The 72,089-nt window shown below is 34.7% G+C and overlaps 2 protein-coding genes across 2 annotated transcripts; one reads left to right on the top strand and one right to left on the bottom strand.

Moving 5' to 3' along the window:
* Positions 1-31,533: 31,533 nt before the first annotated feature.
* Positions 31,534-32,262, top strand: LOC141714037 (secreted RxLR effector protein 161-like). The gene has a single exon (XM_074517585.1). It carries the CDS (start codon positions 31,534-31,536, stop codon positions 32,260-32,262), a length of 729 nt encoding a protein of 242 aa, XP_074373686.1.
* A 13,977-nt stretch (positions 32,263-46,239) lies between these two features.
* Positions 46,240-47,277, bottom strand: LOC141714036 (uncharacterized). Its single transcript, XM_074517583.1, has 2 exons — positions 46,522-47,277; positions 46,240-46,404 (listed from the first exon to the last, which is right to left on the bottom strand). Exons 1-2 carry the CDS (start codon positions 47,275-47,277, stop codon positions 46,240-46,242), a joined length of 921 nt encoding a protein of 306 aa, XP_074373684.1.
* Positions 47,278-72,089: the final 24,812 nt, after the last annotated feature.

Here is a 72,089-nt window from a genome sequence, read left to right as displayed (position 1 = left end):
TACCAACAAGGAGTTACTCGTCTTTGTTTCATTAGAAAAAGGAAAGACCCAAGATCTAAGACCTAAGATCCAAGTCCAACGAAGAAGTAGAAGCATTGAGGTAACAAAAGGGAATTGCAAGTGTTTGAGGAGGTGACTATGTTGTTTCGTTCTCAGATAATTTTGTGATAAAGTTTAACTATTTTATTTCGAACAGGCTATTGAGCTACAGAAGCAACATGAGCATATGGATGCTCACACTATCCTTATGCATCTACAAGAGTTGTATGATGTGGCAGGGAGGACAGCTCGATATGAGATATTGAAGGAACTGTTCGGTTGTAGGATGTCTGAGGGATCATCTGTGAATGACCATGTACTTAAGATGATCAATTTGATTGAACGTCCTGGATAACTTGGTTTTGCCATGGATGGGGAGCTGAGCCAAGACTTGGCCTTGCAATCACTTCTGAGTTCGTTCTCGCAGTTTGTTGTGAACTTTCAAATGAATAAGCTGGATGTCAGCCTGACTGAACTCCACAATATGTTGAAGACTGCGGAATCGAATTTTCCCCTAAGAAGAGTTCTGTTCTTCTAATTGGTGAAGGTTCCAATCCTAAGAAAAGGAAGAAGAACCCTTCCAAGAAGAAGAAAGAAGGTGAGAAAAAGCCGGTTCCATCAAAAGCTGAAGACCCCATGAGCAAAGCTGTTTGCTTTCACTGTAACAAGGTGGGGCACTGGAAGAGGAACTGCAAGGTTTACCTTGCAGAATTGAAGAAGAAGAAGGGTAGTGAGACCACCGATTCTGATTGAGGTATGTTCATGATCGAAGTTAATATATCACTAAGTCAAATTTCTACTTGAGTATTAGATACCGCCTGTGGTTCTCATATTTGCAATTCGTTGCAGGAACTAATAAGAAGTAGGACTCTTGAAGAAGAGGAGGTGATTCTACGGATGGGAAATGGAGCAAGAGTTGTTGCTGAAGATGTAGAGGATCATTTCATTTACATATGCCTATGGGCAAGACTATTGTTCTAACTAATTGTTATTTTGTTCGCTCGATTGTGAGGAATATTATTTCTATTCCATGTTAGACTTGGCTGGACTTTTGTTTGTTATTCAGAATAATAAATGTTCAATTCTTAGAGATAACATTCTTTATGGAAGTGGTATTTTAAACAATGGTCTGTATGTATGTGACGTAGAGCATAATTTACTAAAAATTGAACATACTAATAAAAGAAAAAGGGATGATGAAAATCTCACTTTCTTGTGGCACTACGGACTTGGTCATATTAGTGAAAATAGACCGTGGACATTGCATAAGGAAGGGTTACTTGACCCCTTTGATTTTGAATCATATTCTACATGTGAGTCTTGTCTATTGGGTAAAATGATCAAATCTCCATTTAGTGGACATGGAGAGAGGGCTGCAGATATACTAGGATTGGTACACACAGATATATGTGGACAAATGTCTACGCAAGCCATAGGTGGATTTTCATACTTCATTGCTTTCATAGATGATCAATCTAGATTCGGATATGTGTATTTGATGAAACACAAGTCTGAAGCCTTTGAAAAGTTCAAAGAATATAAGTATGAAGTGGAGAAACAAACCAAACATAGTATTATAACTCTTCGATCAGATCGAGGTGGTGAATACTTGAATGGAGATTTTCTAGCTTATCTCAAAGAAAATGGTATAGTCTCCTAGTGGACTCCTCCATATACTTCACAGTTGAATGGGGTATCTGAAAGGAGAAATCAAACTTTGTTAGACATGGTTCGGTCCATGATAAGCTATGTGAATCTTCCAATATTCCAACGAGGTTATGCATTGGAAACCTCATCATATTTACTGAATAAGGTGCCTTCCAAATCTGTTCCTCAAACTCCATAGGAGATATTGAAAGAAAGGAAACCGAGTCTTAAACATGTTAAGATTTGGAGATGTCCAGCTTATGTCAAGAAAGTTGATCCAGATAAGCTGGAATCTCGATCTGTAAAATACAATTTTGTGGGATATCCTAAAGAGACTTTAGGGTATTACTTTTACACCGATCATCGGGTGTTTGTCTCCAGACATGCTACCTTCTTGGAAAAGCAGTTTATCCTTGAAGGAAATAGTGGGAGCAAAATTCAACTTGAAAAAGTTCAAGAAGCACAAACTACAACGGATCAAGTGGAAACACCTGTTCAGACTGAACAACCTTCTGTGGAATAACCCATTCGTAGGTCAGGGAGAGTGTCTCGCCAACCTGAGAGGTATTATGGCCTTGTCATTGAGAATGACAATGAGTTGTCAATCATTGATGATGACGACCGTCTGACCTATAATGAGGCTATGAGTAGTGTTGACTCAGAGAAATGGCATAGTGCCATGAAATCCGAAATGGAATCTATGTATACCAACCATGTATGGACTCTGGTTGAGGCTCCTGAAGGTGTTAAGCCTATTGGGTGCAAGTGGCTATACAAAAGAAAGATTGGAGCAGATGGGCAGGTGGAGACCTATAAGGCCAGGCTCGTGGCAAAAGGATTCAAACAAAGGCAAGGGATTGACTTTGATGAAACTTTTTTGCCTGTAGCCCTGTTAAAATCAATTCGGATTTTGCTTGCGATTGCTGCTTACTACGACTATGAGATCTGGGAAATGGACGTGAAAATGGCCTTCCTCAATGGGAAACTTGAAGAGGAAGTGTATATGACACAACCAGAGGGTTTTTTTCCAAGGGAAATGAACACCTAGTGTGTAAGCTGCTGCGAATCATATATGGTTTAAAGCAAGCTTCTCGTAGATGGAACATCTCTTTTGATGAGACAATCAAAGAGTTTGGTTTTATCAAAAACATAGATGAACCATGTGTCAACAAAAAGGTTAGTGGGAGCGCGGTAACATTTCTTGTATTGTATTGAAAGAAGAAACATCAAGAGAGTTGAAACACATAACAACGTAGCAGACCCACTCACAAAGCCACTTTCTCAAAGTCACTTTGATCGTCATAAAGACAAGATGGGTATTAGATACCAGAGTGATTGGCTTTAGTACAAGTGGGAGATTGAAAGAGATGTGTCCTAAGTCCAATCATGTATGATGATATAAGGGAGAATATATAAGGGATTTTCCCTAAGTTATATGACAGACCATAGAAAAAACTATCTATAACCAATCTTCTAAGAGAGATTGGATATAGAAAGCAACCAACCCAACAACAACAACAGTAGTGTATTCAAATATAAAATATTTTGGTATCCTTTGGAACAGAAAAAGTATTGTAATGAAAATTTATGCAATGTCTATGGATCGAGGTGGAAGACTAAAGCAGCTTTCGTCAGTTATGCTTGTCCAGAGCAAACAAAATTCACTTTTCAACGACAAAAAAGTTGTGTACATCGAAGAAGATATGAAGAATGAATTTATTATTCCCCTCAGTAAGTGTCCTTTTACACTCTTTAATAATTAGAATTTACTATAAATTGATTTATATTTTGGGGTGACTCTTTTGATACACTAAGAAAATTTACACATCAAATATAAATTATATTACTTATTGTTAGGCTGCGAGCAAGTCATAACTCAATAATAGTATGATTTGTTTATTTCTGGCCGAGCTCAGATTTAATATTGGGCACATGAAAAAACACCTCATATTTTGACCTCATACTAGTGGAGTTAATTCGTTGCGCTATACACTGAATTATTTTCTATTATCTACATGATTTTATACTTGGCTTGATAGCACCCTGAAAGAGATGTGTCCTAAGCCCAATCATGTATGATGATTTTGGAATAACTTTTATGTAATCTGTTTTGATTTCATTGATATTAATAGCAGACTTGTTTTGGTTTTATTGCGGGCTTTATCTATTTAAGTGTTTAAATAAGATATACCATAGTTTAGAGTAAAGCTTTTTATGGATTATGATGAGATCATAATAATGAGACCTAAAAGATGATAACTCTAAACTTAAATATTTCCTGGTCGTAGGATTACTAACTGGTAATTAGTAATCTGGAAAGATCGGTACATACTATGTTTGCTTCATTATGAAGGATGTCTGTTCTCATAGACATTTATGTGGTGACACTATAGCTAGTACGTAGGTGCTTATTATAGAATAAGTTCACTGAATATGACTCACACAGCTGAACAACTGATGGAGTTCACTCATGTGTCACCAGTTGTTCATATAGTGATAGTTGTACAAGTATCCTTAGACTTGAGGTCGTCATAGTCATCTTGTGTATACTGAACTATGCTGTGGTTTACTTCTTAGTCTCCAGGGATAATTATAAGGATTGTACTGGGTGTAGGAATTTGTACACGAAGATAGTGTATGATCAATAAAGGATATACCCTTTCCAGTGAAGGAAGAGAATGTTCAATGCTGATCCACTTATGCTAGTTCAGGAATCTCTGACCAGAGTGAATGAAATTAGAATGGAGTTTCTAATTTACATTAAATAGAACTAAGCATAGTAAATGGGAAAGCAAATGATTAAATAAGATAGGCTTGACACAAGTTCCATGCCTTGTATTTAATCGTGACATTCCAGGGTAGAAGGAATTGATTGTACGGCAACTACTCACTGAATAGGTTCTTGGTATTCTGAGAAGTATCTCTCACGATATAAAATAAATATATTAATCATATTTAATAAGTTAGAGAATTTATATAAATAATCATAAAATAGTTTTATTAATATTTATTTCTACTACCGGCTTAATATTGAACCTACGGGGTCACACCATAAAAGTGAATGATTTAATGGTGGAGGAATTAATTAATAATGGCTGGTAATTATTTATTTGTGAAATAAATAATTAATTAGAAGATTTAATAATTGATTAAATCAGATTTAATTAATTCTTAATATTATTAATTAAGAATTTAATTTTGGAAATTAAATCAAGTGACAAAATTATTTTTCTAAAGTGTTTAGAAAAGGGATTAATGATTAAAAGGTGTTTTAATTATTAGTTAATTGGTTAATAAGAATAATCAATTAAAGGATTAATAATAATAATATTTGATGGAAAATTTTCAGCTAAAAATTTTGCCTATAAATATATTATTATAAACCCTATTTGCCTAAGAACCCAAATAATTAACCCTAATTCTAAAATAAAACAAGAGGGAGACAACTAATTCTCTCAACCTCTTCCTCCTCCATCAAATTGTACTTTCGGTGGATACCGGGGGAGTGCTTCACACTTGAGGAGCAGCTGCTAGGGATTTCCGTTCATCGTTCCTGGATCGCTATTAAAGACCTCCATCTTTCCATTAACGTAAAGCTTCTTAAGGTAGACATACTGAACTACGAATTAAATATTATTTTTCGCATGGATCCTGCGGAGGGTTTCGGTATTTTAAGATTTAAATTTACGTTTTCGTTGCGTTTATGTACTAAAAACCCTTCACACCCAACACTGATATCATCAAACGCTGATCATCATCAACTACTAATAAGTTCCTGAACTTGTTATTGAACTTATATATTTGTATATGCAAAAGTTCTACTCAGTACTTTTAAAAAAGCACTAAATAGAGTATTATATGTTCTTCTATATATATTTATGTATATGTATGTATGTATATATATATAGTTTAGTATCAATTTAAAAGTTAGATATAACATTTTAAAAGTTGTAATTATTTTAAAAATGTTCATGAGTTGATATGTATTAACTTACTTATCAGCTAAATTTTTGTAATAAGCAACATGATTAGATAAACAAAGAGTTGGCTCTAAATTATAATATCGAACTATATATGGGGGTAGAATTTAGTGATGGAATATAGCCCCTTGTTGCATAGAATACACTATAAGAAAAAAGGCTAAATTTGACCGAAAATATCGGTTGAATTTAGGAGTTAGGTCGTATTTAACTAAATTTGATTGGCTAACTATGACTGGATATTTAGGACCGCTTAAATTCAACCGACGAAATTTGACCGAGGGTAGTCGAATTTAATTTTTCACCTAAAATTAAATTATCCCTCCCAAATAATTAAATATTTTAAAAAAAATTAAAGACCATGCCCAAACAATTAAATCTTTTGAAAAAAATTTAAAATACCGCCAAAATATTAAATTCGACTGTATGCAATTGAAAATTAATTTCAACTATTTTTCGTTGCGACATAAATTCAACTGAATTCGATTAATTTCAACTAACACCAGATTTAAAAAATAGCAGAATGCAGCTCAATTTTATTTTATAATTTCAACCTAACCAAACTAGAACATCTTGGAACATATCATTTCAACAACCATAATTCTACACAATATTATATGCAATTAATACAACACAAATGTATCAAGAGACAATGTCAACAAACAGATTTAATGGCACAAAAGATCCGATAATTACTATGACAATATACTAAAACCATCTTTTTTTCCTGCAAGGCATTGCATTAAACATCTTGTATGCGCTAACAGTGCTGGTGAAATTTGCATCCTTGATATTGTTTAGTCTCACTATTGTCATTATGACTTGCTGAGCTAGTTAGCTCACTCTTACCAATATGTTTATATTCTTTTCCAGTTAAAAAGGAAACTGGTGGTAGCAACAATCCCCAGACAAGTGTGCGAGCTAGGTTTCCAGGTTAAAATGGAATAAGCTGGCATAAGATGTTTGTCTTAGTTTGAGTTGAAAGTTTGTATGACTACTTTATTTTCAGTTGTAAGATAAATAAATTGGGATTTGGTACGGTTTAATATAAATAAGGTTGTGGTTTGTGTGCATACTTTAACCTGCTGCGATCCGTGGTTATGGTAATTAGGGTCATTCTATATATTATTTTCATAAACAGGTTTATATATGGTGTGTGTGTTGTGAATCCCAAACCCTGACCCGGGTTTGGAGGGAGTCACAATACCTATTATAGTTGGTCGGTTGCGATTAATAGTAATGAATGCCAGAAGTTTGAGTCAACTTAAAAACAAATTCAAATTCAATAATTTGACATTTATACCCTTAAATTAAACAAAACCCTCCAAAATTTTCCTACATATCAAAGGAAATTCTCCAATGATCTGACTCCAATATATATCCATTTATTTGGAATTAGATTTAGAGGCTAAGAAATTTCATAAATTAATTAGTGAAAATTACATACATTTTTATAGTTGATGTTCGAGGGTAGTCTTGCGACTCCCATGATATGAGTAAATAATCATGAAGATATGATATACTTTCATAATCTTCTAATGAAAGAATGGAATCACTCTATTAAACACAGTTATTTTCAAGATAATATAAAAAATTTTGTTTGTATTAAATCTTATTTTATATTTCTTAAGCTAAATGAATATAATAAGATGGAAAATTTACATCTAGATTACATAGAGGTTTTTTAGTCTAACTATTATTCTTTTAACATTTGGTTTTGTCTTCATATTACAAAGATTAAACTTTTTTATTGGAGAATTAATAAAAATAATCAATAGTTCTACGAAGAATTTGGATCTATAAATGAGAATATTTCAAACACATTAAGAACGAAAAAAGTACGCAAGGAGATTGCATATCATGATGCAACAGAAGAATTTAAGATATATGGGATGTTAGTCTTTTTTATTTTAATGTTGTAATTAAGATTTCGGTAGTCACAAGAACGGTTATCATCACCACCACCAATGCTCCAAAAAAATAGGATGAGATTCAAACTGACGGTGTTATGGATATCGAGAATGCGTCATCACTTGTTTATCTGGTGGATGTAACTATTTCCAATAGGCATTGGCAACTAGAATATGATATTGAAAAAGTAAGCTGGTCGATAATGATTATGGTATTAGTGTCGATACGAAGAATAAGATGAATTTTTCTCTTTAATTGTCGGTACTGATCGGACTAGCGGACACCCGCCATTATTTTACCGTTGGATTGGAATTGTAAGGATGATCTACAATGGTTATCTCAGATTTATTAGTCAGTTTAGGAGTATAAAATAATAAAAAAATAGGTTTATTTCATGCACATTTCTTATTTTTATTATTGTATTTATCAATTATGTAATTATGTACTTTTATCGTATACCATTTTTGTCGTATACTAAATAGGGCGTAATCACGGGAACAACCTCTCTACTATTTGAAGTAGAGGTATGGTTCATATACTACTCTAAGTGGTATTTATATTGGGTATATTTTGTTTGATTTATTATTTTTTTCCACAACTATTAACTAATATTCAATTATTTCCTTTGAATTTTACCAAGTATTCTTATATATGATTTTTTTAAGTGTTATTGTTTTTGTGTATAAGTTTTCTTGGACAAATTTTAACTTCTCCGAAAAAAGCAAAACTCTTGTAGCCATTAACTATAATATTATCGAAGGTTCGACCTCCATCTTATAATCAATGATAACTATTTTCTTTGGCATATATAATTTCCGTCCTCTTTTAACACTCGAAATGATGTGTATGTTCTGGTAGTTAATAGTAATCATGAACACTGGTTCATATGGACTTAGAACGCATGAAGATATGGAGGCATTACACGTAATTAGGTGGAAACTTTTAGATGCCATATTAAAGTAAGGTTGCGGTCATTAAGCCCGTTAGCGAGGTATTTGGAAGATAATTTAAAGATTTAAAAATCTGAAGAATATTTATGTATTTATATTTATTTATTTATTTATATTTATTTATTTTTATATATATATCATTGGTAATTTAAAAAAAAATGGGCTAAAGAAATTTACGGCCCAGGTGGTAGCCCAGCCCACATGTCCTCGAGGACCTGCCGTGGCGGACATGACCAATTATGGGTTTCGGACGCGGACCCTTTATGGGCTATGATTTACCTCAGATCTGCATAACCTATCACTCAATTCATTTCTTAATATATAGTTTAGTTTTAAGAAGAAAAAAATTATCCTTTTTGTATGTTAACTCAAGCCAACCAAAATAAACACAATTTTTGAATCACTACTTGTGACATAATTCTCTATGGCGGAGCTCATGGGCAGAAAAGGACCATGTTTTTATTGTGGAATAAAATATAAGTGTTCTAAAAATCGTATACTTTATGCTCATTTTAAATAATTATTTTTCGAAGTTGCTTTTCTTTTGTTATCAAAACTTGATTCACCATCTCTATTTGATATGTACTCCATTGAATATATTTTAAGGTAAAAGAATGGCAGGATAAAGATGCAAATTATATCTCATTTAATAACTTTGTTAGATCTTTGTATCTCTCATCGAAAGTCGGCTAAAATTAAGTTTTCTGTACGGTCCTTAAATCTATAAAAAAATTATTTAGAAACTTTTAGTGTATAGATCATTTTTGGATAAGAATGATCTTGAAAAAAAATTGAACTTGTAATGAGAGCTAAATAATAATTGACCATCCATTCATTTTCGAATAAGGGGTTAACAAAGACATATATGATATCGCGTAGCCCAATCATAATTAGAATCATAAGAATTAGAATATATGCGTACCTTGAGAGCATGAAATAATACAACAATTATCAAATTTGAACCATTGCGATCTCACCATCCATTAAAGAATTATGAAGACATATTACACCGGCTTTTATTAATTATTTTAAATAATATCATGACGATGACCAACTTTATTCAATTGTTTGGTGCGTTGGTAATGGAAAAAAAACCAATTTATGGGTCGAAAAATGGTTGTAGATTGCGATATAGTTTGATGCACGATATGGAAATGATACGAATTGTTTTAATTGAGTCATATTAAAAATATTTATGCAAAGTTTAAGAACTTATTTGTTTGATGATATGTAAAAGATGTGAGGTATTTGATGATATGTTATAATCAAATTTGAACTATTGGGATCTAACCATTTATAAAAAAATTAAGATAACATATTACATGGGCTTTTATGAATTGTTTTTAATAATATCATGACGATGACCAATTTCTTGTTTTGTTGGTAATGAAAAAACACATTTTTGGGTTAATAAGGTTTTAGATTGTGATATAATTTGATGCAGGACATGGTAATGATTCCAAAAAATGGAGTCATATTAAAAATATTTAAGCAAATTTTGAAAACTTATTTGTTTCATGATATTTAAAAGATATGATGTATTTGATAATATGTAAATGTAGTTGAATATTGCAATTCTAATACCTGCCTACTTTTTATTTTAATTATACTATATATACCTTGGACCTATAATTTATGACCTCTATGAGCAAATACCATATTAAGTTTTTAATTCTCCTTAGACCTCTTAGTATTAAAGTTGACTTGAATTACATAGTATACTCAAATATAAAATTATTTTGGTATCCTTTGAAACAGACACAATATTGTGGAGGCCTGGACCCCTTGTGAACGAAAATTTATGCAACGCCTGTGGTTTGAGGTGGAAGACTAAAAGAACTCTTGTTAATTATGTTCCGAAGCATGGACTTGGTTAGAGCAAACAAAATTCAATTTTTAATGAGAAAAAAACTGTGTCTCTCGAAGAAGATAAGAAGAGTGAGTTCATTATTCCCCTTGGTAAGAATTCTTTTACATTGTTTAATACTTATCGAGATCTCTGAGTTCTCTATATGTATATTTAACTTGTTGAGGTCTCTTAATATTTGCATCCTAAATGACTTGTCGATATGTCTGAGATCTCTACATGTAGAATTGACTTGTCGATATCTCAAAGATCTCTATATACATTTTGAATTGTCGATATCTCAGAGATCTCTAATAATAATTTGACCTGTCCATATCTCTAATCTTCATATCTTCATTTTGACTTGTCGATATCTCTGAGTTCTTTACATGCAGAAATAACTTGTCGATATCTTTGAGACTTCTCTATAAGCCATTTTGGACTTCTCGATAAGTCATTCTAGATTTCTCGAATGACTTCTCTATATTACTTGATCAGTGACTTGTCGATGTCTTGACTTTGAACATTTTTCATAAACAAGATTTATTCAACTCCAAGCTTTTGTTTAATTTCTCTGAGGCATGATCTATCTTGAATCTTCTTCCAGAGTTTATTCTTTAGACTTGAAATGTTTACAGAAAAATACTCCAGTCTAATCATCTAACCATTTTACATACTCAAGTAATACAATACAAAATATAAAGATAAGTATTAATCAACTAGATCTTAGGGTTGTCAATGTGACTTAGCCTTGTTATTATATAGGCATGTCTTGCACAATAATCTCCCCCAATTTTTGAGAACATTGATTATCACAAATTCATGCCTAATAAAAATACTAACCCCAAGTTACATGAAAACATAAAATGATCATATAAATACTGACACGATAACAAATATAGCTTTTATACACTGAATGATTACGTGAGTTTAATAAGTACATTAGTTACATGAAATTCTCATAGCCTGCTTCTTTTCTAATGAGGTCCTTTAGATTTACAAGCATTTGAAGTTCCTCTATGATTTCAATCCCTCTTAGAGCTTCCACAAGGTTGAGCAAATCATCTAATAAATAACCATTCAAGTAATTTACTCTGAATCTTGAGAGCCTGCCAGCTAGTATGTTTAGAAAGTGTCCATCCTTAGAAATTCTACTCATCCCCTTTTCCTTGAGCTCAATTTATATTTGTTCAAACATAGCAATTTCTTATACATACTTCTTATCTCTTTCTTCCTTTTCAGCCTTTGTTTTTTCTGTTCTTTCATTTCTTACTTTCAGCCATACCCACATCACAGTCCTCAATACCCCTTGTACTTGTGTCCTTATCCTTTATTAGCTAATCACCATCTTAACTTTTTGGTTGAAAGTGTATCCATTAATTCCCTTCCAAGTAGAGTGAATGAGCCATCTTGATAGTAGATTTTGACTTCTCTCAATGATACAAACCAAACTTTGACTCTCTCTTCAGCTAATTGTTGAAAGTAGTCAACATCTGTGATGCACCAATTTAGAGGTAGAAAATCAGTCTGATTAAAGTAATTCCTGATAACCCCCTTTTCAACTTGCAGCTTCTTTGGTTTTCTCCCGACAGACTTGAAATGAGTTTTTCTGGGGGGCTTAAAAGAAGGTAGGTTTGAGATTTTATTTAGGGTGGTTTGACTAGAAGTGATTGGTATTTTAAGTAAGGTGTTTGCAGGTTATTTGTACAAAAGTTTAGACATAAAGGTTAAGGATAGTTGTGTGTTTGAGCTTGCAGGATTAGTGATTTGAGTTTGTGAGATTTGGATTGATAGGATATTTTTCTTGGTTCTTTAACCATCTTCCCTCTTCTTTCTTCTCCTTTCATCTCCCCACTTCTTATCATCCCGTTTCTTCTATTCTTTCTTCTTCTCTTCTACTTTGATATCAGTTACTTTGCTAGATTGACTTGGATTTATGCCAAAAGGTTTTTGCTCATCATTCTTCTGCTCATCATCATTCTTGTCATATTTTGTATTGAACTGTGTATTTGGCAACATAGTATCAGCATTCTCTAGGTATCTCCCCATCATCCTAATCATCTCCTCATCTTCAGCTGGTTTGAAGTTCTTCCTCTTTAGATCAGTTTCCAATGTCATAATTAGTCTTGTATTTCCCTTTACACAATTTTTGTGTACTGTGAAGTATCTGCACTGTTTAGTTTGTGGATAAATATAGGCCACCCCCTTGCTTGGATGTAGATAGGCTTCAGGAAAAGCATCTATCTGAGCTTTCTTGAGTTCTTTGAGCAATTGGGTGTCCTTTGGAATTACTGCATTAACTCTGTCAATTATTACATCCAGCTCAGATGCTCTCATACTTTGAAGATTTGAGAGAGAGACCTGAAGACATCTTCCTAAACCATAGTCATTGACATTGGGTACTATTCTCTTCTCCAAACAGTTGTCAACCTTCACTATTACCACTATTAAAAAATTGATGTTGTTAGCCATAGAGGCTCTTGGAACTGCCAGTACTTTATTGAATTCCTAATCTTGACAAGGTCCTACTGCAGCTTTCTGGAGCATGTCTGTACTAGAATCTTGAGATAGTTTTAATTACATAGTACTATGACCAGAGTGGGTAGTAGATTTTCCAGCCTCTTTAGATTGTGAAGATTTACCAGCTTCCTTGAACTGTTGACTCCTAGATTCAATCTCCCCCTTTATCTTGTTGGCAGGAAGGAGTAGTGGATTTGGAATTTCTGGCATCACAGCTTCAGGAAGAGCTGACAAAGGAACATTCAAGGCACTCATGACAGCTTCAGTGGAGTATTTGTGGGAGTCTACTAGGGTCTCGATGTCATTCTGTTGACTCTGCAATAGAGAAGTGAGAGCATGGTCCTGAGCTGTGAGTGAGTCATTTGAGGCTTGGAGAGTTGAAACTTGTTATTGTAGAGATTGAATCTGGAGATTTGTTGATGTAGAAAATGGTTGTTGAGATCATAAAGAGACAGAAGTACCAAATATATCATGAACTAATTCCTTGATGCCTTCCATTAAGAGAGCTGATGGTTCATATCTACGTTGATACAGTTGATCCTGTTTGACCCTTGTGTCATTGTTATTCATGATATGATTCTGGACAACTTCATGTAGAGCCACAAAGGACTATTTAAGATTTTTAATGCTTTGCTCCATGCTAGTCATATCAAACCTTCCCATTTGATCAATAAATCTCTGGAATTTGTTTTTGATCTCTAATTGAGTTGACACAAGGTCATTAAACTTGTCTATTACCAACCTTCTTATCTTATCTTGATGGATGTCGAGCGTCTGTTGGGATGCTTTACTCATGAGATGAAAAGCCTTGAGTTGAGCTTTGTAGACTTCTGTCACAATATCATAGACTTCCTATGGACTGAGAGCCTTGGAATTACTTCCAATATTGTGATCTATTCTTTTCTAAATCTTTCCAAGACCTCATTCATGCTCAAGCTAAAGTCCTTGTCTACCAAGCATCCACATTGCCATCTTGTTCAGCTTCACTGATAATTTTCTGTTATTGGTCTTCAATATATGTTTTGTAAGAAAGCAAGATTGCTTGATAGTCCTGATTAGACATGTTTGTTGTAAGATGCTGTTGTGTGATGTTGGCAAGTCTAGAGAGTTGATCTACCAGAAGGTCATTCATGGTGATTGGTTGAGCCTACGCATCCTGACCCACTGGGAGATTAATTAGGTTTGAGGGTTGTTTAGAAGGGTTGGATGTAGATGGTAGGTCTGTGTGAGTTGAGGTAGATGGTTGGGGTTCAGGAACATTACCAGTGACATATGTCACAGTTTGACTCACGGTAGAAATTATGGTTGTGATATTGTGTTGTTCACCAACAATGAGAACCTCCAATTGAATTGGAGGGGATTTGACCAGATTACTGTCATGTACCATGGTATCTGTAATATCCCATATATTTTCAAATATTATTATTATTATTTGGAATTGTTTATGTGATTTTATGTGAATTTTTGGTAAATTATCTGAAAAGTAGAATAGATATCTGAATGTTATATGTGACATTATTTGAATATTTGAATTTTTATATGTCCAGAATAAAATATAGATAATTGTGGTATTTTTCTGGTAATTTTTGGAGTGTTATATGAATTTATAATGATTTATGAATTATTAATTATTTTCAGAATAATTATAAAATTATTTTATAAAGCTGGGAATCTTCCAACTTCAACCGTTTTGCGTTTTTACAACCCGAAACTCTTCCGAAAACTCCTTCCTAACCTAATCTGGTAATTCCGGACATTTTCCGTGTTTTGACTTTTTCGATCCGGATTACGGTTTGACCCGTGCGCGGCCCGGCGCAATATTTTCGATACGATAGTTATTTCGGTAATCAATAAAACCCGTATTTTCGAGAGACGGGATATTTTTATATTATTCTCGTATATAATATTTTATAAAAAGCTCGGTTTTGATAATTATCCAATTTTGGTATTGAATCGGATCGTTATTGCAGTTACTTAGCGGCTAAGCAACTAATTTAACGATCCAAAACGATCCAAAACGATCCAGAACGATCCAATATTCCATAAATATAAATAGCCTATTTCTTATTTCGTTTATTCCGTTTATTCATTTGCAACCAGTTAAAACACCGTAAATACAGAGAAAAACCCGAGAAAACCGATACGTTCCCGAGAATCAAACACACGAACGATGGCGTTATCGAACTCCGATTCGGGCGTGCAGCATATCAAAACGAAGCTCTCGAAATCTTCTATCTGAATCAATCATCAGTTTCTGCCCAGAAATCACAGTAATTTTCTTATTTAATTATTTATATTCGAATTATTTGATAATTAAATTATGAATTTTTGTTCTTGATGTTGTTGATGTGATTTGATGCTTCCATGTTGTAGAGAATGTTTTTCTGGTCGATTTGGTATATTATACTTCAAAAATAGAGTTCAATAACATAGAGAAAATGATGTTTGATTCTGGAAATTCGAATTAGGGTTTATATGCTTGAATGTTCTTAATTGAAATTTGGGTATTTCTGTTCTTGGGGTTATTACTTGAAATTTATCGCACAGACTTGTAGATCGTTGAAAACTGAATCGATAAATATGAGTGTGATGAATGGAGGGTGCCTGTAGCGAGCTAATCGGAAAATGTCGAGCTCGCCGGAGTTCTCGATCGATTTGATCGGACTTTGGATTCCAGGCATCGTCTGTGGTATTGGTAGACTGATTTGAGTTCCTGGGGGAATGTAGAATGAAAACCCCATAAAAACTGAATCAAATAACCCTGTTTACGTTGAGATCGGAGTCTCGCCGGAGTATTCGCCGGCCGCCGGAACCTGGAGGAGTCCGGCCTGTTCTTGGTCATTCATACCGACCCGTTCCTGACCCGTTTTCTGACCCGAAGTTTACCCGGTTTTGATTTTGTTTTCTGCTATTTCAAAACCAAAAGCTGTTTCTGGATTTTCTTTTTACAAATAATTCAAAAATCCTATTTTTAATTTCTGAAAATTTATTTTTATTTTAAAAATCATTATTTTAATTCTGAAAATTTATTTTAATTCAAAAATAAATCCAAATTATTTTGTTAATTAATTTTAGTTGATAATTAATTATTTAATTAGTCAATTAATTTAAATATTAATTGATTAATTAATTTAATTAGTTATTAATTAATTTTAATTGATTATTTAATTAGATTTAATTATTTAAAATTGATTTAAAAATTCTGAAAAATAGTTTCGAGCTTTAAAATATTATTTTAAATTATTTTCCAAACTCGATAATTTTTATAAAATTATTTTTGAGTATTCGAGCCTTATTATTTAATTATTAAATGATTCGGTGACCCGTTTTATTCCGAAAAATGTTCAAAAATTTATAATAAATCAACCGTTTGTCCGTTTAATACGAAACGAACGCGTACAGATTCAGAAAAATATTGCGCTTTCAATAAAAATACTTTTGAGACCTAATTTCTTTTGTATTGCAATGTCATTTGATTTGTGTATCAGTTTAAGTCGGTATTTGATCGGTAAATGCTAATAATGACCTAAATTTTATTTTGAACGCACGGAGATGTATCTCTTAATGATTTGACTTATGTGTTACATAAAATATGTGAGTATGTGTTATATAAATACCATGATTACGTGATACGTGATATACATGCTGTCTGTTACAGTTTTAAAATGCCATGTTAGTTATAAACGATCGGGTAGAGGTTAAGACGTATAGTTACGTCAATTGAGTTTAGTTCTGTCAATTAAGATAGTCCTTTTGTTTATAGAATCAAGTAGCAAGGAGCGCAGTCAAGTGTTAGACGGAGATAGTAGCCAGCAGATAGAAACAGAGTTAAAATAAGAGATTATTGAGCATACCAGGCAAGTATCCCTGACTTCACTTATTGTTCAAGTGACATATATTTTGAATTATATTATGCAAGTACCTATATCTTCATTTATCATTCAATCGATATTGACTCTGAACTTTATTCTTTCAATTTCTCTACTATTCTAAGTTCATAATAGTTAAATATTTTTACATTTCGCTATAACTTACTCTATACAGTGAAGCTTTGAATTGAGACTAGCGAATAACTAATTGTTCTGGTTATTTCGCCATTGGTTGTTGAGAAAACTCCGGACCATGAGAAATGGGGAGTTATGTGGTTAAGGATGTCATTTGATTCGACTCCTTTGACGGAAAATGGTTTTATGGGTTGGATGGTTGCGTAAGAGGCCGTGGCGGCGGTCCAGTGTGAGCTATGTGTTATACAGGATATAACACCTTGCTAGGCCGATATGTGCCTTGGGTACCTTTTGTTTAGTTGGATATGCTTCAGCATACCGGTGTTGCTCCGCGGCTGATCACCGGCGGCAACACACCGTCGTTCGAGGATTCCAATCCCAAAACATAATATATTGCAAATGTTGTTTATTATCAAATTTATATCAGTTTTGATACTGCTCAATTATTGTAGTTGGTTTTGTTCATCAGATATACTGTTGTTATTCCAAATCATAAGCTATTTACTACTTGCTGAGCATTTCTTTCGCTCATACTTGTTTCTTATCTTGATTCTTTCAGCTAGGCCAGAGCAAGCTTAAGTTCCAAGTTTGACCAGAAGTCGAGTGCTTGTAAATAGTGGTGTGTATTCCAGGTAGACTGTTTTGGGACGCTTGGATAGTCTAGAGGTTTGTAATAAAATTTGAATAAGTTGTAAAACTAATTAGACTATGGTTTGTAATAACACTTGATTTGTAGTAGTGCCTGTTCCATACTATAACCTGTGATCGATCCAGTGCAGGTAAAGGGGTCGTATTTATTTTATTATTCCGCTGTGATTATTTTATTTTAGTTTATTGGCGAGTGACCCCCAAATCTAGACCCCGGGTTTGGAGGGCGTCACAGGTTGGTATCAGAGCTACAGGTTATGGTCACTGAAACAGGCGTAGGATTGTTATAGATGAGTCATAGGAAGATCACATAAGATAGGCGCGTGTAGTTTAGCTTTTATAGGATTAAATTTAGGATGTTGGGCTGGGTTATAGTTAAGTTGTTAGGTTTCCTGTTTTGCGTTTAGCTTTAGGCCTTGTGTCATTGCCCTGTTATTTTGTTGGTTTAGTTGAGATTTTATGTAAGGATTTATAAGGTTTGGATAATTCGGAGTAAATTTTCTTTATGTTATTATTCTCGAGATAATAAGCAGGATTATGTGATAATCATGTCGCTTGTGTTAATATGGTAGCAAGTTTATGATATTTTGGAGAAGAGATAGTGTTTGCGAACTTTAATATGCTAAGGAATTGCTACATATTTGACACAATGCTTGACAGATTATTATATATATTGCTTGTTTCTTACCAGAATAATGGCACCAAAGAGAAGGAATAATTCAGGAGAGGGTAGTACCGAGAGTCGTACAGATCCAGCGATTATCCAGATGTTGGGACTAATGCAGCAGCAGATGTTACATCTTACGCAGCAGCAACAACAGCAGCGAGCAGCACCATCTGTAGTGACTTTTAAGCAGTTTCAAGCAGTGAAGCCACCTGAGTTCAAGGGAAGTGCTGATCCTGTGGAAGCCAATGCATGGCTCAAGGAAATGGAAAAGGCTTTTGAATTGGTCGGAGCAGGAATTGAGCAGAAGACCAAGTTTGCAAGTTATTTTCTGAAGGGTGAGGCGAACTATTGGTGGGAATCCGCGCGAGCATTGGAAGGAGGTGAGTTTATAACTTGGGAGAGATTCACACAGTTGTTCCTGGAGAAATATTTTCCGAGGTATATGAAGAATCAAATGGAGATCCAATTCTTGAACTTGACCCAGGGAGATCTTACTGTAGCTGAGTACGAAGCTAAGTTTACTGAATTAGCGAGGTTCGTGCCAGACCAGGTTGACACGGATGAAAAGAAAGCAAGAAGGTTTGAACATGGATTCAGATTTTGGATTCAGAATAGGGTGGCCATGTTTGAATTGACTTCATATGTGGCAGTAGTGCAGAAAGCGATGGTGATTGAAAGTAAGAGTGATATGTATCAGAAAGGGAAGGATGGGAAGAAAAGGAAAATAGAAATCTCAGGAGGAGGCCAGCAACAAGGTAACTTCCAGGGCCGTTTCAATAAAAGGCCAGAGTTTCAGAATAATAAGAGTGTGGGATTTAAGAAACCACAGCCAGAAAATGGGAACCGTTTTCAGAATTCAAATCAGCAGAGGCCCAATCGTCCACCTGCATCAGAGTGCAAATTTTGTGGTAGACGGCATCTTGGGATTTGTAAGGCTAATGTGTTGTGTTATAAGTGCAATTAGAAGGGACACTATGCTAATGAGTGTCGAAGTCAGACTACAGCTCAGAGATCAGGGACAATGTGTTTTAAATGTGGAAAGATGGGGCATATTGCCAGGGACTGCCAGACAATTGAACCAACTGCTAATGTGCCAATGATTGAAGGACCACCAGTCAAGAACCAGCCGAAAGCTAGGACATTCAATATGACTATGAAGGATGCTGTTCAGAGTTCAGACGTGGTGGCAGGTACGCTTCCAGTCAACTCCATAGATGCTAAAGTTTTATTTGATTCTGGAGCTACAAGATCATTTATTTCTCAAAGTTTTGTCGATAAACTGTATTGTGAAGTTAAGTTGTTAGAACAAGCATTAATGATAGAGTTAGCTAATAAGGATCAAGTTTCCGTCGACCGAGTGTGCCCGAAGTGCGATATTAAGATAGGAGGACATCATTTCTATGCCGACTTAATACCTTTTAAGTTGGGAGAATTTGATGTTATTTTAGGAATGGATTGGTTGTTAGAAAATAACGCTCAGATTGATTGTAAGAATAGGAAAGTGAGACTTCAGACCTTGGATAGTAAGAAGAAGGTGATATTCCGAGGAAATAAGCAAGATAAGAAGTTCTTAACGATTGCTCAAGTGAAAAAGTTATTGCGTCAGAATTGTGAAGCATATTTGGCCCATGTGGTAGACACCAGTAAAGAAATTCCAGCACTAGAAGCGATTCCAATTGTCAACAAATTTTCAGATATTTTTCCAGACGATCTACCAGGATTACCTCCCGACAGAGAAATTGAGTTTGCAATTGATCTAGCACCCGGAACAGAACCAGTTTCTAAAGCCCCGTACCGGATGGCACCAGTGGAAATGAAAGAATTGGCATCTCAGCTGCAAGATCTTTTGGAGAAAGGAGTTATAAGACCCAGTGTATCCCCATGGGGCGCACCAGTACTGTTTGTCAAAAAGAAGGATGGGAGTATGCGACTGTGTATCGACTATCGAGAACTGAATAAGCTAACCATTAAGAACAAGTATCCGTTACCAAGGATCGATGATTTGTTTGACCAATTGAGAGGCGCTGTATGGTTTTCTAAGATTGATTTAAGATCCGGATATCATCAATTAAAGATCAAGCCTGAAGACATTCCGAAGACCGCATTTAGAACCAGATATGGGCATTATGAGTTTCTAGTGATGGCATTTGGATTAACTAACGCACCAACAGCTTTCATGGATCTGATGAATCGAGTATTTAAAAAGTATTTGGATAAATTCGTGATCGTGTTTATAGACGACATCTTGATCTATTCCAAAACAGAAGAGGAGCATGTAGAACATTTGAGGATAGTTCTGGAGATACTGCGACAGGAGAAATTATACGCAAAGTTTTCCAAGTGTGAATTTTGGTTAAAAGAAGTACGATTTCTTGGGCACGTAATTAGCAATAAAGGAGTGGAAGTGGATCCAGCAAAGATTGAAGCCGTAATCAACTGGGAGAGGCCAAAAACACCAACGGAAGTAAGAAGTTTCATGGGATTGGCAGGTTACTACAGAAGATTTGTGCAAGATTTTGCAAAGATAGCTACGCCATTGACAAAGCTCACCAGGAAGAACCAGAAATTTGAATGGGATGAGAAGTGCGAAGAAAGTTTCCAGGAATTAAAGAATAGATTAGTATCTTCTCCAGTGCTAGTCTTGCCAGATGAACAAGGAAATTTTGTGATCTACAGTGACGCATCGTACAAAGGATTAGGATGTGTTTTGATGCAGCATGACAAGGTGATAGCTTACGCTTCAAGACAATTGAAACCACACGAAGAGAAGTATCCAACGCATGATCTGGAATTGGCAGCTATAGTATTTGCATTGAAGATTTGGAGGCATTATCTTTATGGGGAAAAGTGCGAGATCTACACGGACCACAAGAGTTTAAAGTATATCTTCACCCAGAAGGAATTGAACATGAGGCAGAGGAGATGGTTAGAACTAATCAAGGATTACGACTGTACTATTAACTATCATCCAGGCAAAGCAAATGTGGTGGCCGACGCGCTGAGCAGAAAAGAAAGGTTGAACATGATAACTTCATCCGAGGAATTAATCAGGGAATTTGAGAAGCTGGAAATAGAGGTTAGTATTCCAAGTATATCTACAGAGGTATTGTGTGCAATGTCTTTTCAACCAGAATTATTAGAGAAAATAAGAAGATGTCAGGAAGAAGTAATGAGCCATGAACGAGACAGTTTGACAGGAGAAGAAATAGGGAGTCAAAAGGATGATAAAGGGATATTAAGATTTTCTTCCAGAATATGGATACCCAATGTAGCCGAGCTGAAAGATGAAATTCTTCGAGACGCTCACAACTCTAGATATTCAATTCATCCCGGGAGTACGAAGATGTACAGAGACTTAAGAGAAAACTTTTGGTGGCCAAGCATGAAGAAAGAAATTGCAGAATGGGTAAGTAAGTGTTACACTTGCCAGCGAGTCAAAGCGGAACATCAAAGGCCCAGTGGACTGATACAACCATTGGACATTCCAGAATGGAAATGGGAGCATATAGCGATGGATTTTGTAGTCGGATTACCGAGGACCAGGACGAATCATGATGCTATTTGGGTTATTATCGACAGATTGACGAAGTCAGCGCATTTTCTTCCTATCAACGAGAGATTCTCAATGGATAAATTGGTACGGTTATATCTTAAAGAAATTGTGACAAGACACGGAGTTCCAGTATCCATAGTTTCAGACAGAGATCCTCGATTTAACTCAAGATTTTGGAGAAGTTTTCAAGATTGTCTCAGAACGAAGCTGAACATGAGTACCGCGTATCATCCGCAGACAGACGGTCAAAGTGAAAGAACGATTCAGACTATTGAAGATATGCTAAGGGTATGTACACTAGATTTTGAAGGTAGTTGGGACGAGCATTTGCCATTAGTTGAATTCTCCTACAACAACAGCTATCATGCCAGTATTGGAATGCCACCTTATGAAGCTTTGTACGATAGAAGATGCAGATCTCCAATATGTTGGGAAGAAGTTGGTGAAAGAAAGATTTTGGGTCCAGAATTGATCCAACAGACGAAGGAGAAAATAGAACTCATTCGGAAAAGACTAACAGCAGCTCAAGATCGTCAACGCAAATATGCTGATCCTACCAGAAAAGATATGGAATTTGAAGTTGGTGAAGCAGTGCTATTAAAGGTCTCACCTTGGAAAGGTTTATCAAGATTTGGAAAGAAAGGAAAGCTGAGTCCGCGTTATGTTGGCCCTTTTGAGATTTTGAAGCGTGTGGGAAAGGTTGCTTACGAATTAGCGTTACCCCCTCACATGCAACATATTCACAACGTGTTCCATGTGTCAATGTTGAAGCGTTATTTGCCTGATTCGAATCATGTGATAGAATACGAACCAATAAAGATCCAGCCAGATTTGTCTTTTGTAGAGCAACCAGTGCAGATTTTAGATAAGAAAGAAAGAGTACTTAGGAATAAGTCTGTATCTTTAGTGCGAGTCTTGTGGAGGAATCCCAAGATTGAAGAGTCGACTTGGGAATTGGAAAGCGAAATGCGATCCAAGTATCCTTATTTATTTTCCTAGGCTGATTCTGAGGACAGAATCCTGTTAAGGGGGGTAGATTGTAATATCCCATATATTTTCAAATATTATTATTATTATTTGGAATTGTTTATGTGATTTTATGTGAATTTTTGGTAAATTATCTGAAAAGTAGAATAGATATCTGAATGTTATATGTGACATTATTTGAATATTTGAATTTTTATATGTCCAGAATAAAATATAGATAATTGTGGTATTTTTCTGGTAATTTTTGGAGTGTTATATGAATTTATAATGATTTATGAATTATTAATTATTTTCAGAATAATTATAAAATTATTTTATAAAGCCGGGAATCTTCCAACTTCAACCGTTTTGCGTTTTTACAACCCGAAACTCTTCCGAAAACTCCTTCCTAACCTAATGGTAATTCCGGACATTTTCCGTGTTTTGACTTTTTCGATCCGGATTACGGTTTGACCCGTGCGCGGCCCGGCGCAATATTTTCGATACGATAGTTATTTCGGTAATCAATAAAACCCGTATTTTCGAGAGACGGGATATTTTTATATTATTCTCGTATATAATATTTTATAAAAAGCTCGGTTTTGATAATTATCCAATTTTGGTATTGAATCGGATCGTTATTGCAGTTACTTAGCGGCTAAGCAACTAATTTAACGATCCAAAACGATCCAAAACGATCCAGAACGATCCAATATTCCATAAATATAAATAGCCTATTTCTTATTTCGTTTATTCCGTTTATTCATTTGCAACCAGTTAAAACACCGTAAATACAGAGAAAAACCCGAGAAAACCGATACGTTCCCGAGAATCAAACACACGAACGATGGCGTTATCGAACTCCGATTCGGGCGTGCAGCATATCAAAACGAAGCTCTCGAAATCTTCTATCTGAATCAATCATCAGTTTCTGCCCAGAAATCACAGTAATTTTCTTATTTAATTATTTATATTCGAATTATTTGATAATTAAATTATGAATTTTTGTTCTTGATGTTGTTGATGTGATTTGATGCTTCCATGTTGTAGAGAATGTTTTTCTGGTCGATTTGGTATATTATACTTCAAAAATAGAGTTCAATAACATAGAGAAAATGATGTTTGATTCTGGAAATTCGAATTAGGGTTTATATGCTTGAATGTTCTTAATTGAAATTTGGGTATTTCTGTTCTTGGGGTTATTACTTGAAATTTATCGCACAGACTTGTAGATCGTTGAAAACTGAATCGATAAATATGAGTGTGATGAATGGAGGGTGCCTGTAGCGAGCTAATCGGAAAATGTCGAGCTCGCCGGAGTTCTCGATCGATTTGATCGGACTTTGGATTCCAGGCATCGTCTGTGGTATTGGTAGACTGATTTGAGTTCCTGGGGGAATGTAGAATGAAAACCCCATAAAAACTGAATCAAATAACCCTGTTTACGTTGAGATCGGAGTCTCGCCGGAGTATTCGCCGGCCGCCGGAACCTGGAGGAGTCCGGCCTGTTCTTGGTCATTCATACCGACCCGTTCCTGACCCGTTTTCTGACCCGAAGTTTACCCGGTTTTGATTTTGTTTTCTGCTATTTCAAAACCAAAAGCTGTTTCTGGATTTTCTTTTTACAAATAATTCAAAAATCCTATTTTTAATTTCTGAAAATTTATTTTTATTTTAAAAATCATTATTTTAATTCTGAAAATTTATTTTAATTCAAAAATAAATCCAAATTATTTTGTTAATTAATTTTAGTTGATAATTAATTATTTAATTAGTCAATTAATTTAAATATTAATTGATTAATTAATTTAATTAGTTATTAATTAATTTTAATTGATTATTTAATTAGATTTAATTATTTAAAATTGATTTAAAAATTCTGAAAAATAGTTTCGAGCTTTAAAATATTATTTTAAATTATTTTCCAAACTCGATAATTTTTATAAAATTATTTTTGAGTATTCGAGCCTTATTATTTAATTATTAAATGATTCGGAGACCCGTTTTATTCCGAAAAATGTTCAAAAATTTATAATAAATCAACCGGTTGTCCGTTTAATACGAAACGAACGCGTACAGATTCAGAAAAATATTGCGCTTTCAATAAAAATACTTTTGAGACCTAATTTCTTTTGTATTGCAATGTCATTTGATTTGTGTATCAGTTTAAGTCGGTATTTGATCGGTAAATGCTAATAATGACCTAAATTTTATTTTGAACGCACGGAGATGTATCTCTTAATGATTTGACTTATGTGTTACATAAAATATGTGAGTATGTGTTATATAAATACCATGATTACGTGATACGTGATATACATGCTGTCTGTTACAGTTTTAAAATGCCATGTTAGTTATAAACGATCGGGTAGAGGTTAAGACGTATAGTTACGTCAATTGAGTTTAGTTCTGTCAATTAAGATAGTCCTTTTGTTTATAGAATCAAGTAGCAAGGAGCGCAGTCAAGTGTTAGACGGAGATAGTAGCCAGCAGATAGAAACAGAGTTAAAATAAGAGATTATTGAGCATACCAGGCAAGTATCCCTGACTTCACTTATTGTTCAAGTGACATTTATTTTGAATTATATTATGCAAGTACCTATATCTTCATTTATCATTCAATCGATATTGACTCTGAACTTTATTCTTTCAATTTCTCTACTATTCTAAGTTCAGAATAGTTAAATATTTTTACATTTTGCTATAACTTACTCTATACAGTGAAGCTTTGAATTGAGACTAGCGAATAACTAATTGTTCTGGTTATTTCGCCATTGGTTGTTGAGAAAACTCCGGACCATGAGAAATGGGGAGTTATGTGGTTAAGGATGTCATTTGATTCGACTCCTTTGACGGAAAATGGTTTTATGGGTTGGATGGTTGCGTAAGAGGCCGTGGCGGCGGTCCAGTGTGAGCTATGTGTTATACAGGATATAACACCTTGCTAGGCCGATATGTGCCTTGGGTACCTTTTGTTTAGTTGGATATGCTTCGGCATACCGGTGTTGCTCCGCGGCTGATCACCGGCGGCAACACACCGTCGTTCGAGGATTCCAATCCCAAAATATAATATATTGCAAATGTTGTTTATTATCAAATTTATATCAGTTTTGATACTGCTCAATTATTGTAGTTGGTTTTGTTCATCAGATATACTGTTGTTATTCCAAATCATAAGCTATTTACTACTTGCTGAGCATTTCTTTCGCTCATACTTGTTTCTTATCTTGATTCTTTCAGCTAGGCCAGAGCAAGCTTAAGTTCCAAGTTTGACCAGAAGTCGAGTGCTTGTAAATAGTGGTGTGTATTCCAGGTAGACTGTTTTGGGACGCTTGGATAGTCTAGAGGTTTGTAATAAAATTTGAATAAGTTGTAAAACTAATTAGACTATGGTTTGTAATAACACTTGATTTGTAGTAGTGCCTGTTCCATACTATAACCTGTGATCGATCCAGTGCAGGTAAAGGGGTCGTATTTATTTTATTATTCCGCTGTGATTATTTTATTTTAGTTTATTGGCGAGTGACCCCCAAATCTAGACCCCGGGTTTGGAGGGCGTCACAGTATCAAACCCTTGCTCTTCTAGAAAAGAGCTGACACTTGAATGTGCTAGACTTGCCTCCCCGATAACAGGCTCATTGTCAATTGGACTCCTACCTTCAATTGTTAAGGCAATCTCAGTTAGGCTTTTGAGGGGAGTTGTTCCTTCATGAGAAACCTCCAATTAAATTCAGAGGATTTAGATAGCTCCCCCTCAGGACTACTACCCTCAAACCTATCAATTTGTGAAGATTGTTAAGCACATGAAGGTGCTTTAGTAACATCCACAGCGTCTTCAATTCAGTTTCCAATTCCTTCATCTCCACTTGTGCCATTCTGTATAGTTCCTTCGACATAAAATTAGTTCCAGGTGCCCAATTAATAGATAATTCTATCTCTGTTTCGGGGGTAGTCCAAGTAATTCATCTAGAAACACATTCAAAAACTCGTCAACCAAGGGGATCTCTTCAATCCTATGTGTTTCTTTTTTGACATCTACCATATGTACTAAATATGCTTCTAATCATTTCCTTAACATCGTCTAAGCTTTAATGTTTATCAAAAAATTTTATGCTTGTTGTCGTCCTTAAAGTGTAACTTTATTCTCATCCGTAGATCTTAACTTAATTCTTTTATTTAAACATTCAATTTGCACATCGTGATCTTCTATCCAATGGATTTCTAAGATTATATCAAATTTACAAAGAGATGACGACCTTTTATCAAGTTTGCAAAGAGATGACGACTTTTTATCAAGTTTGCAAAGAGATGACGACCTTTTATCCCAACATCACTGTAAAGAAAAACTTGACTAAAAGAAACTTTACCCTCATTATGTACTTTTATAACTAATACTTTCTTTAAGGGTGAAATCTCACATTACAACTTATTGACATATTCTTGGGAAATAAAAGACTTGATTGCTCTAGTTACAATCAAAACATTAACATTTATTGAATTCACTAGGCGAGTATCTCCTATCTTTTATGTATTTTGAACTACATCCTTCATAGTTATATTGATGGTCATTATCTTCAGTTATATTCATGGAAGGGTCACTAAATTAGGCTCCCTTCCTGGTCCTGGCCTTCCAATTTATCCTTATTTTTCCTCCTAACACATTTATTTCTCCACTTTACACATAACTGCTTACTAGACATTTGCAACAAAGGATTTAACTCCAACATAGTTACTTTACTACGACTTGAAAACTTCATCCCCTATTCAAATATCTTGAATCTCTTCCGCTTATAGTCCACATACTCGGAAGAAAATATTGGCGGCCCAACAAACTCTTCTCTCATTCAGCCATGCTCATATACTTGATCTTGATTTGAAAATTTTAATTCCATCTGATTTGTATGTATCTAGGAAGATGCTTTCTCCCCATGTGAGCTCTTGTGACCTTTTCAACTAAATATTCCTTCTCTTTGTAAAACTAATTAGTTTTTGTTGGAAATTAGTTAATCTAAACTTGGTGTCTGAATAATGTTTTATTTGAATAAATTGTGTAGTTCAGAGTTGTTTGAATCAGTCATCTAGTCGTTAGAGTATTTTTAGAAGAATAAGATGCAGTCATCAAGTAGTGGCCTGTAGATAGGAGTCTGTTATGTAGTTAACTATTTTCTGGCTACCACCTACGTGTGGTTATCTACTTTAAATTCTTGTAATCGCTTATTTTTTTTGAAGGCAAGGGAACATTATTCCGAGCAAAGCTTATTTTTCAGTTTTAACAAACAAAAAGCTAGTATATTCATAAGTTGAGCGCATGTGTTTTTCATTATTTTGGTATCATAGCAGGTGTACTTAACGTATGCCCAAGTATATGCCAAGAATGACAACGGAGAAGACTAAGCTGAAGGATGGTGCTCTCTGTTTGAACTATCCCATGTTGTCCAGGAGTACTTATACTGCTTGGGCCCTGAAAATGAAGGTCTTCATGAAAGCCCACGGCATATGGGATGCTGTGGAGGTGAGTAAAAAGGATAAAGTGACAGTTGATGAGAAGCATGATCAGATCGCTCTTGCTACTATTTATCAAAGTATACCTGAGGATGTACTATTGTCAGTGGCTGAGAAAGAGACTGCGAAAGAGGCGTGGGAAGCGATAAAGACTATTTTTCAAGGTGCGGATCGTGCGAAGCAAGCCAAGGTTCAGACCTTGAAGAGTGAGTTTGAAAACTTGCATATGAAGGAGTCAGATCAACTGGACGAGTTTTGTATGAAATTGAACGGATTAGTGACAAATATCCGTGCTCTGGGTGAGACTGTTTCAGAAAGTTATGTTTTGAAGAGACTGCTTCGTGCAATGCCAGATAGGTATCTTCAGATTGTGTCAACGATTGAACAGTTTGGAGATCTAAACAAAATGACTGTCGAGGAGACCGTTGGCTCGCTCAAGACACATGATGAATGAACCAAACGACAGAGTGATAGTGGAAAGGGGCAACTAATGCTTACTGAAGAAGAATGGTCAAGACGCGAAAACATGGGTGGAAAACTACTGTTAACAAGAGAAGAGTGGATCAGTAAAGCAAACAAAACCGGAGGTGAAGGGTCCTGGACACAAAGGACTCGAAGTGCTGATGCTCGAGGAAGAAATGGTGGTCGGGGAACTCGTGATAGGAGTACGTTGAGGTGTTATAACTGTGGGACGTATGGTCATTTTGCCTATGAGTGTCGCAAACCAAAGAAGGAGAAAGAGTAAAAACCAGAGGTGAATATGACTCAAGCTGAAGAATATGAACCAGCATTGCTGTTAATGGAGAGTGACATTAAGGAAGGTGGTGTAGTTCTGTTAAACGAAGAAAGGGTGACCCCTACGCTCAGTAAGAAGAATGATGAGAGCAAGATGTCCCAGGTGTGGTACTTAGACAATGGGGCTAGCCAACACATGACTGGAGAAAGGGGAAAGTTCAAGGAATTGGATGAAAAAGTTACGGGACAGGTAAGATTTGGAGACGGCTCTACTGTTACTATTCGAGGCAAAGGGGTAGTATCATTTAGGTGCAAAAATGGTGAGGAATGGAATGTGCATGATGTATATTATATACCAACATTGTGTAATAATATATTGAGCCTAGGTCAATTATCTGAGGAGGGTTGTAAAGTGGTACTGGAAGAAGATCAATTTAGGGTTTATAAGTAAGGAGGAACGCTGATCATGAGAGTTCAGAGATCTGCAAATAGACTGTATAAGATTAGTCTCGAGGAAAATAGGTCAATGTGTTGGTTATCAAAGGCTGAGGAGGAAACATGGCTGTGGCATACTCGCCTCGGACATGTTAACTTTAAAGCAATGGAATTGATGTCCAAGGAAGAGATGGCAGTTGAAATTCCTAATTTTTTACAGCCAAAGAGGAAATGTGAGGGTTGCTTAATGTCCAAACAGGTTCGAAAGTCATTCCCATCCCAGGCACTATTCACAGCAAAGAAGCCACTAGAATTAATTCATGCAGACATCTGTGGACCTATAACTCCTTCAACGCTAGCAGGGAACATGTACTTTCTTTTACGTATCGATGATTGTACACGCAAAATATGGATATATATGTTAAAAATAAAAGGTGAAGCTTTCGAGTCATTCAAAAGGTTTAAAGCACTGGTTGAAAGAGGAACGAAAAATAAAATAAAGATTCTGAGAACCGATAGGGGAGGAGAATTCTGTGGCCTTGAGTTCGATTCGTTTTGTGAAAGTATGGGCATTCAAAGGCACTATACGGCTCCGTACACTCCATAACAAAATGGATTTGTGGAGCGAAGGAATCGTACAGTAGCAGCTATGACAAGGAGTCTACTCAAAGGTTCAAAGATGGCGTCTTATATGTGGGGTGAGGCAGCACGACATGCAATATATATTCTGAATCGTTTGCAACTAAAATGCTGAAGGGGAAAACTCCATATGAAGCTTGGTGTGGACGAAAACCAGATATTAGTCACATCAAAGTGTTTGGTTGTGTTGCATACATGAAGATACCAACGGTGTGTACCAGGAAATCGGATGATAGAAGTAAGCCTGTGGTATACTTGGGTAAGGAACCAGGAACAAAGGCAGATCATTTGTATGATCCTATCAGTGGAACGTTACACATAAGCAGAGATACGGTGTTTCAAGAAGGAAATTTCTGGGATTGGAAAGAACAAGGAATTGCAGGTGAAGTGAGTTTTCCAGACCATGTTGCAGGGAACTTTGTGATCAAAAGCACTTGCAGTGAAGGTGATTGCAGTGAAAATGAGCAGTTTTCTGCAAACACTTCGGAGCCAGCAACACCTACTCAATCAAGTGTGTCACGAAACTCTGATATGTCTAGTAATTCAGAGATGACTGCCGGAAATGAAAGTGCAGAATCATCTGCAACTAGAAGTGCACCAGGGAGGTTCAGATTACTTAGCGAGATATATGACGACACAGAACAAATAGAGATTGCAGATGATCTATTGTTACTAAGTATTGAGGAGCCTAGCAGCTATGAAGAGGCAACACAGGAAGTTGAATGGAAGAAAGCTATGGATAGTGAACTGGACTCAATTTAGAGAAACAGAACTTGGGTTCTGACCGAGTTGCCACCAGGTCACAGGGCAATTGGTTTAAAATGGGTATTCAAAATTAAAAGGGATATAAATGGAGCGATTACAAAGTATAAAGCAAGGCTTGTCGCCAAGGGATACGTTCAGAAATAAGGTATTGATTTCGAAGAAGCATTTGCACCAGTTACGAGGGTGGAAACATTACGTTTATTGTTAGCATTGGCTGCGAAAAATAAATGGGAAGTTCATCACTTGGACGTTAAGTCAGCTTTTTTAAATGGTGACATACAAGAGGAAGTTTACGTGAAGCAGCAACAAGGATACAAAAAAGAAAATAAGGAACACAAAGTCTACAGATTGTTAAAGGCTTTATATGGCTTAAGGCAGGCTCCACGAGCTTGGTATACTTGGTTGAAGAAATTCCTTGAGAAGTTGGGATTTGTAAAGTGTCCGTATGAACATGCCGTCTACACAAAGCGAGAAGGTAATGAATCTCTTATTGTTGGTGTTTATGTTGATGATTTATTAGTAACCGGAACAACTGTTGCTAATATAATCAAATTCAAAGATCAATTGCGTACCGAATTCGACATGAGTGATATGGGGAAACTGGTATACTATCTTGGCATCGAGGTTGAACAGAGGAAGGGGTGTACTAAGTTGAAGCAAACGGCTTATGAAAAAAGGTTGCTTTAAAAAGCAGGTATGCAAGATTGTAATGAAACAAAATATCCTATGGATCCGAAGCTGATTTTGCATAAGGATGAAACTGGGAAAACAGTTGATCCAACAATGTTTAAGAGCCTAATTGGAGGTTTACGGTACCTGGCACATACCAGGCCTGATATTTCATTTGCTGTAGGACTAATAAGTCGATTTATGGAGAAACCTACCGTTTTACACCTGAATGCAGCAAGAAGGGTACTACGTTATGTCAAAGGAACACTGGAGTATGGTTTGAAGTACATTAAAGGCACTGGTAATCATATGTTGACTGGGTTTTCCGACAGCGACTATGCAAGCAGTTGTACTGACAAGAGAAGTACGAGTGGGATGGCGTTCTATCTCAATGAAAGCTTGATAACTTGGATCTCGCAGAAACAACGGTGTGTGGCATTATCAACCTGTGAAGCAGAGTTTATGGCTTCAATTACAGCAGCATACCAAGGTATTTGGTTGCAAAAATTGTTGAGTCAAGTTACAGATATAGTTCCTGGACCCGTGACAATCTATATTGATAATAAGTCAGCCATAGATTTGGCGAAAAATCCTATTTTCCATGGGCGGAGTAAGCACATTGATGTGCGTTATCATTTTATTCATGAATGTGTGAATCGTGGGGAAATTGTGATTAGTTATATCAGATCTGAGAAGCAGTGTGCAGATATTCTCACTAAAGCTATGTCAACAGCAAAGTTCGAAGAGATGAGGAAACTACTGGGAATAAAGAACCTGGCCAAGTAAGTTTAGATTACGGGGGGAATGTGTATGAAATTAGTTAATCTAAACTTGGTGTCTGAATAATGTTTTATTTGAATAAATTGTGTAGTTCAGAGTTGTTTGAATTAGTCATCTAGTCGTTAGAGTATTTTTAGAAGAATAAGATGCAGTCATCAAGTAGTGGCCTGTAGATAGGAGTCTGTTATGTAGTTAACTATTTTCTGGCTACCACCTGCGTGTGGTTATCTACTTTAAATTCTTGTAATCGCTTATTTTTTTTGAAGGCAAGGGAACATTATTCCGAGCGAAGCTTATTTTTCAGTTTTAACAAACAAACAGCTAGTATATTCATAAGTTGAGCGTAAGTGTTTTTCATTAGTTTTTACTTTCATACTTACATCATCTACTATAAACACCCAGTATTTGCATTGTAAGAAGTTAGGTATATGTATGGAAAAAAAAGAGTTTACAACAGAGATAAGAAAGAAAAAGAGTGTTCAATTGTGATCAGAGAGAGAAGATAGAGTGCACATACTAAGATGTATCCACCAGGTACATTATCATCATCCATCCTATAGATCTATACATCACTTGTGTAAGATTTAATTTTTTTTTCTTTCATTTGGTTCTATTTTAAATCCAAAATTATCTAGCAATCTTTTTTTATTATGGTTTAGATTGTGTAAGTATTAGAATTTGATTATAATTATTTGGTGAGCTAATGGTGGGGAGAGGAGAACAAAACCCATCTTGTCACAAGTTGATGCTTTTGAGTGACTCATATAAAGGCTGGTCAATTAAACTTCATAAAATTTTATATCTAATATAAATCCTTTCCCCTAATAAGATAATAGCCGGTTTAATTAAGAATTTCTTAAAATTTCACATCTAATATGAAGCATTTCCCTCGGGATTTATTTTTAAAATTAGTGGGAAAACTGACAGAAAAATAGAGTGAATAATCACTGTGTCTTAACACCTTAAAAGATGATATGGATAAGTTTAGTTGATTGATTTATATTAAAATTTAGAAGCTAGTTCATGGATTTCTCGAGCAATAGTAGAAAACAAAAATGAAAATAACATTTTAGTGGAGTTAAGTTTCAAAGCACGTTATATGATCTTAGTAGTCTTCAAGGTTATGTCACTATTGGGATTAGTTTTAGTATTGTGAAATGTTGAGAATTGTTTAGATCTAGAAAAAGATTTGTTAGTGACCAATTTACAAATTTATGTCTACAATTACATATCACATAACATAATTTTCAAGATTCTTCTTTACAATAATAAGATGACCTGACAGAAGTTTTAAGTTTTGTCTGAGGATATACAAAGAACTAGTGTGATATTTAATTTTTATATATAGAAAGTTTTAAGATGACGTGTCATTAATTACACAACTAGTGTGATATTTAATTTTTTATCCACCTTTAAAATTATTAGTTTTGTAAATAAAATTATTTTATAAATATTATAATTCACAAAAATAAATAAGAAATAATAATTTTGATTCAATAGAATTGTGATATGCTTGTAAAAATCAAACATTATATTCTAAAATATATATTGAAAGACTTGTTAAATCAATAAGATACCTATGTAATAATAGGTGGTTACATGTTGATACTTTAAGATCTTATAGATTTTAAATAAGATATAAAATGACAAAGCAATTCATTATTTTTTTCTTTGATGAGCTAAAAGAAGTCCTTATTTATTTCTTAGACCTTGTATTGAGACTTTAAAATATTAAAACAAACTTGTAAGTAAGAGAGATAAGAAAGAAAAAAAGAGTTTATAACTATGTGATCAGAGAGAAGATCGACTGCACATACTAAGATGACTGCACATATTAAGATTTGTGCACAAGGTACATTATTCATCATCCATCCTATAGATCTATACATAACTTGCATAAGATTTTTTTTTCTTTCATTTGGTTCTATTTTAAATCGAAAATTATCTAGCAATCTTTTGTTTTTTGATTATGGTTTATATTGTTAGAATTTGTTTATAAGTATTGGGTGAGCTAATGGTCTGAAGAGGAGCACAAAACCCATCTTGTCATAAGTTGATGCTTTTGAGTGACTGAGATAAAGGCCAATCAATTAAACTTTTTAAAATTTCATATCTAATATAAAGCCTTCCCCTAATAAGTTAATAGCCCTTCTAATTAAGAATTTTTTAAAATTTCAAATTTAATATAAAGCATTTTCCTCAAACGGGATTTATTTTTAATATGAGTTTGGAAATGGGACCTGTGTTTCAACACCGTGAAAGATGATATGAATAAGTTTAGTTGATTGATTTATATTAGAATTTAGAAGCTAGTTCAAGGATTTCTCTAGCAATCCTGGCAAACAAAAATGAAAATAACATTTTAGTGGAGTTATGTTTCAAATCAGATTTTACCATCTTAGTAGTCTACAAGGTTATGTCTGATAAATTTTAGTATGGTGAAATGTTGAGAACTGTTTAGATCTACAAAAACCTTTCTTAGTGACCAATTCACAAATTTATATCTACAATTACATATCACATAACATGAGTTTAAAGATTCTTGTTTACTATTATATATTGACGTGGCACAAGTTTTAAGTTTTGTCTACCCATATACAAAGAAAATCAAGGTCATTCCCTAAAAGCTAAAAGAAATTATATGCCAATCTAGTAGATTGTTTTGTGCCTTTTACTATATGCTAATTGATAATATTAAAATTTTCAAATAAACAATATGTAAAATATTCTTAGTACATCTGTAATTTATAAGGAGTTTATAAAATAAGTGAGAGGTAGGAAAACAGTGGTAGCTGTTTCAAGATGTTAGTGTATATGTATCCTATTTCTTTTCTTGTTTTATTGCCTGATTATTTATACAAAATCATGAATTGTACTGTGAAATTCAGTGTAGTCTAATTATTTTTATAGTTATTTAATTGTGAATTTTAGTATATATATATTCACAAACAATAAAAAACACAGAGGGTCTTGCCTCAACTAGACCACAAAAATGTCCTCCCACTACATCAAAATATTTGACAACATATTTTTCATCTCCCAAATTCATTCTCATAGCTACCTACCACATATCATTTATCTTTCATTGTTTTATTGTTTTAATTCAAATTTGCTACTAGCAAATAATTTTTAAAAAAATTTAAAGTTTCTTTATATTTCAATTTTTATTCATATAAGAATAATAATTATATTTCTATCACTAAAAAATTGCATACATTTAGTGTTTTATACTGGTGCACCTAGAAAAATAAAGTACTTACTAGAAAGTAGAGAACTGTCACAATAAAATGTGTGTTGAGTGTTTTACCAAAGGTAATTTCTTTTTTCTTGTTTAGGTGCTTTAGCTGAATCTAGTTGTCCCTTTTTCACAAGTATATATAATAATAACAAGTTTTCTTAAATCTTACTAAGTTTACCAACAAGAGCTCAAGGTAATGATAAAGGTTTGCAGTTGCCATTGCCTTTCAGCTTCAAAGTTCCTAGAAAGAAGAGATCAGTGCTCCCACAATACTGTGTGACGAGCACCGGAAGACTTCACCTCCAACTCCTACAAGTTCTACGTGCAGAGGAATGCTCTTCAGCAAAGACACCATCCAAAGAAGGAAATGATCTTCTTATTGATAACAGCAGAATGATGATGTCTTCTAATGAGACTGCTCTGGGATCTATGTTGATTAATACTGTGTGTGCTGATCAAAAGATCCAAACTTTTTCTACTTAGTACTTCTGGTGTATTTTATAGGCTGGTTATAGGCATGCGGCATGCATGTAACTAATAATATTGCCCATATTTATGTTTTTGCCGGTCTGTTCTACTATAGATAAAACATAGTCTATAGTACATACATTTCTTTGTAATAATTTTGTGTTGGATTAATATCTTGCATTAAATAATGCACCAAATAAAGTTCATGATCGCAAGAATTAGCTTTCACATAAGTTGGTATAAAAGTAGTAGGTTCTGCTCTTTTTTATTAGTTACATACTTTTCTACTTGTATAGTATACATAATAGCAAGAGGATGAGACAAAAGTAAGTGGTTCATATGTTGGGATTGAAATTTAATAAAATCTATAGTACTTAAAAGAGATGTATGAGCAAAAAGAAGACTTCTACTCAATAGTTGCCATGAGGTGGAGGGATCAAGTGGAGGCATCAACCCCTTCTTCAACAATAAAATGTTGTTAGAGGGGCAACCGCTATTCGTGCCTTTAGTGTGTTTTCCTTCTAATAGGCTTGCAATTTCACCACATTTTTTTGATGGGTGTTCTTATTCTAACTTCTCTAATTTGAGATAATTTGTTCGATTTAAAAGTTGGTTGGTGGCATCCGTGCGGAAATATTGAGCTAGATCTTGTAAATTCATTCTTGTAAAGTGGAAGCTAGGGTAGAACCCTCATATCATTACAAAAATATGGTCATTTACTACCAACAAATCGGTTGGAAATGGCCGAGAATGGGAGGAAATGCCTAAGTGGGAAATGTCATTGGTGGAAAATGAAGATGACCACAGTCAATGTGGGACTCACATGTTGATGTGTACAGCCGCATGATACGGAACTACAATCCAACATGGAGTCCAACATGGAGTGGGAGCCATTCAAGTTAGATGCCCCGTGAATGGTGGGAACCATCCACGGCACATGGTATGTCGAGTTTTTTGATCATGCTGGAAATCATTTCCGACCACACATTTCGTACCGTCGGTTATGAATGTGGTAAGTATTGGCTAGAAGATGGTGGGAACTATGGGGTTTTTGAAAGGTAATCTCCGTAGAAAATGGGTATATTGATAGAAATTATGGACATTTTGTTTCAATTCTGTATTATATTCATTACTACGAGAAGTACATATATATAAATAAAATATTTATATCAAAAAATGACGGGAATCAAAAGCAACCCAACCACAACTTCCAAACTTAAAAAATAAACATATTATTCTAAAGTTTAGATGAAAATAAAAAAGATCACTAAAATGTCAAGTGCAAAAGGTTTTTTAAGCATTTAGTTCACTAATGTGAACGTACCTAATCTCCACCAACATCATTATCTTTGTCAGAGCCCTCACATACTGAAGTGAGGTGATCCTTGTTCTAAGACACAAATCTTAGGTGTACCAACAAGGAGTTACTCGTCTTTGTTTCATTAGAAAAAGGAAAGACCCAAGATCTAAGACCTAAGATCCAAGTCCAACGAAGAAGTAGAAGCATTTAGGTAACAAAAGGGAATTGCAAGTGTTTGAGGAGGTGACTATGTTGTTTCGTTCTCAGATAATTTTGTGATAAAGTTGAACTATTTTATTTCGAAGAGGCTATTGAGCTACAGAAGCAACATGAGCATATGGATGCTCACACTACCTTTATGCATCTACAAGAGTTCTATGATGTGGAAGGGAGGACAGCTCGATATAAGATATCGAAGGAAATGTTCGGTTGTAGGATGTCTGAGGGATCATCTGTGAATGACCATGTACTTAAGATGATCAATTTGATTGAACATCCTGGACAACTTGGTTTTGCCATGGATGGGGAGCTGAGCCAAGACTTGGTCTTGCAATCACTTTCGAGTTCGTTCTCGCAATTTGTTGTGAACTTTCACATGAATAAGCTGGATGTCAGCCTGCCTGAACTCCACAACATGTTGAAGACTGCGGAATCGAATTTTCACCTAAGAAGAGTTCTGTTCTTCTAATTGGTGAAGGTTCCAATCCTAAGAAAAGGAAGAAGAACCCTTCCAAGAAGAAGAAAGTAGGTGAGAAAAAGCCGGTTCCACCAAAAGCTGAAGACCCCATGAGCAAAGTTGTTTGCTTTCACTGTAACAAGGTAGGGCACTGGAAGAGGAACTGCAAGGTTTACCTTGCAAAATTAAAGAAGAAGAAGGGTAGTGAGACTACCGCTTCTGATTCAGGTATGTTCATGATCGAAGTGAATATGTCACTAAGTCAAATTTCTACTTGGGTATTAGATACCGCCTGTGGTTCTCATATTTGGAATTCGTTGCAGGAACTATGGAGAAGTAGGACTCTTGAAGAAGAGGAGGTGATTCTACGGATGGGAAATGGAGCAAGAGTTGTTGCTGAAGCTGTAGGATCATTTCATTTATATATGCCTATGGGCAAGACTATTGTTCTAACTAATTATTATTTTGTTCGCTCGATTGTGAGGAATATTATTTCTATTCCATGTTAGACTTGGATGGATTTTCGTTTGTTATTCAGAATAATAAATGTTCAATTCTTAGAGATAACGTTCTTTATGGAAGTGGTATTTTAAACAATGGTCTGTATGTATGTGACGTAGAGCATAATTTACTAAAAATTGAACATACTAATAAAAGAAAAAGGGATGATGAAAATCTCACTTTCTTGTGGCACTATGGACTTGGTCATAATAGTGAAAATAGACCATGGACATTGCATAAGGAAGGGTTACTTGACCCCTTTGATTTTGAATCATATCCTACATGCGAGTCTTGTCTATTGGGTAAAATGACCAAATCTCCATTTAGTGGACATGGAGAGAGGGCTGTAGATATACTAGGATTGGTACACACAGATGTATGTGGACAAATGTCTACGCAAGCCATAGGTGGATTTTCATACTTCATTGCTTTCATAGATGATCGATCAAGATTCAGATATGTGTATTTGATGAAACACAAGTCTGAAGCCTTTGAAAAGTTCAAAGAATATAAGTATGAAGTGGAGAAACAAACCAAACATAGTATTATAACTATTCGATCAGATCGAGGTGGTGAATACTTGAATGGAGATTTACTAGCTTATCTCAAAGAAAATGGTATAGTCTCCCAGTGGACTCCTCCATATACTCCACAGTTGAATGGGGTATCTGAAAGGAGAAATCGAACTTTGTTAGACATGGTTCGGTCCATGATAAGCTATGTGAATCTTCCAGTATTCCTGTGGGGTTATGCATTGGAAACTTCATCATATTTACTGAATAAGGTGCCTTCCAAATCTGTTCCTCAAACTCCATAGGAGATATGGAAAGAAAGGAAACCGAGTCTTAAACATGTTAAGATTTGGGGATGTCCAGCTTATGTGAATAATAATAATAAGTGAATAATAATAATAATAGTAAAGTACGTTAACAAGAGTATCAGGTTAAAACAACAAAGAAAATAAGATCTTCTTCTCCTTCGTTGTATTATGCTATTAGGTCTTTGTTGCTATCTCCTTGCTCTTTTATATGAAATACGTCATTTAGAAGTCTTTAAATACCAGCCCAACAGATCAGGAGTCCAGCAAACCAATCTCATAATAGAATCAGGATTCTGAAATCCCGACATAGCGCGGCCGCCCCGCATACCAGCACGGGCACGCTCACTTCCTGCCAAATGGGCGCTGCCGCTCCCAAGACCAGCGCGACCGCCAAGAGCTTCTGGAAAATCTGAATTTTTCTGCTTTCTTGACCTTCTCGTGCTAGTGTATTGTGCGCAATCGACCGAGGTTCCATCCTAACACTCTTTTAAGCATAAAACATGCAATATCCATTCCTTCTTTTGAATATGCCCTAAAATGCAAAATACTACGAAAAAACATCAAAAACACAGACTTCTTGAGTACAAAACACCAATTCAAGCCTTTACGAAGCATTCGAAGTGGATATAAATTCCACTTATCACACCCCCAAACTTTAATTAATGCTTGTCCTCAAGAATAACATACTCAAAAATAAGAAATAAAAATGCATGAATGCAACTAACATGAATGCAATGATCCCCTTAGAATAACTAAACCAATCAATCAATAAGCAACATCTCAATGAATGCAATTATTCACACAAAGTTCAATCAAATCTCATAAATCAACTCACAAACCAAAAACATGTGTGTGTGCAATTGCTTAACATATATACTTTTGAAACTAGACCAATAATCATATCTCACCTCTAGTCGAGATAATCACAAGTTAAAAAAAGAATAAATGAAAACACAAAATAACTGACAACACTTCCATTTTATCAGAGTTATACAAGGATTCATGCTTTTATTGATAACACATAAAAAACATAAACATGCTTATTTGATCGTGCAATGAGCGAGGTCCAAAAAAGATTTATACAATAATATCCATATAGCGAGCGTTAGGTTAGCGGATCCCAGACTACAAAAGCCTTAGGTTTCTAGGCACAAAGTCCCCTAGAACTTAATAGCTCAAGTATTAAAGAGCCCACTCGTGATCAATTATGTATAACACATATTTTTTTCTCTTCCTTTTTTTTCTTTTTTTCCAATAATTTTTGAATGAGTGCGTTTCACTCCATCTCGCTCAACCCTAGACTACTCTTATAAATATGAGCCAGCTACTAGCCATTTGACACCTAGCCACAACTAGCATTAATATCCAATGTTTTTCTCCAATTTTAAAAATCCATGTTATTTTGTCACTAAGAGAACAACATAAATTCTAGACATAAACAAGTGATTAAACATCGACAAACAAACAAGTCATGATCATGATCTAGCACTCAAGCAACCTATAAGACTTAGTGAAAATTTTCTTGTTTCTAGCATATAAATCAATTCGTTAGGACTTAACATTCCTCTATACGACATCATTACACTCAAATAAACATCACAAACCAATCGAAAAAGTAAACTAAGGGATCTTGATATAATTCTAATATAACTATATGCAACATGCTAACATGATAACAAATACGCAAAACAAAAACAAAAACAAATAACTACATGACAAATATGCAAACTATATCAAATAAATTATCATAAATATGCATCTATATGGACTCACACACAAATATTCCCTAACTATCACCCCCAAACATAGAAATTTCATTGTCCTCGATGAAGGTAATAGCAAGGAATCTAGGCATACCTACTCAGAAGAAGAAGGATCATCACCTTCCACGGGTGGAGTGTCAGGAGGCGGATACACGGAATCCTCTCCAAAAACTAGCCATTGTATGTCAATTAACGTGGTTCGAAATGCTGTATCCAATGCCTGAGTAAGATTCTACGCAAACCTGCTCTGTGACTCATACATCGCATCCATCTACCTCATCAAATGCCTATACTGCGTCGAGCCTAAACTAGCACTATCATCTATCTCCTGCGGCTACTGCTGCTGCGAATAACTAGCCTCACCAATTTGATTTATCCATGTTGCTCTGCGTGCCTGAGTCGAACCACCGGTAAATGATCATAAGTGTACCCATGTCCTTTCTTGTCATCCTTCCCATGATACGACTCATGCATGTTTAAATCGTAGAACTGTCGATAGGGGCGCTCGGTAACCGAAGCTGCTCGTGTGCGGGCCAATGAACACCCACCGTAACACAAAGCTTGGTCATAATCGAGGCATAAGGGATAGATCGTATAGTGCCTCCATGTAAAAACTGCAAATTACCCTGATGAATAACAGAACCGAGATCCATATAATCTCCCTGCAAAATCCCCCATAACAACTCCGCACGATCCACAGTCACATCATGCACATGAGAAGAAGGCGTGATATTCGCACAAATAAAAGAATTCCAAGCACAAGCAAACCTATTCATGCATGAAGCAGGGAAATTTAGATACTAGTTCGATTGTGCCTTCGGGATATACAACATAGCCATAATCAAATCCAAATCAAAGTCTTACCCGTCTTACTAACCCACTCCTCCTGAGTTGGCTTCCTCACAGGTTGGTTGATAACCCTGTGAATAGCCTCCAGGTTGTAGTCCACTGTCAACCCACGCACCACCGAATACCCATTCTTATTAGCTTTTACGTTCCCATAGAACTCACGAATAATGCTCATAGGCACAGCCTCGGGCGCCTCACAAAACAAAACCCGTCCCATATCCAAGATCATCTCGAGAACCTTACCATCCTTAGCCGAAGGTAGAAAACCCCTCTCTTTCGCTATCTACTTAGAAAACAACCTTGTCTTCTCCTCTTTAGCCGCCGGAGTAATAAACCTTGGCCTCTTTAGACACCAGCACGGGCGCGCCGTGCCCTTGGAAAAATTGCCCTATTTTTTGTATTTCTTCTGATTTTCTTCCTTCTTTCTTCTTTTCTCAACAACTGATGTATAACAAACATGGGTTGCCTCTCAAGAAGTGCTTGGTTTATGTTTCTAGCTTGACGTAGAATTCCGAGATCAAGTTGACAATAAAATGACACTAACCACGTCACAATATATCGTATCTCCATAGTAATGCTTCAACCGCTGTCAATATATAACTTATATAAGATTTAATTTTTTTTCTTTCATTTGGTTCTATTTTAAATCCAAAATTATCGAGCAATCTTTTTTTTTAATTATGGTTTAGATTGTGTAAGTATTAGAATTTGATTATAATTATTTGGTGAGCTAATGGTGGGGAGAGGAGAACAAAACCCATCTTGTCACAAGTTGATGCTTTTGAGTGACTCATATAAAGGCTAGTCAATTAAACTTCTTAAAATTTTATATCTAATATAAATCCTTTTCCCTAATAAGATAATCGCCCATTTAATTAAGAATTTCTTAAAATTTCACATCTAATATGATGCATTTCCCTCGGGATTTGTTTTTAAAATTAGTTGGAAAACTGACAGAAAAATAGTGTGAATAATGAAGACTCTAAACAATGGGATTACTCACACAAACACATACACACTTTCGTTTATCAGCTAAGTATGCAAGAACAGATACACAGACTAAGCACAACTCTTGCTGATAGTATGATACGTAATAATAATAAAAGAGTACAGGTACAGGATATTAAAAGAAAGCAAATAACCACCTAGCTACAAACTAGCTCCGATCCTACATTATCTCTACTACCCCATTTATTTCTCAAGACTCCTAAACACACTCTACTACCAAGGACTAATTCCAAAACAGAAAATAACATTGACTTATTTCAAAAACAACAGTTTAGATTATTTTCTTACATACTCCCCCATAATCTAAACTGCCATCTGCAAATCTTTTAAACCAAGCAAATCTCGCATTCATTCGAACTTAGCAGTAGTCATTGCCTTTGTTAGCACGTCTGCACGCTGCTCTCTGGTACTGATGTGTTTAACAACATTAACACCTTTCTCAATACATTCACAGATAAAATGAAACCGGATGTCAATGTGCTTGCTACGCCCATGAAATACCGGGTTCTTTGCCCAATCTATACCCGACTTATTATCAATATAAATCACAACTGGACTAGGCTTCACACTTGTAATTTGAGTGAGTAAGTTCCATAACCAGACACCTTGACACGTTGCAGTAGTAGCAGCCATGAACTCAGCTTCACATGATGAAAGAGCCACACATCTTTGCTTTTGCAAAACCCAGATAATCAGGCTCTCGTTTAAGTAGAAAGCAATGCCTCCCGTGCTCTTTCTATCCTCCACATTACCTGCTAAATCACAGTCCGAGTAGTCACTCAGGAAGTAGCCACCTGATCTCTTTGTGTAGATCAATCCAAACTCCACAGTCCCCTTGATATATCTAAGGATCCGTTTTACTACATTCATATGCAGCACTGTTGGTCGTTCCATATAACGACTGACATTACCTACTGAATACGCAATATCAGGACGAGTATGTACCAAATATCTCAGGCCACCAACAAGACTTTTAAACTTTGTTGGATTCACTGCTTTTCCATTTTCATCTTTATGCATTTGAATCTTGGGTTCCATCGAATATCTCACAGAATTACACTCCTCAAGCCCAGCTTTTTCCAATAGACTCCTTGCATATGCAGCTTGTTTTATCTTCACATATCCACTTTCTTGACTCACTTCAATACCCAGGTAATAAGACAGTTGCCCAAGATCACTCATTTCGAACTCTTTAGCCATTTGCCTTTTAAACACCTTTATATTTTCAATACTCGTCCCTGTAACTAATAAATCATCAACATATACTCCTACAATTAATACTTCTTCTCCCTCCCATTTCAGATATACGGCATGCTCATAGGGACACTTTGTAAAACCCAATTGTTCCAGACACTTCCTCAGCTTCGCATACCAGGCACATGGTGCCTGTTTCAACCCATACAATGCCTTTGACAATTTGTAGACCATATGTTCTTTCCCCTCTATCACAAACCCATCAGGTTGAGCTACATAAACTGTTTCCTCTAAGTCACCATTCAGAAACGCAGACTTTACATCTAAATGATGTATTTGCCAATCATTTTTAGCTGCCAGGGCTAATAACAACCTAACTGTCTCAAGCCGTGTGACTGGTGTAAAGACTTCTTCATAATTTATTCCTTGTTGCTGGACATATCCCTTTGCCACGAGCCTAGCTTTATGCTTAGTGACATGTCCGGTTGTATCTCGCTTTACTTTATAAACCCACTTTAGACCTATGGCTTTGTGTCCTTTTGGCAATTCAGTTAGCTCCCAAGTCTCATTTTTCTCTATAGATTCGATTTCAGCCTTCATTGCCTTCTTCCAAACTCCCTCAGTCATAGCTTGATTATAATTAAGTGGCTCATCCACAGCTCCCAACATCAATTCTTCCTCTATCTCCACTTCTTCCGATTCATCGTATACCTCGCTCAACAACCTGAACTTCTTTGGCCTCTCATCATACATGTCAGATTGCACAGTTTAAATAGATTGTTCCGAGCTCACACTCCTCTCACCTTCTTCAGTTTCTTGCGTACCAGAAGTATCAGTGCTGGTGCCTGAGCTACGAACTGGTGACATTGGTTCAGTGTCATGATGAGCATCAGCTTCCATTTCAGCACTTGAATCAAACATGACAAAGCCCCCCTCCGTCTTGTTCTGTTGTTCGGAATTTTCTTCCCAGTCCCAAGTCTTTTGTTCATCAAATACTACATCCCTACTCACTAAAATTTTGTTCACAACTGGGTCATACAATCGACAGGCCTTGGAACCAGGTTCTCGTCCAAGATAAATTGTGGCCTTGCTTCGATCCTCCAGTTTGCTTACAAGTGTGCTCGGTATCTTCATGTATGCTAGACACCCAAATATCTTAAGGTGTCCTATGTCAGGCTTATCTCTTTTCAATGCTTCATACGGGGTTTTCTCAGAGAGAGATCGAGTTGAGAGACGATTCAACACATATACTGAATGTCGTATCGCCTCTCCCCAAAACCATGATGGTAACTTTCTTTCTTTGATGAAGCTTCTAGCCATAGCTATGATTGTTCTGTTCCTCCTCTCGACCACTCCGTTTTGCTGCGGAGTGTATGGTGCTGTAAGGTGCCTCGTGATCCCTGTGTCTTCATAATAGGTTGAAAAAGCTTTCGAATTAAACTCTCCACCCCTATCAGTCCTAAACACCTTAACTTTCTTTTCATTTTCCCTCTCAACCATTACTTGAAATTTTTTGAACACCTCATATTCTTCATCTTTACTAGTTAACAGGTACACCCACATGTACTTACTACAATCATCAACCAATAAGAAAAAATACCTGTTTCCGGTCTTTGTTGGAGGAGAGATTGGTCCACACAAGTCGCCATACACCAGTTCTAAAGCTTGTTTTGCGTTAAAGTTGGTTTGACAACGGAACGGTTGTCTGATTTGTTTTGCCATCAAACATCCGGTACATATTTGTTTCAGCTGAGTTATATGAGGTACCCCGTATGCCATCCCATTCTTGGACATGTGGACTAGCGCTTGGAAGTTAACATGCCCAAGATGAGAGTGCCACAACCAAGAAGACTCTTCCGACTTCTTGAGTAAACACACAGATGTACATGTTTCAATGATTATTTTATATAGTCTATTCACTGATTTCTTTACCTTTATAACTAGACGACCATCATCACTGTAGACCCACAGAAAATCTCCATTTAGTATAACCCTGTTCCCACTTTCAGATAGCTGACCAAGGCTTATGATGTTGTTCCGTAAAGTTGGGATGAAATACACTTCACGCAGCACGACATTTCCTCCACTTTTGGTCTTAAACATAATAGAGCCTTTTCCCTTTATTTCAACTATAGAACCGTCTCCAAATCTCACCTTTCCAGCCAATCATGTGTCCAACTCCTTCCACTTTGAACGATCTCCCGTCATATGGTTGCTCGCCCCATTATCCAAATACCAGATATTTGTTTCAAAATTTTCACTTTCGTTGTTACTCAGTCTAGGTACTACCCCCTTTTCTGCTATGAGCAAAACTGGCTCATCATCCTGTATCTGCGTCAGATTCACTTCAGGCTTTTGATCCCTGTCACGACGAGGTCATCTGCATTCTGCAGCAAAGTGTCCATACGCGTGACAATTAAAGCAACAGATTTTGCTTCTATCACGTACACCTTGATAGCTGCTATTACCTCGAGTCCTTGTTCCTGGAGACGTCTCTGTCCCAGTCATTTTCGACCTTCTCATCCACTCCTCTCTTGTGAACAAGAGCTTCCCTTCGGTGTTCTCTCTCTTTACCCATTCCTCCTCGGTTAACATCAATTGTCCTCTAGTGTTTTCTGTTTTCCCACGAACCCGCTCTTCGTGTGCCTTCAACGATCCTATAGTCTCCTCAACTGACATTTCATCTAGGTTACCAAACTGCTCAATGGATGATGTAATGTGCAAAAATTTTGATTGCATGGAATAGAGTAACTTCTTAACCACATAGCTTTCTTCAATAGTTTCTCCTAAAGCACGAATGTTGGTGACCAGTGCATTGAGCTTCAATGCAAAGTCGTCTATCATCTCTGTATCCTTCATATTCAAACTTTCGAACTCGGCATTTAATATCTGGACTTTAGCCTGCTTCACTCTCTCTGCTCCCAAACACATAGTTTTTATTGCCATCCAAGTTTCTTTTGCCATTTTTTTCTCAGCCAGTGACAATAGTATGTCTTCAGGAATTGCTTGAAAGATTGCTGCCATCGCCACCTTATCTGTCTTTTCTTCAATAGTTTCCTTTGGATCTTTCGGTTCGATTGTTTCCCCAATCCCATGAGCTTCCATGAATATTCTAATCTTAAGGGCCCAAGCTGTATAGTTTGTTTTTGTTAACATCGGATAGCTCAAACTCAAGGAACCTTCTTTGCTCTTTACCACCTCCATCGCAATCTGCTTTGGCATATATTTGGGCATCCACCAGGAGTGCTCTGATACCAAATGAAGACTCTAAACAGTGGGATTACTCACATAAACACACACACACTTTCGTTTATCAGCCAAGTATGCAAGAATAGAAACACAGACTAAGCACAACTCTTGCTGATAGTTTGATACGTAATAATAATAAAAGAGTACAGGTACAGGATATTAAAAGAAAGCAAATAACCACCTAGCTACAAACTAGCTCCGATCCTACATTATCTCAACTACCCCATTTATTTCTCAAGACTCCTAACACACTCTACTACCAAAGACTAATTCCAAAACAGAAAATAACACTAACTTATTTCAAAAACAACAGTTTAGATTATTTTCTTACAAATAATCACTGTGTTGTAACACCTTGAAAGATGATATCGATAAGTTTAGTTGATTGATTTATATTAGAATTTAGAAGCTAGTTCATGGATTTCTCGAGCAATAGTAGCAAACAAAAATGAAAATAACATTTTAGTGGAGTTAAGTTTCAAAGCAGATTATATGATCTTAGTAGTCTACAAGGTTATGTCAGTATTGGGATTAGTTTTAGTATGGTGAAATGTTGAGAACTGTTTAGATCTAGAAAAAGATTTGTTAGTGACCAATTTACAAATTTATGTCTACAATTACATATCACATAACATAAGTTTAAAGATTCTTCTTTACAATTATAAGATAACGTGGCAGAAGTTTTAAGTTTTGAGGATATACAAAGAACTAGTGTGATATTTAATTTTTATATATTGAAAGTTTTAAGATGACATGGCATTAATTACACAACTAGTGTGATATTTAATTTTTTATCCACCTTTAAAATTATTAGTTTTGTAAATAAAATTATCTTATAAATATTATAATTCACAAAAATATATAAGAAATACTCCGTCAGTCCCTTCCAATTGTTTACATTTCTGAGGAAGTGTCCGACACGTATTTTAACGTGCATAAAAAGTATAGTTATGTAACTTATTTTTACAATTTTCTTTTTCTGAATAAAAGTTGAATGTTTTAATTTTTATTCACAAAAACAAAATTGAAAGGGACGGAGGGAGTAATAATTTTGATTCTATAGAATTGTGATATGCTTGTAAAAATCAAATATTATTTTCTAAAATATATATTGAAAGACTTGTTAAATCAATAAGTTACCTATGTAATAATAGCTGGTTACATGTTGATACTTTAAGATCTTATAGATTTTAAATAAGATATAAAATGACAAAGCAATTAATTATTTTTTTTTCTTTGATGAGCTAAAAGAAGTCCTTATTTATTTCTTACACCTTGTATTGAGACTTTAAAATATTAGAACAAACTTGTAAGTAAGAGAGATAAGAAAGAAAGAAAAGAGTTTATAACTGTGTGATCGGAGAGAAGATAGACTGCACGTAGTAAGATGACCCCACATATTAAGATTTGTGCACAAGGTACATTATTCATCATCCATCTTATAGATCTATACATAACTTGCATAAGATTTTTTTTTTCTTTGATTTGGTTCTATTTTAAATCCAAAATTATCTAGCAATATTTTGTTTTTTGAATATGGTTTATATTGTGCAAGTATTAGAATTTGATTATAAGTATTGGGTGAGTTAATGGTGGGAAGAGGAGAACAAAACTCATCTTGTTACAAGTTGATGCTTTTGAGTGACTGAGATAAAGGCCAATCAATTAAACTTCTTAAAATTTCATATCTAATATAAAGCCTTCCCCTAATAAGATAATGACCCCTCTAATTAAGAATTTTTTAAAATTTCACATTTAATATAAAGCATTTTCCTCAAACGAGATTTATTTTTAATATGAGTTTGAAAATCGGACCTGTGTTTCAACACCTTGAAAGATGATATGAATAAGTTTAGTTGATTGATTTATATTAGAATTTAGAAGCTAGTTCAAGAATTTCTCTAGCAATCCTGGCAAACAAAAATGAAAATAATATTTTAGTGAAGTTAAGTTTCAAATCTGATTTTACCATCTTAGTAGTCTACAAGGTTATGTCACATAAATTTTAGTACCGTGAAATGTTGAGAACTGTTTAGATCTACAAAAAGTTTTGTTAGTGACCAATTCATAAATTTATATCTACAATTACATATCACATAACATGAGTTTAAAGATTCTTGTTTACCATTATATATTGACGTGGCAGAAGTTTTAAGTTTTGTCTATGGATATAGAAAGAAAATCAAGGTCATTACCTAATAGCTAAAAGAAATTGTAGGCCAATCTAGTAGATTGTTTTGTGCCTTTTACTATATGCTAGTTGATAATATTACAATTTTCAAATAAACAATATGTAAAATATTCTTAGTACATCTGTAATTTATAAGGAGTTTATAAAATAAGTGAGAGGTAGGAAACATAGTAGTAGCTGTTTTAAGATGTTAGTGTATATGTATCCTATTTCTTTTCTTGTTTTATTGCCTGATTATTTATACAAAATCATGAATTCTACTGTGAAATTCAGTGTAGTCTAATTATTTTTATAGTTATTTAATTGTGAATTTTATTATATATATATATTCACAAACAATAAAAAATATAGAGGGTCTTGCCTCAACTAGATCTTGAATTGTACTCCCACCACATCAAAATATTTGACAACATATTTTATCTTTCATTATTTTCATTCAAATTTGCTACTGGCAAATAATTTTTTTTAAAAAAATAAAGATTCTTTATATTTCAATTTTTATTCATATAAGAATAATAATTATATTTCTATCACTAAAAAATTGCATACATTTAGTGTTTTATACTGGTGCACCTAGAAAAATAAAGTACTTACTAGAAAGTAGAGAACTGTCACAATAAAATGTGTGTTGAGTGTTTTACCAAAGGTAATTTCTTTTTTCTTGTTTAGGTGCTTTAGCTCAATCTAGTTGTCTCTTTTTCACAAGTATATATAATAATAACAAGTTTTCTTAAATCTTACTAAGTTTACCAATTGCAGCTCAAGGTAATGATAAAGGTTTGCAGTTGCCATTGCCTTTCAGCTTATACTGTCTGACGAGCACCGGAAGACTTCACCTCCAACTCCTACAAGTTCTAAGTGAACACGAATGCTCTTCAGCAAAGACACCATCTGAAGAAGGAAATGATCTTTTTATTGATAACAGCAGAATGATGATGTCTTCTAATGAGACTGCTCTGGGATCTATGTTGATTAATACTGTGTGTGCTGATCAAAAGATCCAAACTTTTTCTACTTAGTACTTCTGGTGTATTTTATAGGCTGGTTATAGGCATGCGGCATGCATGTAACTAATAATATTGCCCATATTTATGTTTTTGCCGGTCTGTTCTACTATAGATAAAACATAGTCTATAGTACATACATTTTTTTGTAATAATTTTGTGTTCGATTAATATCATGCATTAAATAATGCACCAAATAAAGTTCATAATCTTGAGAATTAGCTTTCACATAAGTTGGTATAGAAGTAGTAGGTTCTGCTCTTTTTTATTAGTTACATACTTTTCTACTTGTATAGTATACATAATAGCAAGAGGATGAGATAAAAGTAAGTGATTCATATGTTGGGATTGAAATTTAATAAAATCTATAGTACTTCAAAGTGATGTATGAGCAAAAAGAAGACTTCTACTCAATAGTTGCCATGAGGTGGAGGGATCAAGTGGAGGCATCAACCCCTTCTTCAACAATAAAATGTTGTTAGAGTGTTTTACCAAAGGTAATTTCTTTTTTCTTGTTTAGGTGCTTTAGCTCAATCTAGTTGTCTCTTTTTCACAAGTATATATAATAATAACAAGTTTTCTTAAATCTTACTAAGTTTACCAATTACAACTCAAGGTAATGATAAAGGTTTGCAGTTGCCATTGCCTTTCAGCTTATACTGTCTGACGAGCACCGGAAGACTTCACCTCCAACTCCTACAAGTTCTAAGTGAACACGAATGCTCTTCAGCAAAGACAACATCTGAAGAAGGAAATGATCTTTTTATTGATAACAGCAGAATGATGATGTCTTCTAATGAGACTGCTCTGGGATCTATGTTGATTAATACTGTGTGTGCTGATCAAAAGATCCAAACTTTTTCTACTTAGTACTTCTGGTGTATTTTATAGGCTGGTTATAGGCATGCGGCATGCATGTAACTAATAATATTGCCCATATTTATGTTTTTGCCGGTCTGTTCTACTATAGATAAAACATAGTCTATAGTACATACATTTTTTTGTAATAATTTTGTGTTCGATTAATATCATGCATTAAATAATGCACCAAATAAAGTTCATAATCTTGAGAATTAGCTTTCACATAAGTTGGTATAGAAGTAGTAGGTTCTGCTCTTTTTTATTAGTTACATACTTTTCTACTTGTATAGTATACATAATAGCAAGAGGATGAGATAAAAGTAAGTGATTCATATGTTGGGATTGAAATTTAATAAAATCTATAGTACTTCAAAGTGATGTATGAGCAAAAAGAAGACTTCTACTCAATAGTTGCCATGAGGTGGAGGGATCAAGTGGAGGCATCAACCCCTTCTTCAACAATAAAATGTTGTTAGAGTGTTTTACCAAAGGTAATTTCTTTTTTCTTGTTTAGGTGCTTTAGCTCAATCTAGTTGTCTCTTTTTCACAAGTATATATAATAATAACAAGTTTTCTTAAATCTTACTAAGTTTACCAATTACAACTCAAGGTAATGATAAAGGTTTGGAGTTGCCATTGCCTTTCAGCTTATACTGTCTGACGAGCACCGGAAGACTTCACCTCCAACTCCTACAAGTTCTAAGTGAACACGAATGCTCTTCAGCAAAGACACCATCTGAAGAAGGAAATGATCTTTTTATTGATAACAGCAGAATGATGATGTCTTCTAATGAGACTGCTCTGGGATCTATGTTGATTAATACTATGTGTGCTGATCAAAAGATCCAAACTTTTTCTACTTAGTACTTCTGGTGTATTTTATTAGGCTGGTTATAGGCATGCGACATGCATGTAACTAATAATATTGCCCATATTTATGTTTTTGCCGGTCTGTTCTACTATAGATAAAATATATTCTATAGTACATACATTTCTTTGTAATAATTTTGTGTTGGATTAATATCTTGAATTAAATAATGCACGAGATAAAGTTCATGATCTCGAGAATTAGCTTTCACATAAGTTGGTATAAAAGTAGTAGGTTCTGCTCTTTTTTATTAGTTACATACTTTTCTACTTGTATAGTATACATAATAGCAAGAGGATGAGATAAAAGTAAGTGATTCATATGTTGGGATTGAAATTTAATAAAATCTATAGTACTTCAAAGTGATGTATGAGCAAAAAGAAGACTTCTACTCAATAGTTGCCATGAGGTGGAGGGATCAAGTGGAGGCATCAACCCCTTCTTCAACAATAAAATGTTGTTAGAGGGGCAACGGGTACTCGTGCCTTTAGTGTGTTTTCCTTCTAATAGGCTTGCAATTTCACCACATACTTTTGATGGGTGTTCTTATTCTAACTTCTCTAATTTGAGATAATTTGTTCGATTTAAAAGTTGGTTGGTGGCATCCGTGCGGAAATATTGAGCTAGTTCTTGTAAATTCATTCTTGTAAAGTGGAAGCTAGGGTAGAACCCTCATATCATTACAAAAATACGGTCATTTACTACCAACAAATCGGTTGGAAATGGCCGAGAATGGGAGGAAATGCCTAAGTGGGAAATGTCATTGGTCAAAAATGAAGATGACCACAGTCAATGTGGGACTCACGTGTTGATGTGTACAGCCGCATGATACGGACCAACAATCCAACATGAAGTCCAAGATGGAGTGGGAGGCATTTAAGTTAGATGCCCCGTGAATGGTGGGAACTATCCACGGAACATGGTATGTCGGGTTTTTGATCATGCTGGAAATCATTTATGACCACACATTTCGTACCGTCGGTTATGAATGTGGTAAGAATTGGCTAGATGATGGTGGGAACTATGGGGTTTTTGAAAGGTAAGCGCCGTAGAAAATGGGTATATTGATAGAAATTATGGATATTTTTTTTCAATTATGTATTCTATGCATTACTACGAGAAGTCATATATATAAATAAAATATTTATATCAAAAAATGACGGGAATCAGAAGCAACCCAACCACAACTTCCAAACTTAACAAAAAATAAACATATTATTCTAATGTTTAGATGAAAATCAAAAAGATCACTAAAATGTCAAGTGCAAAAGGTTTTTTAAGCATTTAGTTCACTACTGCGAATGTAACTAATCTCCACCAATATCATTATCCTTGTCAGAACCCTCACATACTGAAGTGAGGTGATCCTTGTTCTAAGACACAAGTCTTAGGTGTACCAACAAGGAGTTACTCGTCTTTGTTTCATTAGAAAAAGGAAAGACCCAAGATCTAAGACCTAAGATCCAAGTCCAACGAAGAAGTAGAAGCATTTAGGTAACAAAAGGGAATTGCAAGTGCTTGAGGAGGTGACTATGTTGTTTCGTTCTCAGATAATTTTGTGATAAAGTTTAACTATTTTATTTCGAAGAGGCTACCTGTGTGTAACACTCTAAGATAAATAGATTGTGGTTAGTTATAAAGGCTTCTCCGCTAATTATAAATCAGTATATTTATAGTAGAGAAAATCTTGAGTCCAGGGAGGAGCTCGGGGACTGGACTAGGGGTTAAGTGGACTCCAATTACTCACTTAGCCATCGTCAACCAGCATTTTATCGAATGTGTCTACTATGTTGTGTATCGTAACTTTACATTATACATTTAATTAGTTACTCAAATATAAGAAGTTAAACGTACACACGAGAAAGGAAATTTTGAAAAAGCATAGCTCTAAATTTTAAAAAGGTAATTAGCTATCCAACCCCCTTCTAGCTTATTAATTTCTTTCACAGGGACCTATGACATTGATTCAAATGGTCTTAGAACGCATGAGGATGTGGATGCATTACACGTAATTAGGTTGAAATTATTAGATGTCATAATAAAGTGGGGTTGCGGTCATAAAGTCTGTTGGTATAACATCCAAGCCCATAACTGAATGCGTATCGGACCCAACAACCCGCCAAAGGTTAGTCTGGAAAATTTAACAGTTTGGTATACATTAGATGTTGACTTGTATCTACAAAAACCCCAAATACTCTTATTTTTATGCATGTGGGATGCTACAGTTATTGAGGTATTTGAAAAAAAAATCTATAGAGTTAAAAAGATGAAGAATATCAAATGCAAATATGAACTCATTTGGTATATAAATTTGTAGTGTTGACATTCGTTGTACAAGAGCATGAAATTAAAGTCTTATGAACCACAATAATTGTGATGACACTTTTTAACTATAGCTATGTTCTTTTAGTTCCTCATACTCCAATTATTTCAATGATTTTGAATCAAACTTAAAACCCATTATTTTATTAGGTATAAGCATTTTGCATATCAATTTCTTATTTAATTAAAACCAGCGGCATAAAAAATCATAAAATCTAGGCACCTGCAAAATCAAAAACAATTCCATACCATAAAATAAATACCAAACACAACACCAACACAAAATCTAGGCACTTGCCAAAACAAAACCAATTCACTACCATACCATAATCCATATCATACCATAATCCATCCGTTCGAGAATCCAAAACAACCAGATCTACATACCAAACTACCAGCAATCCATCGAACACAAAATCATTATCGCAAGTCCATTTATCACCAATTACATACATAAAACATCCACTTTACGATAAGTTCAAATGAGTCTACTTGTCAACATACGATAAGTTCAAATGAGTCTACTTGTCACCAACTACATACATAAAACATCCACTTTACGATAAGTTCAAAAGAAAAGAAAGGCGACGACCTAGATTACACAATGTTTCATAAAATATTTTGCAAACTCAACCCTGATCTCGTTGATGTCATCCTCAGTGTAAACCAGGTTTGATCTACGCAGCCACTGAAAAATCATCCAAAATTTTGTATGAGTAACATGTTCTGCCCTTATAAGAATAAATACAAAGTGGATGAAAAGGCCCAAAGATAGTCAATTTTCACCTTATTAGCAAAGTCCAGCTCCTTATCATGAATGATTTCCATCATGTATCGCATCATCAACAGGCGACAATCCTTGTTCCCGGTCTGCACTGGAACTCCCTAAAATATCAAACAAAAATTCATTTAAAATATCCAGTCTCCTTTAATAACATAATTAATATATGATCAGAAAAATAAATAAATACCGCCATATTTCCACACAATACTTTCTTCTTCGGAACCTTTTTCAAATCATCCTTGTACATTTTAATGGCACTGCAACCAAAATGATATATATCAAAACATAAAATAACCACTGCAAAATATGGTCGAACAAGATTTACAAGTCAAGACTTAATAATAAAAATTTACAACGTTAACTCTTACTTGTCGACAACATTCACCCATTCTCCATTTGCAATTCGGCGTTTAAGAGGGTCCATATAGTAGACTACCTCTGCGTCTGGATTGACAACTGTCAAGATCCGGTGGTTCCTAAGAAAAATAAACAAAGGTGCTTGTTAAATAGTAAAGCCTAAATTTGATGCTTTTTTGTCACCCAAACAACTTAAATATCATAAAAAAAATTACATCTCTATTAAATTAAAATCAACCTAAAAATTATTTAAACTCACTAATTGTGAAAAATAATCCAAAATGTGATACTAGTAGAGTGTAATTTACTCTAATAAACATGATCAGGTATAACATCAAAAATTGAAGGCTCATACTGATAAAATTTAAATTCCGGTAAATAAATCAACTTTAAAACTGAACCTATACAATTATCATCAAATTTGAACATCAAATATTATGAGGTTGAACTATACAATTGCCCCCATCTGAGAAATAAACTTAACATCTAGTAACAAAATCAATTAAATACTGTAAGGCATTTGATTACTTTTATATTAAGGCATTTGATTATGTTTATACTGAACCTATGCAATTAATATAAATTTCAACAACAAATATTATGGAGTTTAACTATAGAATTGAACCCATTCCTTAAAAATAAAAGCTAAATTCTTGAAAACAATTAATAAAAAACTGGCAAGGCTTAACAGCTTAATAGCTTGGGATAATATAAATACTAACACACCATTGTAAGGCAGGAGAAAATGTTGCCCTTTCTTAGAATCTTTAAATCTTGTACACAATTCACGCGACCTCTACACTGCACTGCCACATCCAATGTCACTGATTGTGCCCAGATCTACAAAGCTAATCATGTTGACCATCTTATGCTTCTTCACATATTTATTCAAGAAGCTAGAAATTAAATTAAGCAGTCCTTAGTAAAGATTGTCATATTTAATCCAAGGTTATATACTCCGGAAAAAAACTTTGAATGAAAAGCTTACTGAATAAAAATGCAAATGACAGAGCCGGTCATTTCACCTCCCGAGCATACTGCATGTATATCAGATAAGAACATGATTTGCTTCTTTGTAAAGCCAAATGCTTCTTTGCTTAGCTCAAAAGAAATTGTTCGGCCACCACTCAAGGCTTCCTTTGCCCATGTCCACAAACATTTCATTGCAGAAGGATAATTCGGACCAATCTGAAAAACATGCTCTGGTTCAACATCTTCAATTACTTTATACGTCTTCTTCATTTTCTTAGCATGGGCTTTCTTGGTTTTCTAAAACAATTGCAAATAAAAATAATTAAAAAACACACTAAACAAACACATAGTACATATATTAACCATACTAAAAAAACATTCTGACCTTGGCGGCCAAAACATGAGAAGTACTGCTATTGTTTCCTGCAATTATCATGTTTCTCGGCCATGCAATAAAAGGTCCCATGGCTTCTTGAACAGTCAAAATTTCATCCCCGATAGGGAAGGGAATCTTATCATCTCCGTGAATGACTTTAGTGATAGACACCCTTGCGTTCTTTTCTCCAAGACTTGCTCCATGGATAGTCTTCTCATGTCCTTCGGGAACGCGTACTTCATCAATTGTTGCACAAGCAACAATGTTGCTCAACGATCCAACGGCCAATCAACATACAGAACTACCCGAAGAATCCACTTAAATTTTCTCAACAGCCCTTCCATTATTATCCTCACCCCCCCACCTTTTTATTATCCTCAAGCTCCACCGCTAAATCTATAAACAAATTATCTATCAATGTCATATTTTTATAAACACCTACATCCACATCCACATCCACATCCACATCAACCCCACCCTTAGAGTGACAGTTTGCCTGCTGGGAATTTGGTTTCGGACTACCATCATGTTGTACACCATTTTTCGATGAATGTACATTGTATTTTTCAAATTCAGCAGCCCAAAATGCATCTCTCTCTTTAATAATTTTTGGAGTCTCCTCTGCCATGTACTTTTGAATTGCCTCACGTACCCTTTCTTCCAAAATAAACCGACTGCTTCACATGAATTCCCTGACCACGTACTCTGCCTCCGTGATCAGGATTACCGAGGGCCATTGTTAAGACATCATTAGTACCTTCAACTTTAAGTTTTCCTCCTTCATCGTTTTCTACAAAAGCTCAGTAACATTTTTTACCATAAGCACATACATCATTTAAGCACATTCATCCTTTAATTAAAATATTACACAACTTAGACCAATTTTTTTTACTAGTTATAAGAACATTCATCCTTTAATATATTTAATTTAATAGATTCAATTACAAGCACAAGAGACAACTTAGTTTACTTGGTGGTACATGGGACCTAGTAAGTACATTCATTAACAAACTAATCCATGGATAAAAATTATTAAAATAAAATATTGACCTACACATAATACAAAATCTAGACATTTAATATTATGAACCAATTTTCAATGTAAACATGTGTATTTGACTCTCTTAGTGAACACGGGATTATTAAAATATATAATTAATTACTAATATTAAATATGATACAATCAACATGCTACTAGCAGTAAAGGCATACAAACAAATCCTATGTTAAACTAGAGACCATTAATTCGAATTATATATTGTAATAGAAAAAAATAAACTATAGATTTATAGGCCTCATGTGTATATAATTTATTAAAATTTAACTTTTGAAACTTCAATTCTTTATTAAAAAATACACAAACACGTGCATCAAATAGAATGGATAATTATATTAATAACTGATAATTTCCTTCGCTTTTTCTGCAACTTCATCATTTAAAAAATTACCATCATCGTCCATCCTTGCTAGGATCCTAGTGTCTGACTGATCTACTTCCTTTGCATCTGGATGAGATTCAGTCTACATTTACATGTAAAGGATCACCTTAGTAATAACATAAACATGCTTATAAAATTAATATGAAGCAAAAAATGTGCATGTTGTATCATTATCACTAACCCATTCATTCTCGAGATTAGCATAACCTTTTCGAGACATTCGATGTGGATATTTACTCAACTTCCTTCTTTCTTGTTGTTCTTTATGAATTTTCTTCATAAAAAGCAGCAATAAGGTTAGAAGATCATAAGTAAGTAAATATTAAAATGAATAAAGCTAAGTAGAAATATACCAGAAACTCAGGCGACGTGCGATTAACAACAAATATGTCCCAATGTGATTTTTCTATAAAAGTAAAATCTGCATGAGGATGTGCCAAAAATTGAGGTTGATCCAGATAAGGAAGAATTTAGTACTTGGTCAGCAGACATTTAAATTCCCTCCATTTTGCCCCGGCCGATCTGAATACCAACTTTTTTGCAGACTCAAGTACAACATAAGCCATCTACGTACATATACCAACAAATTTAAAGTTAAAAGGTGCTAGTTAATGAAGAACAAATAATGAAAATAAAAGTTAAAATGATGGAAGTTATTTATATTCATTTTACCTGCACACAGTTCCAAATTTTTGTCTTTGTCTCTTTAGGAACACATTTCCAAGAATCATGCCAGATCGGGGTTTTGGTTCTTGCCAAAACTCCAATATATGATTGCATCTCTTTACCTTCTTCATCATATGGCTCTCCTTTTGCATTAAAAGGCACATTAAGTTTGATCCCTTGGATCTTGCATTTCACAATTCGGTGCATCGTTACACAACCTCGCTTCAATAGTTTTAGTCCTTGAGTATTGTCTGGTTTGGTAACAGCTTTTTCTCAATTTCTTTTCTATGATATTTTCTTTTGTAAGTTTTCATAAATGGCTTTCTTCACAGTTTTTGGGGGATAACTCAATGGAGTGGAGGTGTCGCTGTTCGTGGACTTTGTCTTTCTTAAAGCCCTTAGCACACTCATTGTCCTTGGATGGGGTGAAGATCGTGTCTTTTTGAACCCATTCCTGTGAGACGCTTTCTTTTTCAAATTTCCCTTATCTGCCTTGGACTTCTTCTTAGGAGTAGCCATAACCTATAAAGTACACAAACAAGGAATAAGTACAACATTAACATGACAGTAAACTCAATAAAACTCAAAGACATTATAGGTAAAAGAACCTAAAAACAACAAAAGAATAACCATCTGAGATATCTTAACTTTCCAACTTAAAAGCGTATTATAAATTTTACTTAAAATGATGTTGTGTCACACTTTGAGTGCCTAAACTAACCAGAGATATACACTAACAAACATTCAACCAACAATAAAAACTAGCTTATAATCGTACAACTTATGGCATGTGAATAAAGATAAATTATCCATTTATTATAGGACAGTAGCACAGGGCACATTCAACTAACTAATCGACTACAGAGTTATAACAAACAAACCAGTAATTTCATCTCAAAAATCAATAGAATCACGAAACAAAAAACAAGAAATTAGCACAGTTACAAATATCAAACAGAAATTAGCACCCTGTTAATATTCATTTGGAACAAAAACAAAAGAATAGCAAGAACCAGGGGTTTCGTCATGAGGCAATTATAGTTTAAAACCAGGGGTTTCATCATCAACACTCAACACTTCACAATTGCATGCAAAATTTACATAATAAAACAAAGAAAAGACATTTATTTTCACTAAAATCATAATTCAACAATTCAACATCTAATTAAAATTAATGAATTTTGATTAGAATGAAATCTCGAAACATGACTTTATAAAATAAAGTTGATGAAGAAGGAAAAATTAAAATATGTTCAGAACAAAGTACGTCGTTAGTAACATTCAACTTATCAGCTTATAAGTCGTAAATTCAACTTATAAGTAGGGTCGACTGATAAGGTGACTGATAAGGGGTTACGGTTATGATTTAAGGATCACTAGGGGTTAAAAAATTAGTTTAACAAAGTAGTTGAAAGAGTAATTTTTTAATTGTTCGGGGTTGCCCGCAAGGGTTGGCTCAGCTGGTTAAAGAGGGGATAACTATCCTCTTGGTCACAGATTCGAATCCCACGGGAGGAGAATTTATGATTATGCCTCCTGAGTTAAAGTCTGAAGCTAAATGCGGTTTACCTTGGTTCACGTGGTTTGCAGGCTATTGCGTGAGCCCGTAGGGTCTACCCAGTGCGCACCTAAAGGGTAGCGGCTACCGGTTACCTACAATAAAAAAAATTATTCGGGGTTAAATTAGGGTTTAAAGTATAATGTTTAGAATAATTTATGATTAAGCTTAATAAAAAAGATTCGATTAATATAAAAACACATTGGAACATCTTTTTCTAAAAAAGGTATCAATATTGTATATGATAATCATATTCATATTCGAAGCACATCCATATGTTTGGATCATTGAAAGGGTGATTTAAACATCCGTACAATTGGATCGTCGAAAATATTTACAAATTTAGAAAATATCGATAAACAGGGGATATCAACTCCAAAAAGTCGAACATATTGCTAGTGAGTTATATATAACAGTTTACAAAACAACTATTTAATGCAGTGTTGGGCAATAGTTTTTCAAAAACACCATTGTGTAAAATAATAGAACTCCCAATTGTCGATACGATCAAGTTGTAAAAAACAAATAACAAACTAAAAATAATTAGATGATTTATTTACTGATCGTTTAACACTAATAATATAAAAAATATTGAAATTGAAAATGATAATAAATACATTATAAACGATTCAAACTACACCAATATCTATAAAAGAACAACTTCACAATTTTTCGTGTAATATAAATTCGATATTCTAATTACCGACATACTATTTCTTTAAAATAATTTGTGATTATTTATTTTTTAATAAATTATATAATTTATTCCTCTATATTAATTTATTCAAATAAATAAAATCCAAATTATTGTGGTCCTAGAAAATAAATGAATTAATATTATTCAAAATATTTTAATTTATGAGCCATATAATTCTAATATAACAATTTAGTTGAGACTTAAACATATTATTAATTATATTTTATTTCAGACATATATTTGTTAAGACATGTATCTGTCGGAACAAGAACACATTTATTTACTTGGTAGTTAGGTCGTTCATCCATGTCCCCGTGCTCTCAAATCCATAATACTCTCAAATCTATGCTCAAATTCATGCTAATACTCTCAAATCTATGCTCAAATTCGTGCTAATACTCTAAAATCTATGCTCAAATTCGTGCTCATACCCTCAAGTCCTCAAATCTAGATATCAAATCCATGTCACATCAAGAATCCAAGACATCAAGAACTCGGGTTTTAAATTTCTTTTCACACTTGAACATGTAAGTACAGTCTTTTATGAAGTCGGGTTATATATGTACTCTCTTTTGAATTCATTTTGATGAATTCATTTTTTTGTGATTCTGAACTAGGGTTCATATAATTTGGGGGAAATATAAAGACTTCACAATTCATTTTTAAGAAGCTATAAGGACATATAAGTACTTTAATTTATGAATTTGGTTTATATAAATCCTCTATTTTGAATTCTTTTGATGTTTTTTTACTTTAATTAGGGTTCAGTTATAAAGATTTTGTGGAAATATAAAGATTTCATAATTTAGTCTAAATTTGAGGTTCTATTCAGACTTTTAAAAGATGGATAGGTCATGGTTAAAAGCGGATAGAAGAACAAAAGAGTTCAAAAAAGGAGTCGAAGATTTATTAATATTTGCATTTGAAAATGGTTATAATGCTGAAAAAATCAGTTGTCCATGTATAAACTGCGCACATAGTAAATCATGGAGAGCGCAGATAGTTAAAAACCATCATTTTCAAAATGTAATTGATCAAACTTATACACGTTGGATATGGCACGGGGAGAATAATTCTGTAGAAAGTTCTGATGAAACCGACACTTCGGAATCTATCAATCAAGGCACCTCAAGAATGGGTGAACGTTTTGACGATGATATATCTTCTGATGAAAGTTTTGATGAAACCAACACTTCTGACTTCATCAACCATGTTAAAGGTGAAAGCTCTGGTCCAGTTATAAGCTCTAGTCCAGTTACACAACTTGAAAGTGAAACATGGTATGTCTGATTAATGCTTCAGTGATATTCTATTATTACTTGGCTCTTTACTTCCGGAAGGCAACAACATCCCTTCTTTCTTCAATGAAGCAAAGAAAACCTTATGTGCATTAGGAATGGTATGTGAAAAGATACACACATGTCCGAATAATTGTCTCTTATACCGTGGCAATTTAGATGAAGAACAGACTACTTGTCACGTATGTAAGGCCTCCAGATAGAATTTGAACAAAAAAGGAGCTGAACTTGAAGGGGTCCCTACTAAAGTTCTATGGTATTTCCCGCTGATACCAAGATTACAAAATTTATTCAATACACCTCACATTGCAAAGGACATGACGTGGCATGACACCGAGCGATAAAAGGATGGTAAAATGAGGAATCCAGTTGATTCAAAAACATGGAAGGATGTCAACCAAAAATAGCCCGATTTTGCATCAGAGTAGGAACCTTCGTTTAGCTTTATCTTCCGATGATTTCAATCCTTTTCATGGAAACCGTACTGATTACTCAAGCTGGCATGTTTTGCTATCAATTTATAACCTTCCTCCATGGCTTTGTATGAAGAGAAGGTATATTATGCTCTGCTTGTTAATATCTAGACCGACTGAGCCTGGAAATGATATCGACGTGTTCCTTCAACCACTAATAGAAGATCTGCAAGAGTTGTGGCGTGGGAAATAAATGTACGACGCTTATAAGAAAGAGTCTTTCATGCTTAGGGGCATTTTATTATGCACAATAAGTGATTATCCTGCCTTAGGGAACTTGTCAGGAAATGTTATTAAAAGGTATAATGCGTGTACTATTTGTATTGATGAAATAAAAGCTACTAGGTTGGTTAATTACCGTAAGACGGTGATTATGAGGCATCGAAGATGGTTGCCCCGTAATCATCCTTATAGAAGGCAGAAATCAGCTTTTGATAACACTGTGGAGAAGGGGGACGCCCCTGTTCCATTAACCGGAGAAGAGGTTTTTCAAAGAGTACAACATTTAAGGGCCCATGTATTTGGAAAGAAAAAATGACAACCACGATGGAAGAAAGGTGAACCTCGACCTGTTTGGAAAAAGATTTCAATATTCTTCCAACTTGAGTATTGGGAATTTTTTCCAGTTAGGCATGTTCTCGATGTGATGCATATCGAGAAAAATATATGTGAAGCCCTACTTGGAACTTTACTAAATATTCCGAGGAAGATAAAAGATAGGGAATCTGTCCGTCTTGATATGGCTGAAATGGGAATAAGAACGGAGCTGAGACCAAAGACTCCTGGAAAGAAAGAAAAGGTATTGTTGATATCATGGAACGTAACGCATGCAGAAAAAAAAATAGTTTGCTCATCATTTCTTAAAATGAAGTTGGCAGATGGATTTTGTTCAAATATTAAGAATCTTGTAAACATGGAAAATCTTCGGCTTGTTGGAATGAAATCTCATGATTGTCACACGATATTGCATCATTTGCTTCCAATCTCAATTCGATCAGTATTACAAAAACAAGTCAGGTGCACAATTATTAGGTTTTGCCTTTTCTTCAAGGCAATTTGCAGTAAAGTGATCGATGTAGACAAGTTGGAAAAAATGCAGAGTGAGTTAGTGGAAACATTTTGCCAGCTTGAAAAGCACTTTCCCCCTTCATTCTTTGATGTGATAATCCATCTCTCAGTTCATCTCGTGAGAGAAGTTAAACTTTATGGGCCAATATTCCTTCGTTGGATGTATCCCTTCGAGAGATATCTAAAAGCGTTTAAAGGATATGTACAGAACCCGGCTCATCCCGAATGGTGTATTGTTGAGGCATATGTTGCCGAAGAGGCGGTGGAGTGTTTGGTGAATTTTGAAAAATCTACCGTAGGAGTGTCACAAAATGGAAAGCATGAGCATAATGCAAGACCTCTATCTGGTGCCACATTGATAAAGCCGAGCGATGAGGACTTGCATCTAGCACATTTGTGTTTTCTCCAAAATACAACTGACATTAGACCATATTTTGAGTAAGTTAGTGATATTTAAGTGTGTGTTATTTCATTATTTTCTACACTTTGATTAATATACTAAAGAAAGTGATTTTTCTCGCAGCGAGCATATGGCATCTTTGATGACAAGATACCAACAACATGAAAATGATGAAGTCTGGCTTAAAAACAAGCAAAATGCAGAATTTCACAAATGGTTCAGGAAAAAGGTATGATTGTTATTTGAATAAAAACATCATAAATAGGCCTAGTTAAATTTTTCTGGGAAATATATTTGTTATTTGGTTATTCAAGCAAATATGATTTTTTATAGAAAATAATATTTTTTTAAAAATTTGATTATTATAGTTAAAAACTGAAACAGAGGAATTTAAAAATATCGAGGAACACATTTAGTCTCAGAATTAATTTTAATATGAAAATATAATTAATATTTATCAATTTGTTTTAAATAGATTGAATCAGAATTGTTGGATGACCATAACAACATACCTGAGGAGATAAGGTGGATTGCTGAAGGGCCCAACAAGAATTTCCCTACATTTAGCGGATATAGAATCAATGGTGTTACGTTTAGCACCAAGGAGCGTGATGACACTCGACAAGTTTAGTGTAGTGGTGTCTGTGTCGTTGTAGATACAATGCTTATACAGAGTAAGGAGAAGAATATTGAACATACTTCACAGACCTACTATGGAGTTATAACAAGTATATGGGTGTTGGACTATAACAAATTTAGAGTCCCAATATTTCGTTGTAATTGGGTAGATATGAACGAGGGGGTTAAGGTAGATGAGTTGGGATATACAATTGTTAATTTGAACAAATTAGGTTTCGTAAATGATCCGTTCGTGCTAGGGAAACATGATAAGCAGGTTTGTTACATTGATGATCCTCTTGAAAAATATTGGTATGTCGTGTTGAAATTACCGGAAAAGAACTGTTATGAACAATGTGAGGATGAAAATGATGGATTAGTAGAAATAGAACTTGAGAATGAGCTGCACTTGCCAATGTTTCTCAATGTTGACGAACTTGATGAGGAAAAAGCTAGTTATATGCGGGACGAAGATGAATGGATTCAACTCCCATGATGGTAAAAATTACCTTATTTTAAGTTAAATTCTCTAGAAAATTACCTCTCTTCCTTTTATAATTTATTTATTCGTAAATCTTTTTTTATTTCTCGAATTATTATTTGTCAAAATTTGATAATTTTAATTAATCAGTGTCAATTAGGATTACTGTTTTAATATATATGAAGTTAGTAATTTTTTTTATATTTTTATAAATGAGTTATCATACTGGAAATTTTCATTTTCTAATTTATCGCTCCCTTTTTTCTTTATTGTTTGGACTGTCTGGCATTTATATGTTGGATTCAGTGTCATCTAATTATTGGACAGTAGTGTTGATATGCCATAAATCCTGTTAATCTTAAATTTGTAACCATGTTCAGTTTTTTAATTTTTCTTTCACTAACCAATGTGATTATTGAGCCGGATTTCATTGTTGCCTGTTTTTGTCCATTTCCGTGGAAAAGCCTGTTTGATTGCATTATTGGTTTTATGGACATGCTTAATTAAAATAGTTGGTCGCTTGTCAAAGTTTTGGTTGGAATTCTGGATCGAATAAGGTGTTCAATATATGATACCCTGCTTCTTCTCTGCCAACAACTTGTTACATTTGGTCACTTACTTCTGGAAGGTTTATATGGCATCATGGGAGCTCAATTAGGTTTTATATTTTTTGATTAATTATCTTGTGAAATTATAATAGAATTTGGTTTGTGAATTATCCAATTGAAATTAGTTGTTAACTCGAGGAAATATTCTGATTTGCCAACTTGATTGAGGGTTTTTTGCTAGTCTATATTGGTTGGATGATATTTTGTTAGGTATTCATTGGTTGGCTGCTTTTGGATTAATTTTGTGGGGATTTAACATATATACAACTCATTTTTTTCATTCTAACATTACTCAGTGACAACAATTTATAGATAATCTATTAAACCATCTTCTACCTAGAGTTTAGACAACATGCATGAAGAACCAAACCATTGTGTGTTTGAGTTTCTAACAAATTTTTTACATCTCAAACCGTTGTGTATTAGTTGAGATATGAAAAAAGTAAACTCGTGAGTTGTTAAAATTTTGCGGGAGATTAAATTAAAATAGGAGGGAGAATGAAAAAAAAATAATTCAAAACAACCTCTAAATTTATCTTTTAAAGTGTGGTGTTTAGACAACACGTTATAAATCCGCTGTGTAAATCTTATAAATATAATGCTTTAAAATACTATTATTTGTGGCCTTTCCTTTTAACAATGGTATAAACACACAGTTTTTTGATGTTTAATGAGACAAGGTAAGAATAAGCACTTGTCCAAGTTACACAACATAAGCAACAAAACCACTGTCTTAATCTGATAAATGGTTGTTATTTAACAACAGTTCTAGCGTATTGTCTTAGTATTCTAAGACAACAGTTTAGTTTGCACACTGTTGTCTGATTCCATTGGAGGGCATAACAAAGACAATAGTTTTTGAACTGATAGATAACTATTATATGTCCTTAAGCTCACACAACTGTTGTTTTTGCAAAATCATTTTACCATTGTTGTATTTTTTAGGACAACGATATTTTTTTTAACCATTGTCTTTCAACCGTTGTCTGATTGCATTTTTCTTGTAGTGCCTCATTGTGTAGCAACATAATCAGCCTTAGCCAACTCTCAGAAGAAGGACACAAGGTCATTCTTAGTGGAGAGTTTCTTTGGATTCGTGACAAATAAGGAAAACTTCTCATGAAAGTGAGGCGATCTGCAAATCGATTATATAAGATGATCCTTTACACTCATGAACCAATGTGTATGATGACAAGATGCAAGAATCTGAATTGGTCATGTGAACTTTAAGGCACTGAAACTAATGTCCACTACGAACATGGTTTATGGCCTTCCAAAAATTGATCACCCGAAGGAGAATTGCACTAGATGCTTGTTGGATATATAAACCAGAAAGAGTTTATCACATAAAACTGAATTTTAAACATAAAAACCTTTGAAACTCGTTCATAGTGACCTCTGTGGCTCCATGCACTCTACCTGGTAATAGGTACATACTTCTTCTTGTTGATGATTATAGTCGTGTAATGTAGATTTATTTGTTAAAAAATAAAAGTGATGCTTCTGGTGCCTTTAAGAAATTTCTTTGGTTGAGAAAGGTCCTGAGAAAAGGATTGAAACTTTCAGAATAAATAGAGGGGGAGAATTTTCCTCAAAAGAATTTGTACGTTATTATGAGGAGGCCGGAATATCGAGGCATTTTACCGCGCCTTACTCGCCGCAGCAAAATGGTGTGGTTGAGCGAAGAAACAGAACCATGATAGAAATGGCTCGCAGTTTGTTGCAGGAAATGGGGATGCTATTTTATTTTTGGGGAGAAGCCATTCGACATTCAAACTATCTGTTGAATAGGCTTCCAACTCAAGCTATCATAGGGATAACACCCTACGAGGTATGGTCTGGGAATAAGCCTCATCTCAAGCATGTGCGTGTTTTTGGTTGCCTTGCATATATGAAGGTGCCCACTATACAACTAACGAAGCTTGATTGCAGAAATAAGGCCGTCATACACCTTGGAAAGGAGCCTGGCACTAAGGCATATAGGCTGTATAATCATGAGTCAAAAACAGATTGTGTGAGTAGGGATGTGGTGTTCGAGGAAAGAAAGTCATGGAATTGGGATAACAAGACAGTGACACGAGCAACTCAATAGTGACAACTCATATACTCGTGACTCTGAAAATTCATTTGAAGATAATAGTGACAACTCATATACTCGTGACTCCACTCCAAGAAATAGCCAAAGCTCTAATGAAGATTTGGGATCAAGTACAATGTCAACTGGTGACTCGAACTCGAGTTCAGAAGAAGAGTTATAATGAAGAAGAGTTCAGAAGAAGAGTCAACTGAGACATTACAGATCACTCACGGAGAGTTATAGTGAAACATAACCAATAGAATTGACAGAAGATGAGTTACTAATAATGGGAGTTGACGAACCTGTCAACTATAATCAAACAGCTAAGGGAGGAGGAAAGCCATGAAGGTTGAGATGGATGTTGTTGAAAGAAATAATACATGGGAATTGACAGAGCTACCTCCAGGAAAGAAACCAATAGACGTGAAGACAACATTTTTAAATGGTGAAATTCAGGAAGAAGTTTATGTGTCGCAACCAGAGGGATTCGTAAAATGGGGCAAGAAATATTTAGTGTACAGACTACTGAAAGCTCTTTACGGGCTAAGGCAAAAGCAAAAGCCTGGACAATATGGGTTTTGTCAAGTGTCCTTACGAACAAGTAGTGTATTCCAAAAGTGTTGGGACTGATGTGTTAATTGTCGTGGTGTATCTTGACGATCTTTTGGTCACAGGATCTAGCCTTCAGGTCATCAAGGAATTTAAGGCGCAAATGAATTGTATGTTTGATATGAGTGATTTAGGCAAGCTAACATACTATTTGGGAATTAAGGTGAGTCAGGGTCATGGGTACATTCAGTTAAAGCAGTCCGGATATGCAAGGAAAATACTTGAGAAGGCTGGCATGATCGAATGCAACAATACCAAGTATCCTGTGAACCCTAAGGAAGTAATTCACAAAGATGAACAAGGTGCATCAGTAAATGCCACGGAGTTCAAAAGTTTAGTTGGGGGTGTGCGTTATCTCGTGCACACTGACATGGCATACTCGGTTGGAATAGTCAGTACATTCATGGAGAGACTCACAATAATGCATCAGAACGCAACTAAGCGAATACTTAGGTCTGTCAAAGCTACAATTGATCTTGGTTTGGTGTACACAGAGGACAGTAAAAATAATGTGTTAACAGGGTATTCAGATGGTGATTTGGCAGGGAAAGCTTGGTCACATGGATGTCTCAAAAACAGAGGAGCGTTGCACTTTCTTCATGTGAGGCGGAATTCATGGCACCTACTGTAGCAGCTTGCCAGCAAATCTGTGATCGACCTTGCAAGGAATCCTGTGTTCCATGGAAGAAGTAAACACATTGACATATGCTATCACTTCATACGTGAATGGGTTGAGAAAGGAGAAATTGTAATCAAGCACATAAGTAGTGATGAACAGCGAGCAGATGCTCTCACGAAGGCACTTACTACTGTTAAGTTTGAAAGAATGAGGAAGCTGTTGGGTGTGAAGGCTGGTGTCGAGACAAATTGAGATTAAGGGAGAGTTTGTTGGTTATTAATCTGAATATGTTTTGTTTAATTTATTTTGTGTTTTTTCCAGTCGTGGTATTGGACTAGGTGTCTGCAATTCTAGTTATTTGAATAAGTCTACAGAGACGTGGAGATTTCCTAGGAGCATTAGAAAGTAGTCATTTGTTTTAGAGTTGTAACAGGAGATTAGTTACTTGGCTCTTGGTTTTCAGGTGTTATATGTTCTGTCTTCTATTTTTGTGTATTCAGTTTCATAAATAAAATCAACACTTAGAGTGCATGCTTTGTTCTTCTTAGTTTACACTTAATACTGACATATTGAGTTAAACTTTATTTGAGCTAATTCCTACACGGTATTCATGGTGCTTATATTGGAGGTGGAGTTGATGTGATCACTGCCTGTGATATTAGGTTTTGTACTGACTCTGCTTTTTTCTGGATTAAGGAAGTTGATCTTGCTATTGTTGCTGATCTCGGGACGCTTCAGAGGTTGCCTCAGGTTGTTGGTTATGCTAATGCTATGGAGCATTAACAGTGAGAAGAGGGGAGCAAGTGACAAGAGGGGAGCAGGGGAGTGGAGGGGGTGGGAGTGAGTGGTGGGTGGGATTAATTATATAGTGATTGTTAACATATTGTTAAAATATTTAAACATACTGTTAACATAAAAACCACCGAATATGGTTCTTTTTGTTGTTTCCGATATTTGTAATTTTTGGAGGGAAATTTCCCCCAATTATTATTGAATTTAAAAAAAGGGACAATAAAGATTAAATTCCACCAAGCCACTATAAGTGAGGGAACTTAAATTCCACCCAAAATGGTGGATTATAATGTATGTGGCTTTTAGTTGGTGAAATTTAGTTATTTTTGTTTTAGTGAAAATAGATAATAAATAATAATTTTGATTTTATAGAATTCTAATATGCTTGTAAAAATCAAACATTATATTCTAAAATATATATTGAAAGACTTGTTAAATCAATAAGTTACTGATGTAATGTTGATACTTTAAGATCTTTTAGATTTTAAATAAGATATAAAATGACAAAACAATTAATTACTTTTTTTCTTTGATGGGCTAAAAGAAGTCCTTATTTATTTCTTCCACATTATATTGAGACTTTAAAATATTAAAACAAACTTGTAAGTAAGAGAGAGAAGAAAGAAAAAAAGTTTAAAACTGATGAGAGAGAAGATAGACTGCACATACTAAGATGACTGATACTAAGATTTGTCCACCTAGTACATTATTCATCATCCATCCAATAGATCTATACATAACTTTCATAAGATTTAATTTTTTTTCTTTCATTTGGTTCTATTTTTAATCCAAAATTATCTAGAAATCTTTTATTTTTTAATTATGGTTTATATTGTGCAAATATAAGAATTTGATTATAATTATTTGGTGAGATAATGGTGGGGAGAGGAGAACAAAATCCATCTTGTCACAAGTTGATGTTTTTGAGTGACTCACATAAAGACCAATCAATTAAACTTCTTAAAATTTCATATCTAATACAAAGCCTTTCCCCTAATAAGATAATGTCCCCTCTAATTAAGAATTTCTTAAAATTTCATATTTAAAATAAAGCATTTCCCTGTAAGGGGATTTGTTTTTAAAATGAGTCGGGAAAACAGACAAAAAAATATAGTGAATGATCACTATGTCTTAACACCTTGAAAGATGATATAAATAAGTTTAGTTGATTGATTTATATTAGAAAATAACATTTTAGTGGAGTTAAGTTTCAAAGCACGTTATATCATCTTAGTAGTCTACAAGGTTATGTCACCATTGGGATATGTTTTAGTATTGTGAAATATTTGGAACTCTTTAGATCTAGGAAAAGATTTGTTAGTGACCAATTCACAAATTTATATCTACAATTACATATCACATAACATAAGTTTAAAGATTCTTGTTTACAATTATATATTAACCTGGTTGAAGTTTTAAGTTTTGTCCATGGATATATAAAGAAAATCAAGGTCATTCCTTAAAAGCTAAAGGAAATTGTAGGCAAATCTAGTACATAGTTTTGTGCCTTTTACTATATTTATAAAATAAGTGAGAGGTAGGAAAAAAAGTAGTATATGTATCCTATTTCTTGTTTTAGTGCCTCATTATTTATACATAATCTTGAATTGTACTCAGAAATTAAGTTTA

Source organism: Apium graveolens, chromosome 3 (assembly GCF_009905375.1).
Source record: "Apium graveolens cultivar Ventura chromosome 3, ASM990537v1, whole genome shotgun sequence".
Taxonomy (NCBI): Eukaryota; Viridiplantae; Streptophyta; class Magnoliopsida; order Apiales; family Apiaceae; genus Apium; species Apium graveolens.
This window is presented reverse-complemented; position numbering and strand designations above follow the sequence as displayed.

Coding starts and splice junctions, on each gene's coding strand:
- LOC141714037 (XM_074517585.1), top strand. CDS start 31,534: ATGGATCCGAAGCTGATTTTGCATAAGGATGAAACTGGGAAAACAGTT.
- LOC141714036 (XM_074517583.1), bottom strand. CDS start 47,277: ATGGAGGTGGTAAAGAGCAAAGAAGGTTCCTTGAGTTTGAGCTATCCG. Junction 46,405..46,521: donor GTAATAGCAGCTATCAAGGT/GTACGTGATAGA, acceptor AATCTGACGCAG/ATACAGGATGATGAGCCAGT.